Raw genomic sequence first — 72089 nt, 5'->3', positions numbered from 1 at the left:
GCCACTGGCACTCACGTGGATTTCCAGTCAGGTTCCAGATCCATCTGTTACTTTTATTTTACTCTTAAAGAGTTTACACCTTTAATTTAAAAGGGGTGCTGAAGGGAGACGATCTCTTTTCTGTAACTGCTTCCTGCTGGCCATGGGCTGTAGTCATTGCCTAATAAGGTGTAAAAACTCTTTAATTTATTCTAACTGGAGGAAGATGGATCTGGCATTCTGTACGAAGTTGGATGAAGTTTTCATATGGTTAATAAGATGTTCACTCTGAAAGAAACAAACTTAATTAAAAATTTGGAATACCTGTTTTTAAAAGAGGACACATTGGATTACAGAGGTAAACAAGGTTAGGTGCCTATAAAGATGGCATTCCTTAAAAGCTGGTGGGAACAGCATATATATTCTTTTTTAAGTTATCCATCTTTAGAGAGAAATTGCAACAGACACTTAGCTTTGTCTGAAGACACATTCCAAGCTGTTCAATGATTGACACTCATTCGCTCTGTCAGATGCTCCTGGTGAACTGGCACACCTTGGGCAACTGGCTTCACTCAGGATTAGAACACTAATTTGGAAATACTCTTAGTTTTCACCTGTGGGAGTGATCAGAACTACAGAATAAAGATTTTTACACCTTGGTTTTCATTGTACAATTTCTAGCAATTTTGACTTGTTCAATAGGTGACTCACCATCAGCAAGCAAGCCTCACTTTTGCTACACAGCAGAGTACAGCAGAATATAGAAGTTGACTGAGACTGGCTGAGACTGCCACCTTATTCTATAGACATGTTATTAACTGTTCAGAAAATGATTTTACCAGGAATTTAACATGTCTAATATATTTCTGCACTTGATCCAAAATAGAAAAGATAACATTACAATTATTAGGCATATATTTAGTACAGGATAAAAGTACAGCACTTAATATTAACTAATGTATTATTTAATGCATAAGGATTCAGAGTTGCAATTATTAGTTTTGAGTTTCAGTTTTGTAATACTTTACATGTTATCTCTCCATGAGAGCAGACCATAATGCCAATTGTGTTTAAGTTTCACTTACAGTATCCTGGTATCATGGCTCCACTTAGCATGTTCTTCAACGCAGTGAGCAAGTTGCAGCATCCTTCATCTTAGAGAGATTTTCCAGTATTCCACTAGCCTGGTGCATAGTGCTCTCTGGCTCTATGGAACAGTGCCAGTCTGGAGGCGATATCCATTGTACACTTGGCTGTACCGAGACATTATTGGCTGCAGGAGCTTGAAACTGCAATATAGTTTCCATCGACTTCAGGAGCAGAACCAGAGACTGATATAGCACATATTTTTAATTGAGGGGTCAGTGACCAGCCTAGCCAATAACTCACATGGAGAGGCCACCTGTAATGTATACAAGGCCTGGTTCGAATGCACAAGAGTTTGATAATGTTAACGTTTATTCGTTGTTTATATATATATTTTAAACAATTTAATGCAACACATCATATATTAAATGACTGTCTACTTACACAATTTTATTATGAAGATAACAGTAGGTACTTTACTTTAGTAATAGAGGAAAAATATTATTTTTCATTGTTAAAATGAAAACAGAAGACTTCCAATATAATCAAGATAACTTTTTATTACCATTTACTTATATGTGTACTTTGCAGTGGCCTTCAGACAGGTTTATTATCATGAAGTTATTTCTGCTACCAATAACCAATCTAAGTTTTAGTTAACAATGACTTTTCTAGAACTAGAACTATTTAAACATTTTCAGTTGGAGGATGTTTTACAAACTCTTTATAATTGACTATAACCACATTGAGTAGCCACCTCATGTTTAAATAAACTTACTAAATTACAATTACCAATGAAAGAAATTTACTCCTTATTTAAGAGAGCATATCTACAATCTTTTTCCTTTAGCCTAATTTCACTCATTAAAGATTTCATACATAATGTTAATTTAGTTTATAAATTAACTATTGGAGATTACACTCAAGTTAAATAAAATTGAAACCATAATAGTTTATGCAAGGAATGTTCTCTTTTTCCCTTACAGGAAGCTAAAAACTTCTTTTCTTTAAGTTATTAAAATTATTAATTTAAAAGCATACTGACTACCAGGTTTTAAAACACATGCATACTGACTACCAGGTTTTAAAACACATTACACAATTACTTAATTTTTTTAAAATCATAACCCAGGAAAGATCTCTCCATAGTTTTTATGGACTTTCCTTTACTTACTGAAATTTGTTAATAGAGCCACTAATTACCTTTATTTTGTTGGAAAGAAATCTTCTGGAGGAAAATAAGGCTCACCAGATTTTGGAGAAGAAAATAATTTATTCTCAATCTTGCAAGAAGGGGTGCAGAGCCAGATATGGCTGGTGCCACGAACAAAGAAAAATGACACAATTTATACCCCTAAGCCTAGCATGCAAGCTCTTCCTGTTTTTCCATAGATTGGATACTTCAGAAGTTACAGCTTATCTGAGATTTAACTTTCCCATGCAAAAGTTTGATTTAACTACTTCTTCTATCACATTCCAACCATTTAAGTTTTTACCTGCTCCCCCCTTTGTCAAATAAGGAATAGAATTTAGTGCTGAAATGGCACCGACTTAGTTAGCTCCTTCTTGGGCATCCTTCCACTGCCCATAGGACTGGCCTAAACTGGTCTCCTCCACTGCTGTCCAACCCAGGAGTGGGAGACTGAGGCAGCAGGCCGCCAGGTTACATCAACATTTTTCTCATGTGAAAATTAACCTAATCTTTGTTGTGTTTTTTTTTTGCATTTTATGGCTGACAAAGGTTTAAACTGGGAAATTACCAGGCAAACTGATTCTTAATTCCCTAGCCTAGTAGATAGGTTTAATCTGCTACACCTAGTCTTGCCTTTAAAGCTCTTGCAAAGGAGGCCCTTTCCCAATTGTTTCTATAATCAAATTTCTATGACTTTTTCATCCTGCTTATTTTAATTTGGGCTTTAAGAATATTTATAAATATAACTACATATTTAATTTTTAACAATTTGAATAGACCTCTTTTAAGAATTTTTATTAATTTGATATTATCCTGATGTATGAAGAAATACTTGAGCATTTTTTTAAAATGGGCAGACACAAAGAGTTAGACACAAACACAACTCATTGATATTACTTATAATTTGCATTAGTTTATATACTGTTTAGCTTAATTAATTAGGGGTCCAGAAATACATATTACTTATATAACTGCATATTTAACCTCAACAATTTGAGCAATAGGCAGATATGAATAGTTTGACACAACAACATGACTTTAGTTACTTTAAACTTTTCAAAGACTTTTGAAACTCTTCTCAATTTGCACTATGACCATGCAGTTTACCACAAGAATTTTCTTTCTTACTTAATGGATTGTAATAACCAAAATGTTCTCAATGCCTTAGCACCATTTTGTTTTAGAACTTTATATTTTACTTTGAAATTAGCAGAATTTTGGATAAGCAACAAGATTAATTTTATATATATTTACTGAGGCTATTGGAAGCCTCAGGGAGACAGACTGCTTTCTCTCATGAATTGCCACTCTTAGGAACACTGACCGTCAAGGCAGGAGACTTCTCCCCCTCCACCCCCCTTTTTGGTTTTGGAGATAATAAAACTCCAGTGGTCCTTTAACCTTATTCTATCAGGCAGCAATTTATTTAGTTTACACTTGAATTCATGAGAGAAAGGGTTACTAATACCAGGAGAGGAGACAGTGATGTCCCAGTTCTTCTCAATTATGAAATAACCATAGGCAAAGGCAAAGGGTGAGGTTAGGCTTGAAGTAACCATAAACAAAGGAAAGGTTAGTGTAGAATTTACACTTAAATAAGAGTTTCAGGCTAAATTCACCCAGCTATAATCTCAGTTATTGTCTTTCCACTGTTTTATAATATAAGTGCATTTATAAATGATTTTAACTCTTAGTTACAGTTTTTATTAATTTTTTTTAAACCTATTAACTTTATAACACCTTTAAATACCTTTCATTCAACTTATAACATATTAAATGAACTTAACCATTACTTTAATTTTTCCTTTAAAGTAAAAGAATAAATCTCTTGCAGTTAGTTTGAAATAAAACGCTACTTTTCAGGATTTGATTTCTAGAACATAAAATGTTCTTTTAAAAGAGGTAAGACTCTTCTTCAAACACTGAGGAAATGATGAGGTTAAAGCACAAGAAGCTATTGATAAAAGATTTTCTTTGTATATTGATCTTACTCAATTTAATCATAAAAATTTTCCTTCCACAAACCTTCAACACTTTCAGTATTCATTCAGGTTCTGTCCCACACTCTAGACTTTCCAATAATCAATCATTTTATCTTAGGACAAAATCATCTTCTTTTTCCTTAACAATAAAAACACACTCCATATATCCCACATACTAAGTTACCAGGCAAACTTCTTACTACATATAATTGCCATTAATACTAAACAAGCTTGTTAAAATAATGAACTTTTCTTCACTTTAAATACTTAGTAGCATGTAATACCAGAAACAGTTTTTTTGGAAGCAAGTTGGCAGGGGAGACTGGCTGCCGAATTGTTTGTTATAAAATTGCCTTTTATTATTATTATTAATTCAGTTTTTGTTAAATAATGACCTTCTGCAATTAGCCATTTAAATACCTTAATTTAAACAATGCTTTGTAAAACTTTTATAATTATTTATACCCTTAAGACAAATTTTACCTTCACAGAACACATTCTCTTACTTAAGGTTACTACAATACCTTCTAAGAACCTGGGCAGAATGCAAACGTATTTTGGCTTTGACACCCTAAGGAGGGAACTTTACTGCATTTATTCTGATTCTGCTTTTCACCCTCTTCACTTCCCCCCCTTCCAGGCAGTCAGGCGCACGCACAACAAAAAGGAATGCAGCTTATGAATAGAAGGGTGGACTCACTGGAAAGGGGCAAGCCGCTCCCCCCTTTCCAGCTTTCAGCCAAAATGGGCAGACAGAACCTACTCAAATTTGGCAACTCTCCCAGGGACCCAGCCACCCTGACTGGGACATCCCCAACAAACTTGGGTGCGTGGCGCGGACACAGATGGCCTCCAAGCCCCGGCAAAGGGCCAGACCAGAGACAAGACAGCAAAGCATGCACAAACATCTAGACTCCGCAAACATCCAGACTCCTCAGCTTTTGCACCAGAATCATTTCACCCCCTTGCCAATGGCAAGGGAGGGCTCCAGCTCAGCTGTAATTCTACTTTACATAAGGACACAACTCCAACACTAGCATTGAGCTGACACAGACAGAAGCACAAAGGTCACTAATCTGACTCACAAGTTTATATATTTATTTTCACCATGGCTGCCCCCAGAGCCATCACAAACCTCAGAACACTTAACATTTGGTATAAAGTGAATTCATTCACAAATTAGCACCATAACAAAAGATTTCAGCTAGACTTTTCCACTGTTTAAACTTTACACCCAGACCAAGCTCCACCAGAAAAGCTGATCCATTTTCCTGTAACCAAACAGGAAATTGGTGTAATCTAGACCAATTTTCAGGACATTAGGACTTGAACCTATAAATAGCCCTTCCTATTAAAATTGAGACTCCACTCCTTTAGTGGATATAAGACCAGTACCAGATTCTAACATACAGTTAGACAAACCCAAAACACCAGGGCTTTTCCCCAGTTTTCCTCCTTTTCCCAAGCCTAGAGAGAACGGCTTCCCCCCAGCCTTCTGGGGCTACTAGGGTTCTCTCGGGAGGTGATCAGCCTCCCCTTCCTAGCAATTAAAGCTAGGTCCTTCCAGACTGTGCTCACCCGGGGAGTCTTACCTTCTTCCATGTTTGGAGTTCTTTTTCGTTCCCAGAATCCTTCTCTTCAGACCTTCCATTGCCCTCGATTTTTGTCGGGAAGATTCTGGTGGAGCCCACATCTTTTCTGGATTAAATTTAATCCAGGGGTGCCCAGATTTGGGGTTCACCCGAGTCCTCCCGGCTTCCTTGGGGATTTGGAAGGGGCAGCAAAATGCTACCGTCTCTGGCCTTCATTTGTGGTCCCATCTGGGTCACCAAAAATGTTGTGGAATTTAAGAGAAGTTCAATTATTTGAGTATAGAGAGGCCAGGACTCAGGAATGATTCTGAGAAGGAAAAATGGTTTATTGACGGCAAGCCGGACTTGGGAACTTCTGTTTGAATCCCGAGCCCCGAACAAGATTTTCAAACGTCTTTTATACAGAGAGGAAAGGCCAAATGGTCCCTTTGTTTCAGTTCTCAATAGGCTTCAATTAGCATATATCTCTTCCACATCTTAGGTAAGCTTTTAGCATGGACTCCAGACATTCTAGATAAGCTTTTAGCATATTTACTTTTTGCATTTCCCCTAAATACTTAAAGTTTATAGCCCTTGCATTGTTAAACATTTCCTGGGACTGGAGCCGCTTCCACTGTCCCTAAGGGCAGGACTGCAGCCTCTTACCTTTCCACACCCACAAGTCAAACAACTTAGTTATCTCTGAAGAGACAAAGAGCCTTCCACCCATAGCCCACATCAGGATGAGGAATTATCTAGCATCGTATGAGGTTGTGAAACTATAACACATCTTCTACCTTCTGGATTCAATGTGGCAGCCATATCTGGATGACCATTATTTTATAAAAAGAATATTTTTTGTAGCAAGTTTCTTAAGTAATCATAAGATGCCTTGATTCACAAGTTCAAGCTCAATTTCCTTAGGATGATTTTAGATATCAAATAGGTAACATTTAAGAAATATTAAAAATAGTCTGTTCTAGAGAATTTTCAATTATTTACTATCATTTCATCAATGATAAAGTCTCATTGTATGTCTCTAAGGTCTTCAGTAGTGCTTTAAACCTTACTATCCAACTTTTTTAAACAAAAAAAGAAAATAGGTAATGGGCTAATTATGTTTAGCAGTTAAAATAAATACTATAGAATAATTAAAGGATGGTTTGTTGACCTATCCTTTTTCTTTTTAAGACTGATACTGATTCTTCATAAGATGGTATAATGTTAATTGCCATATGCATTTTTTTATATTAAATACGTTGATTTAAGTTTAATTGCTTTATGATAGGTTGGAAAACTACTTCAAAAGATCATCTAATAATCTCAGTCCAGTAAATTTGATTCAAAGCACGAAAACTCAGTAGTTTTTCAGAATCAGTAATGTATCCACTGCAGATATGAGAAGTCAGTTATCCCAATTTTCTAAACCATTTTGAGATAATTGTTCTTCAATTTTACCTAAAGGTACATTTTTTAGGTAATGATTCTAATTTATTCTCTAGATTGCGATAGGTGTTTAATCAATAACAGCCCTAAAAATCCATCTGGTATTTTAAGAGAAGGTGCTATTATGATCACTGCTCTTTATAGAAATATAGAGAAATTTGAGTACATTCAGCTGGGAAGAAATATTATCATTAAAAGAAATAACTTTTTTTACTATAAAGATAGTTAGGAAAACTCTTATGAAAGTTTTGCAGGCATAAATGATGGAGGAAGGAATTATTAGCCAACCACTCTTTATATGGTTTATATAGTGACAACAAAGATGGGTAGAAATAGTGAAGAGTGTAAAATCAACTGACCAGTTCTGAATATTGAGCCTATTCATTAATATCCTTTCCTTAAACTTTATATGATTTCCTCATCAATACAGCTGAGAATTTGTTTCATAATACAGAAATATAATAAAAAATATCAAGGCTTAATATGAAATACCCTCTATATACAGGTTCATGTCACACAGGTTATTTTCCTGTTCCTTTCTTCTTTGAACAAAGAGTTTAGCAACTACTGACTGAAATTTTCATGAACACATGTAAACCCAGTCAAAGAAGAAATAAAACAACAACCAGAAGAACACATAGATTTAAAGAGGGTGATCACATACACTTCAATTTTTTAATTAATGGGAAAAAAGTTATTCTGACAATAAACCACTTATTTAAGGTAATTATTAACAGTAATCCTTAGTCTGATTTTGTCTTTCATTAGAAAATATAGTGAAAGGATTAATTTACACCTTTCAGAAATTGCATGCCCTTTGTGTGTGCTATTTGCACATGTAATAGATGTTCTTATAATTAAAGTTTCTGCCCAATAATCAAATTTTCTTCTACTGTTATCAGAATACACTATATTATAAACTTTATGACACAGATGAATCTTTTTTTTTTTGTTTAGGATGCCAGTTTGTATGGAAGGTAGTAAACTCTTATGTGTTGCTGATAAACATGAAAGGCTATTCCTTCATAGGAATGTGGGAGAAAATACATAAGTACCAGAATGGGACTCAGGGAAATTCACAGCCAACAATTAAAATTCTAATATTTTAACTCTACTCTTTCCAACTAGAATTCCTCTTGTAAATACTACACAATTAAAATTATAGTGTGCTAAATCATTTTACATTAATCAATTTATCTTGTGCTGCAGGAAAATGAAATTAGATGGGATAAGTATAAATAAAATACAACCATGCTAATACATGGTTAGTGGGGCTTTATACAAAGCATGGTGGCATGTGTAATTCACTGACCATGAATTCTGAATGGACTTCATGTTAGTTTTAAGTTGTAACAGGAAGAATTCCCCCTGAGATACTCATTCTGGTAATTCTACTCCAATATCCAAATCTGAAGAAAATGTAGAGAAATATAAATCACTAATTAAGCACACATATGTAATTCTCAAAATATTTGTATATCAAAACATCTTACAAATTTTTACAGTTTTTCAAATGGAGTGCACTCTATATATCTGATAAACCAATCAGGGATGTAAGGAAAATTGGATTTTTATTCCACAGAAAGTAAATTTGGACTTCTTAATTCAGATTTAACATCTGATCACTAGCTCTGAATAAAAATAATAAGAAAGGATTTTGAAATTCCTGCAAAAGCTAACATAAGTAATGAAGTCCTAGGAGTAATCTGTTTTATGCCTATGCCTTAAGAAAATTTGATTGGAAGAACAAAATATGAACTTATGTGACAATGCAAAAATTGATAGTATTGAAAACTCTTAGAAATCATTTTCTATTAGGCAACCTAATTGTTCCTCTCCAAATGTTTCTAAACCATTGTCCATGGTAATGTCCCTTGTGCCTCTGGGTATTTACTTTGCAACTTTGATTTGGCCTGGCTTGGGCAGTTCCTCTGAAGGCCCCAAAATGGTGTCATTAGGTACATGGGCCAGGAAACTGATGGCTCTGTGCTTACCTAACTTTCTGCAGAATAGGAGAAAATATGATATGACTTGGAATGGTATCAAGTTAGCTACCAGGAAAATCTGAGATGAGGAATAAAAAGAGCACCAAAGAGAGGCAATGGAGTCCAAATATTGATCATTATTATCAAGAGTAACATAGATGAGTAGAAGGAGATAGATCAATAAAATCAGGGACCTGCAAGATCATGACTGAGAATAGGTTAGGTTAAGGTTTTTGTTCCCAGGGACTAACATTGCTGGAATAGATGGTTGAGGAATAGGAGGGAAGAGAAAGTAAAAGGAAAAAGAGTAAACATTTTTCCTACATGCATCCTAGATCTGAAAAAGACATCATTAAGTGAGAAGTTAATAAAAATGTCAGAGGCTTTTGCCTATTTACCATGAGATTCTTTCTCCTATGTTCCACATTGGCACAAGTTGCAGAGGCTCAGTCCCTAAATGCTCATGCTGAAGCTCAATTAGCCTTTCCCTCTCTTCCATTCACAAATCCATTTATTAAAATTTTTCTCAAATATTTAAAACTTCAAGAAATCAGTATTTTTCAGTAACTTAATCTGGATCAGGTCAACTTTCTTAGAAAATATAATTAAAATAATAACAATTCATGGAGAGAATATAGGGGAATTTTAGTTCATCATATCACTTAACCTCACAATAATGCATATTTTAAATTAAGTACTATAGACTTTATTATTCCCTTAAGGACAATGATGTTTCTGGAAATTAAAACCAGCTCAAATAATTAGTGTGCAGTAGAACAGGACTCTGTGAATTTATTTAAGTAAAAGAAATGGGTAATTCTAAGTTCAGTTCTTAACTTCCAGGCTTTAACAGACAAGGAAACTTAATTTAATGAAGGATTCTGTAACTTGGGAATCAAGGTTCTAAGAATCCAGTGCTTGATCATTAATTTCACCCTAATGTCTGTGACTGACCACTTTTCCCCCAAGCTCGCCTGTATTAACACACTGAAGGAAATAGCTTGTTGCACTATCCTCCCCCCCCATTAAAACACACATCTGGATGCTCACTGAAGCAGGTTCCTCAGTTGCAATGTAGAACATAACTAATTCAATCCTGAATATATGTCTGGACATTGCAACCTGTTTTGCTGCAAAAGTTTTCATTTTGATAAAGTGGAATTGATATAGCCTGTGCATTAAAACAAAATTATTTCCAAGAGTACCTAGTCTCCAAGATGGCCAAATAAGTAATATAGGCCCTACAGTCTTTGAATGTTCAGAAGGGATGTGAGACTGAGTGTGTATTCAGGGCTGCCTCCAGACGATGTGGAAGATATGCTAATCCAAACTGGCTTGGATGTGGAGAATATGTAACTCACCGGGAGGAAATAACCTATCTGATACTAAGATCTGAAGAACCTAACCAAAGGTCTGTTTACCATCACTGTTAGTCTTCCTAATCCTATATCCTCTGTATAAAAGGGTCTGGAAAAGGCTGTTCGGGGCTCGGTTTTTATTAGGACAAGAGTCCGCCGAGCCCGGCCGGTCAAAATAAACCAACTTCCTTCTCGGTATTCTCGTGTCCTGGCCTTCGAAACCGCGCCTATCCGAATTTCTCCACTACAGAATCTATCTATCTATCTATCTATCTATCTATCTATCTATCTATCTATCTATCTATCTATCTATCTATCTATCTACCTATCTATCTATCTACATCTACCCATAATTTAATTATATATGTAATAGAATAATATTCAAGAAATTATGCTTTTTTGAATCATCTTTAAGGACTTTTTACTTAATCCAAAGTCAGAAAATTTTCATACTTGTTATTCTAAACACTATGTACTTTTACATTATATATTGTTCTAAAATTCACTTTGTAATAATTTTGTATGATGTGTAAGGTATAACTCAAGGTTTATTTTTACAGTACATATGGATGTCCAAATGTCCCATCACTATTTACTAAAAGGACCATCCTTGTTTCATTGAATTACCAAGAAAAGTGGGCTGAGATTTAACTGATCACATATGTACAGATTTACTACAATAGTCTCTGGTCTGTTTCTTTGGCTGCTTGTCTATCTTTATGAAAAAACACTATACTTTGTTTTGATCACTGTAGTTTTATAATATACTATGAGACCATGTAGTAGAAGTTCTCCAAATTTGTTCTTTTTGGAAAGTCTGAGAGTTTATCTAGATCCATTTTATTTACATATAAATGTTAAAATCATTAGTAAATTTATAGTTTTTCCCATTAGAAATTGTTTGGAATTGAATTGACATAGAGATTAATTTTGGGAGAACTAAAATCATAATAATGTTGAGGCAATGAGTAAAATATTTCTTTAATTTTATTAAAGAAATATGAGTAAAATATTTCTTTACTAAAATATGAGTAAAATATTTCTTTAATTTTATTAAGGTTTTTTAATTCTCTCAACATAATTACAGTTGCAATGCCCATGTCTTGCAACATTACATCACAATTATCCACAAATATTTAATATTTTGATGCTATTTTAAATGACTGTTTTCAATGAATTGTGTTCCCCTCAAATTATGCTCAACTCTTTATCACATTTCGAGTTAATGTGACCTTTTTCTGGAAATAGGGCCTTTGAAGATGTAATTAATTAAGATGAGAAGAATATGTGTTAGACCAGGCTGTAATAGAATGTGAGCTTCTTATAAGAAGGAAATTTGAACACAGAATCTGAATTGGGGAAGAATGTTATGTGAAGATGGAGGCAGAGACTGGCATGATGCCTGTACAACCCAAGTTTCCCCAAAGTTTTCCAGGAGAAAATCTAGAAGCTAGAAGATTCATGGAAGTTTATTTTCATATATTGAACTTATTCTCAAAGCATGTTAAAGTTACTATTATTAAAAAGGAATCTATATTTGATATTTATAGATGATATATCATCTATGTAGAAAATATAATGGAATGTAAGAACTTGTTAGGTTACAATTATGAGAGAATTGGTGGTTCAGTAGAATTAGATCTGGAAGTGTTTGCTTATAATTGGTTTTATTTCTTCTTTAATATTTACTACAAAGCACTATTTAAGCACTCTGGATATTAGGTTTCATGGTGAGAAGATGTAAGATAAAAAATTCTATCTTTTTGAAAGAAATAGGCCATTGAGAATATCCACTGCTTATTTTTTAACTTGTTATGTGATATCATTCAAGCTATGTTCACCATTCTGTATAAATTGTTGTATTTACTAGACTTGATAAATTCATAATTTTCCTTTAGTGTCATTTAAAAATCAATAGGCCTATAGATTTATCACTACTAAGATTTAAAAAATAAGAAGTGTGTTAACTAATGATGTAGGTATTGTAGGTGTCAAGAACTAGGAAAATAAAAGCAAAGTAAATCCAAACAATACTGAGAAAAGGATATAATAATAATAAGGGGAAAAAGGGACTTAAAATTAATACTCATTCCAGGTAGGTGCTTCAACATTGGACATTCACACAAAGGCCAGTTTTTCCAGTTTGCTTTCACAATCTTCTTATGATGATATGGTAGTTCCAATTCCTTCAAAGAACTTAGTATTTAAGGATGGCATCTTATCAGAATGAAGTGGAAAGTCACCTTCCTCACTTCTTATTGCTAATCTCCATTTGCAATAATTTGGTTACACCATTTATTGTTCACACATTCTGACTTTTTCTTTCTTTGCATTAGTTTTACAGTGCCAGTCTCTAAAAAGCATCTTGCTACTGCAGTGCAATTCATGCTTAAAAGATGTTAATGTTTTCTAAAATTTTGTTCATTTTTGAATATCCTAATTCAACAAAGAGCTTTTTAATAGCCAGCAGTGTATTTTTTTTTACCTTGAGATAATCTGCATTTCTTTTATAAATCTAAGGATATACTTTATAGGCTTTATGATAACTCTTTTGCTCGTATGCAATCACTATGAATTGCCACAGTAATTTTATAGGTTATTTTATCAAAAATAAATCTTGTTAATTTTATATTGTTATCTATGCTTTCCCAGATCATAAGAAGAGATGGAATTCTTCCTCTAAAAAGTGTTCTTGATACTGAAGGTAGCAAAACTGTAAAACAATAAACATACAGTACTGAGGGATGATATGATGGGACATTAAGTATTCTGTGGATGTCATGTATTATGTATATCAGTTGAACATTATTGAAGAAATGCAAATCAGCATAGCTATATATAATTTAACCTTGATTTATAAGATCTTAATTCAGACTATAAAGATTTGTTGACATCTAATAAGAAGCTTTGTAAAACATTCTATTTAAAAAAAAATAAAAATAAAGTCAGATGAAGATTTTACCACAAAAGAGAAAATTACAGACCCATTTCACTAATGAATATAGATGCAAAAATCATCAACAAAATAGTTGCTAATCAAATCCAATAACACTCTAAAATAATTATTCATCATGACCAGGTGGGTTTCTTCCAAGGCATGTAAGGAAGGTTCAACACAAGGAAATCAATTACTGTAAGAAACCACATTAATAAAGCAAAGAAAAGTTACATGATCAACTCTATTCTTATAGAAAAGATGTTTCAAAAAAAACAAACAAACAAACAAATAGCATCTTTTAATGATAAAAACATACCAAAAGATAGCTATAGAAGAAACCTCAGTATGATAAAGGGCATATGTGAAAACCCCAGAGCTAATATTGTACTTAATGTTGAAAGGCTGACTGTTTTCCTGCTGATATTGAAAACAAGACATGGATGCCCACCGTCAACACTGTTATTCAACATTGTGCTATAATTTCTACCTAGATCAATTAGGCAAGAAAAAGAAATAGAAAGGCATTCAAATTAGAAAGGAAAAAGAAAAACTTTTGCTATTAGCACATGATATGTTGCTGTACCTAGAAAGTACTGAAAAAAACTACAACAAAGCTCCTAAAGCAAGTACACAAGTTCAGCAATATGGTGTAATACAAAATTAATATGCAAAAATCAGTGATGTTTCTATGCAATAGTATTGAGCAATTTGGGGAGGAAATCCAAAAAAATAATCCATTTATAATAGTGACTAAGAGAATCTAATATTTAGGAATAAACTTATCCAAGAATGTAAAGGACCTATATTCAGAAAACTACAAAGAATGCTACATAAGATAAAATATTACTTAAATAAATAGAAGGACAATCCATGGTCATGGATTGGAAGGCAAAATATCATTAAGATTTAATTTCTGCCTGAATTTATTTACAGATTCAATGTAATCCCAATAAACATTCCAACAACCTTTTTTTTTTTTAAATGGAATAGTCATTAAGAAATGTATTTTTAAGTGTAAGGGACCTGAAATAGCCAAAATACTTTTAAAAAGGGAAACAATGTGGAAACTCGCTTCCAGGCTTCAAATAACAATTCTTAGATAGAGTGATAAAAACAGCTTGGTGCTGTCATAAATCTAGATATAGAGAGCAAAGGTCCAAATTGAGAGTTCAGAAATAGACCCTCACATAAATGGTCAAGTGATTTCTGACAAGGCTGTCCAATCCACCCAGCTGGGTCAGAACATTCTATTCAAACAATGGTGCTAGGAGAACAGGATATCCATAACTAATGAATGAAAGAGGGCCCCTATCTCATTCCTTCTGTAAGAATTAACTCAAAATTTATCAAATACCTAAATATAAAAGCTAGATACATTAAAATTCTAGAAGAAAATATAGAGAAATATCTTCAAAATATTGTGGTAGGTGGTAGTTTCTTAAACCTTACACCCAATGCACAAACAATAAAAGAAAAATGGATAAATGGGATCTTTTCAAAATTAAATATTTTTGTGCTACAAATTACTTTGTCAAGAAGGTGAAAGAGCATCTTACTCAATATAAGAAAATATTTGGAAGCCACATATCAGATAAGGGCTTCATTTCCTTGTTATAAAAAGAGATCATACAACTCAATGATAAAAAGAAAAGCAACTCAATTGAAAAATAAGCCAAAGACTTGAATAGGCATTTTTCCAAAAGAGGAATTACAAATGGCCAAAACAAAAACAAAAACAAAAACAAAACAAGAAAAGATGTTTAACATCCATAGCTATTAAGAAAAGCAAATTAGAACTAAAATGAGAAAACATTTCCCACCTTATATAATAGCCATTATTGAAAAAACAAAACAGACAAGAGAAAGTGCTGGGCAGCATGTGGAGTACTACAAACATTCCTTCTTTGTTGATGGGAATGTAGAATAGCACAGCCTCTGTAGAAGACAGTTTAGTATTTCTTCAGTAACATAAATATATAATTGCCATACAATCTGGAAATTCCAGTAATCAATATATTCAGAAGAACTTAAATCAATGATGTGTCCTGGCATTTTCAAACTGATGTTCATTGGAAAACTAAATAGCACTAAGATGTAAATCTACACAAATTGTTTTACAGATTCAAAATAATCCCAGTCAAAATTTCTAAAGCCTACTTTTCAGAAATGGAAATGTCAGTTACCAAATATATTTGGAAGGAAAATGAACACTAAACAGCCAAAATATCTCTAAGAAGAAGAATGAAGTCAGTTGCCTCAAATAACCTGACTTTAAAACACATATAAAAATAGAGTGGTCAAAACAGCATGGTATCAGCATAAAGATATACACACAGATCAAGAGAATCAAATTAATAGTTCAGAAATTGACATTCATTTTTAAGATCAGCTGATTTTTAAAAAAGATTTTGTTTATTTCTTTCTTACCCCTCATTATTTGCACTTGCTGTGTCTGTTTGTTGTGTGCTCAACTTTTTTATTGTTTTTTAGGAGATACTGGGAATCAAATCTGGGACCTCCAAGTGGGAGGGAGGCACCTAATTGCTTGAGCCACCTCCACTCTCTGCTTTGTTATGCCTACCATTATGTTTTCCTGCTTGTATCTCTTGTTGCATTATCCTGGTGTGCTAGCTTTCTGCCTTGCTTGCCTTCTTTAGGAGGCACTAAGAACTGAACCCAGGACCTCCCCTATGGTAGGCCAGAGCTAAATCACTTGAACCACTTCCACTTCCCAGATCAATTGATTTTTGACAAATTACTATATTAGTCAGCCAAAGGGGTGCTGACACAAAATACCAGAAATTGGTTGGTTTTTATAAAGAGTATTTATTTGGGGATGTAGCTTATAGATACCAGGTCATAAAGCATAGATTATTTCCCTCACCAAAGTCTATTTTCATGTGTTGGAGCAAGATGGCTGCCAACATTTGTGAGGGTTCAGGCTTCCTGGGTTCCTCTAGGCTCAGCTCCTCTGTTTTCTCTACAAGGTCAGCTGTAGTCTATGAGGCTCTCTAGGCGTTGCCTCTTTCCACAAGATCAGCTGTAGACTATCAGGTGAATGGCTCTGTCTCTTTCCTCAGGGCTCAAAGTTAAGACTTCAGCATCAAACTCCAACATCAAAATTCCAACATTAAGAACCCCCAACTCTGTCCTATATCATGCCTTTTATCTGTGAGTCCCCACCCACCAAGAGGCAGGGACTCAACTCCCTAATGATGTAGCCCAATCAAAGCCCTAATCATAACTCAATCACACCCAAGTACAGACCAGATTACTAACATAATCCAATATCTATTTTTGGAATTTATAACCATATCAAACTACTACAAATACCAAGCCCACTCAACTGAGACAGAACAGTCTCTTCAACAAATGGTATAGAGATAACTGGATACCCACATCCAAAGAATTTAAAAAGGCCCATATCTCCACACCTGCTATGAAAAATAACTCAAAATGTATCCAAGAGTTAAATATAAAATCCATAACTAAAAAACTTCTACAAGAAAATGTAGTAAAACATCTTCAAGGTATTGGACTAGGAAGAAGTTTTTTGGACCTTATACCAAAAGCATGAACAAAGACAGGAAAAATAGATAAATGGGACCCTCTCTAAATTAAATGTTTCATACTTCAAAGGACTTTGTCAAAAGGTGAAAAAGGAATCTGCTCAATGGGAGAAAATATTTGGAATCTACACATCTGGTAAGGGTTTAATAGTTATGATATATAAAGAGTTCTTACAACTCAGTGATAAAAAGACAAAGAACCCAATTAAAATGGGCTAAAGACATGGTAAGATGTTTTTTCAAAGAGGAAATATAAATGGTAAAAATATCACATGAAAAGATATTCAACTTCACTTGCTATTAGGGAAATAAAAATCAAAACTACATGAGATATCATTCACATACAGAATGACCAGTGTTAAAAAAAAAAAAAAGAAAAGAAAAGAAAACTACAAGTGTTGGAGAGGATGTGGATAAATAGGAATATCTATTCACTGTTAGTGGAACTGTAGAATAGTGCAGCTGCTGTGGAACACTGGTGATTTCTCAGAAAGTTAAATATAAAGCTGCCATATGATCCAATAATCCCTCTACTGCATATATATTCAGAATATCTGTGAGTATGGATATGAACAAACACTTGGATACTGATGTTCACAGTAGCAATATTCATAGTTGCCAAAATATGGAAACAACCCATATGTCCATTAATAATGTACAGCTAAACAAAATGTGATATATGCATATGATGCAATATTATTCGGCTGTAAGAAGAAATGTGATCATGATGCACGTGACAACATGGATGAACCTTGAAGAAAATTTGTTGAGTGAAACAAGCCAGGCACAAAAGAACATATATTGTATGATCTCACTAATATGAATTAAACATATAGAGAAAAGTCATGGAGTTAAATAGGTAGAAATATAATCACCAGAAGATAGAATGAAGATGGAGAATGGAGAACAGTGGCTTTATTTGTGCAGAATTGATAATAAGGCTGATTGTAAGTGCTTGGAATTGATAAAGGTAATGATATAGCACTTTAGAGAGAATGTAATTAACTGCATCGATATTGAAGTATGATTGTGGTTGCAAGGGAAACTTTAGGGTTGTATATGTCACTAGAAGAAAAGCTAAAGGATGAAACATGGGACTATATAGCTTAGTGAACCCTATTCCTGACAATGAGTGTGTTTTATAGTACAAATTTAAGATAGTTCTTCAGTGAAGCAGAAAAAGTATACATAAATAGTACAAGATGTTAATAATAGGGTTATATCTAAGCTAAAGTGCACTTTAAATTATGAACTGCAGTGAAAAGTAGTATATGGATATTTTTTCAATTTTAAAAAAGAGTGAATTATGTGACAGAATCTAGACACAATGTACTGCATATTGTTTTCCCTCATTTGCATAAAATAGAAATATTAATAATTTCTAAAGATGGAATTAACAAGATATGTTTGAATAAGTACTGGATAGAGGGATTGAAATGCAACAGCTAAGGTGTATTTATTTGTTATTTTTTCTTTTGAAATAGCAAAAATTCTCTAATATTGATTGAGGTGATGAATACACAGTTATTATACCAAAACCCACTGACTGTACACCTTGGATGGATTATATGGTGTATGAATATATCACAATAAAAATGCTAAAATATATATAGTAGCTTTTTAATGGTCTAATATTTAATATTGAAGTAGTCCATCTATACATACAGAGACTATGTATCATTTAATTATTGGAGGCATCATTTTGGGTATATCTAACTTTGCCAATATATTCTGTGTTCTTTTAATTTTAGAGTCAAATGTTATAATTTAATAAGTATGTATAAGTGATGTGGGCTATGGGTGGAAGGTTCTTTGTCTCTTCAGAAATAACTAAGCTGTTTGACTTGTGTCTCTTCAGAAATAACTAAGCTGTTTGACTTGTGAGTGTGGAAAGATAAGAGGCTGCAGTCCTGCCCTTAGGGAAAATGGCAAACAGGCTCCAGTCCCAGGAAATGTTTAACAATGCAAGAGCTGTAAACTTTAAGTATTTAGGGGAAATGCAAAAACCAAGGCTTATCTAGAATGTCTGGAGTCCTTGCTAAAAGCTTACCTAAGATGTGGAAGAGATATATGCTAATTGAAGCCTATTGAGAACTGAAACAAAGGGACCATTTGGCCTTTCCTCTCTGTATAAAAGACATTTGAAAATCTTGTTCGGGGCTCGGGATTCAAACTGAAAGCTCCCGAGTCCGGCCGGCCGTCAATAAACCATTTTTTTCCTTCTCAAAATCATTCCTGAGTCCTGGCCTCTCTATACTCAATTAATTGAACTTCTCTTAAATTCCACAACATTTTTGGCGACCACGAAGGGATAAAAATGAAGGCCAGAGACGGTAGCATTTTGCTGCCCCTTCCAAATCCCCGAGGAAGCCGGGAGGACTCGGGTGAACCCCAAATCTGGGCGCCCCTGGATTAAATTTAATCCAGAAAAGATGTGGGCTCCACCAGAATCTTCCCGACAAAATCGAGGGGCAATGGAAGGTCTGAAGAGAAAGATTCTGGGAACAAAAAAGAACTCCGAACATGGAAGAAGGTAAGACTCCCCGGGTGAGCACAGTCTGGAAGGCCCTAGCTTTAATTGCTAGGAAGGGGAGGCTGATCACCTCCCGAGAGAACCCTAGTAGCCCCAGAAGGCTGGGGGGAAGCCGTTCTCTCTAGGCTTGGGAAAAGGAGGAAAACCGGGGAAAAGCCCTGGTGTTTTAGGTTTGTCTAACTGTATGTTAGAATCTGGTACTGGTCTTATATCCACTAAAGGAGTGGAGACTCGATTTTAATAGGAAGGGCTATTTATAGGTTCAAGTCCTAATGTCCTGGAAATTGGTCTAGATTAAGGAAAACAAAACTTGGTTACAGGAAAATGGATCGGCTTTTCTGGTGGAGCTTGGTCTGGGTGTAAAGTTTAAACAGTGGAAAAGTCTAGCTGAAATCTTTTGTTATGGTGCTAATTTGTGAATGAATTTGCTTTATACCAAATGTTAAGTGTTCTGAGGTTTGTGATGGCTGTGGGGGCAGCCGTGGTGAAAATAAATATATAAACTTGTGGGCCAGATTAGTGACCTTTGTGCTTCTGTCTGTGTCAGCTCAAGGCTAGTGTTGGAGTTGTGTCCTTATGTAGAGTGGAATTACAGCTGAGCTGGAGCCCTCCCTTGCCATTGGCAAGGGGGTGAAATGATTCTGGGGCAAAAGCTGAGGAGTCTGGATGTTTGCGGAGTCTAGATGTTTGTGCATGCTCTGCTGTCTTGTCTCTGGTCTGGCCCTTTGCCGGGGCTTGGAGGCCATCTGTGTCCACGCCACGCACCCAAGTTTGTTGGGGATGTCCCAGTCAGGGTGGCTGGGTCCCTGGGAGAGTTGCCAAATTTGAGTAGGTTCTGTCTGCCCATTTTGGCTGAAAGCTGGAAAGGGGGGAGCGGCTTGCCCCTTTCCAGTGAGTCCACCCTTCTATTCATAAGCTGCATTCCTGTTTGTTGTGCACCCGACTGCCTGGAAGGGGGGGAAGTGAAGGGGGTGAAAAACAGAATCAGAATAAATGCAGTAAAGTTCCCTCCTTAGGGTGTCAAAGCCAAAATACGTTTGCATTCTGCTCAGGTTCTTAGAAGGTATTGTAGTAACCTTAAGTAAGAGAATGTGTTCTGTGAAGGTAAAATTTGTCTTAAGGGTATAAATATAAAGGTTTTACAAAGCATTGTTTAAGGTATTTAAGTGGCTAACTGCAGAAAGGCATTATTTAACAAAACTGAATTGATAATAATAATAAAAGGCAATTTTATAACAAACTTATTCGGCAGCCAATCTCCCCTGCCAACTTACTTCCAAAAAAACTGTTTCTGGTACTACATGCTACTAAGTATTTAAAGTGAAGAAAAGTTCATTATTTTAACAAACTTGTTTAGTATTAATGGGAATTATATGTTGTAAGAAGTTTGCCTGGTAACTCAGTATGTGGGATATATGGAGTGTGTTTTTATTGTTAAGGAAACAGAAGATGATTTTGTCCTAAGATAAAATGATTGATTATTGGAAAGAGTAGAGTGTGGGACAGAACCTGAATGAATACTGAAAGTGTAGAAGGTTTGTGGAAGGGAAATTTTTATGATTAAATTGAGTAAGATCAATATATAAAGAAATCTTTTATCAATAGCTTCTTGTGCTTTAACCTCATCATATCCTCAATGTTTGAAGAAGAGTCTTACCTCTTTTAAAAGAACATTTTATGTTCTAGAAATCAAATCCTGAAAAGTAGCCTTTTATTTCAAACTAACTGCAAGAGATTTATTCTTTTACTTTAAAGGAAAATTAAAGTAATGGTTAAGTTCATTTAATATGTTATAAGTTGAATGAAAGGTATTTAAAGGTGTTATAAAATTAATAGGTTTTTAAAAAAATTAATAAAAACTGTAACTAAGAGTTAAAATCATTTATAAATGCATTTATATTATAAAACAGTGGAAAGACAATAACTGAGATTATAGCTGGGTGAATTTAGCCTGAAACTATTATTTAAGTGTAAATTCTACACTAACCTTTCCTTTGTTTATGGTTACTTCAAGCCTAACCTCACCCTTTGCCTTTGCCTATGGTTATTTCATAATTGAGAAGAGCTGGGACATCACTGTCTCCTCTCCTAGTATTAGTAACCCTTTCTCTCATGAATTCAAGTGTAAACTAAATAAATTGCTGCCTGATAGAATAAGGTTAAATGGCCACTGGAGTTTTATTATCTCCAAAATCAAAAAGGGGGGTGGAGGGGGAGAAGTCTCCTGCCTTGATGGTCAGTGTTCCTAAGAGTGGCAATTCATGAGAGAAAGCAGTCTGTCTCCCTGAGGCTTCAAATAGCCTCAGTAAATATATATAAAGTTAATCTTGTTGCTTATCCAAAATTCTGCTAATTTCAAAGTAAAATATAAAGTTCTAAAACAAAATGGTGCTAAGGCATTGAGAACATTTTGGTTATTACAATCCATTAAGTAAGAAAGAAAATTCTTGTGGTAAACTGCATGGTCATAGTGTAAATTGAGAAGAGTTTCAAAAGTCTTTGAAAAGTTTAAAGTAACTAAAGTCATGTTGTTGTGTCAAACTATTCATGTCTGCCTATTTGCTCAAATTGTTGAGGTTAAATATGCAGTTATATAAGTAATATGTATTTCTGGACCCCTAATTAATTAAGTTAAACAGTATATAAAATAATGCAAATTACAAGTAATATCAATGAGTTGTGTTTGTGTCTAACTCTTTGTGTCTGCCCATTTTAAAAAAAAAAGCTCAATGTATGTCTTCATACATCAGGATAATATCAAATTAACAAATAAAAATTCTTAAAAGAGGTCTATTCAAATTGTTAAAAATTAAATATGCAGTTATATTTATAAATATTCTTAAAGCCCAAATTGAACTAAGCAGGATGAAAAAGTCATAGAAATCTGATTATGGAAACAATTGGGAAAGGGCCTCTTCTTTGCAAGAGCTTTTAAGGCAAGACTAGGTGTGGCAGATTAAACCTATCTTACTAGGCTAGGGAATTGAGAATCAGTTTGCCTGGTAATTTCCCAGTTTAAACCTTTGTCAGCCATAAATTGCAGAAAAAAAAAAAAACACACAAAGATTAGGTTAATTTTCACATAAGAAAAATGTTGATGTAACCTGGCGGCCTGCTGCCTCAGTCTCCCACTCCCGGGTTGGACAGCAGTGGAGGAGACCAGTTTAGGCCAGTCCTATGGGCAGTGGAAGGATGCCCAAGAAGGAGCTAACTAAATCGGTGCCATTTGAGCACTAAATTCTATTCCTTATTTGAAAAAGGGGGGAGCAGGTAAAAACTAAAATGGTTGGAATGTGATAGAAGAAGCAGTTAAATCAAACTTTTGCGTGGGAAAGTTAAATCTCAGATAAGCTGTAACTTCTGAAGTATCCAATCTATGGAAAAACAGGAAGAGCTTGCATGCTAGGCTTAGGGGTATAAATTGTGTCATTTTTCTTTGTTCGTGGCACCAGCCATATCTGGCTCTGCACCCCTTCTTGCAAGATTGAGAATAAATTATTTTCTTCTCCACAATCTGGTGAGCCTTAATTCTTCCAGAAGATTTCTTTCCAATGAAATAAAGGTAATTAGTGGCTCTATTAACAAATTTCAGTAAGTAAAGGAAAGTCCATAAAAACTATGGAGAGATCTTTCCTGGGTTATGATTTTAAAAAAATTAAGTAATTGTGTAATGTGTTTTAAAACCTGGTAGTCAGTATGCATGTGTTTTAAAACCTGGTAGTCAGTATGCTTTTAATTTAATAATTTTGATAACTTAAAGAAAAGAAGTTTTTAGCTTCCTGTAAGGGAAAAAGAGAACATTCCTTGCATAAACTATTATGGTTTCAATTTTATTTAACTTGAGTGTAATCTCCCATAGTTAATTTATAAACTAAATTAACATTATATGTACAAAATCTTTAGAGTAATGAAAATTGTAAGTTCACATTGGTGAAATTAGGCTAAAGGAAAAAGATTGTAGATATGCTCTCTTAAATAAAGAGTAAATTTCTTTCATTGGTAATTGTAATTTAGTAAGTTTATTTAAACATGAGGTGTCTAGTCAATGCGGTTACAGTCAATTATAAAGAGTCTGTAAAACATCTTCCAAACTGAAAATGTTTAAATAATTCTAGTTGTAGAAGTCATTGTTAACTAAAGAAACTTAGATTGGTATTGGTAGCAGAAATAACTTCATGATAATAAACCTGTCTGAAGGCCACTGCAAAATACACATTTAAGTAAATGGTAATAAAAAGTTGTCTTGATTCTATTGGAAATATTCTGTTTTCATTCTAACAATGAAAAGTATTTTTCCTCTATTACTAAGGTAAAGTACCTACTGTTATCTTCATAGTAAACTTGTGTAAGTAAATAGTCATTTGATATATGTATTGCGTTAAGTTGTTTAAAATATATATAAAACAAGGAATAAACTTTAACATTGTCAAACTCTTGTGCATTCGAACCAGGCCTTGTATACATTACAGGTGGCCTCTCCATGTGAGTTATTGGCTAGGCTGGTCACTGACCCCTCAATTAAAAATATGTGCTATATCAGTCTCTGGTTCTGCTCCTGAAGTTGATGGAAACTATATTGCAGTTTCAAGCTCCTGCAGCCAATAATGACTCGGTACAGCCAAGTGTACAATGGATATCGCCTCCAGACTGGCACTGTTCCATGGTGGCAGAGAGCACTATGCACCAGGCTAGTAGAATACTGGAAAATCTCTGGAATACTGGAAGGATGCTGCAACTTGCTCACTGCATTGAAGAACATGCTAAGTGGAGCCATGATACCAGGAGACTGTAAGTAAAACTTAAACACAATTGGCATTATGGCCTGCTCTCATGGAGAGATAACATGTAAAGTATTACAAACCTGAAACTCAAAACTAATAATTGCAACTCTGAATCCTTATGCATTAAGTAATACATTAGTTAATATTAAGTGCTGCACTTTTATCCTGTACTAAATATATGCCTAATAATTGTAATGTTATCTTTTCTATTTTGGATCAAGTGCAGAAGTATATTAGACATGTTAAATTCCTGGTAAAATCATTTTCTAAACAGTTAATAACATGTCTATAGAATAAGGTGGCAGTCTCAGCCAGTCTCAGTCAACTTCTATATTCTGCTGTACTCTGCTGTGTAGCAAAAGTGAGGCTTGCTTGCTGATGGTGAGTCACCTATTGAACAAGTCAAAATTGCTAGAAATTGTACAATGAAAACCAAGGTGTAAAAATCTTTATTCTGTAGTTCTGATCACTCCCACAGGTGAAAACTAAGAGTATTTCCAAATTAGTGTTCTAATCCTGAGTGAAGCCAGTTGCCCAAGGAGTGCCAGTTCACCAGGAGCATCTGACAGAGCGAATGAGTGTCAGTCATTGAACAGCTTGGAATGTGTCTTCAGACAAAGCTAAGTGTCTGTTGCAATTTCTCTCTAAAGATGGATAACTTAAAAAAGAATATATATGCTGTTCCCACCAGCTTTTAAGGAATGCCATCTTTATAGGCACCTAACCTTGTCTACCTCTGTAATCCAATGTGTCCTCTTTTAAAAACAGGTATTCCAAATTTTAATTAAGTTTGTTTCTTTCAGAGTGAACATCTTATTAACCATATGAAAACTTCATCCAACTTCGTACAGAATGCCAGATCCATCTTCCTCCAGTTAGAATAAATTAAAGAGTTTTTACACCTTATTAGGCAATGACTACAGCCCATGGCCAGCAGGAAGCAGTTACAGAAAAGAGATCGTCTCCCTTCAGCACCCCTTTTAAATTAAAGGTGTAAACTCTTTAAGAGTAAAATAAAAGTAATAGATGGATCTGGAACCTGACTGGAAATCCACGTGAGTGCCAGTGGCAGCAGAATAACTGCAGGAGGCCCCTGCCCAAGATTCTGCTGTCCAGAATGAAAAGCTCTAAACTTCTAAAAACAGTCCTGGATGCTGTACTAAAGACTGATAAATAATCAGTCAAAACAACAAACAGCCATCCACCTCATAGCTCCAACAATAATTATGCCAAAGCTTAGCAAGTTAATCTTTGGCAGAAAGGGGGGAATGATGTGGGCTATGGGTGGAAGGTTCTTTGTCTCTTCAGAAATAACTAAGCTGTTTGACTTGTGTCTCTTCAGAAATAACTAAGCTGTTTGACTTGTGAGTGTGGAAAGATAAGAGGCTGCAGTCCTGCCCTTAGGGAAAATGGCAAACAGGCTCCAGTCCCAGGAAATGTTTAACAATGCAAGAGCTGTAAACTTTAAGTATTTAGGGGAAATGCAAAAACCAAGGCTTATCTAGAATGTCTGGAGTCCTTGCTAAAAGCTTACCTAAGATGTGGAAGAGATATATGCTAATTGAAGCCTATTGAGAACTGAAACAAAGGGACCATTTGGCCTTTCCTCTCTGTATAAAAGACGTTTGAAAATCTTGTTCCGGGCTCGGGATTCAAACTGAAAGCTCCCGAGTCCAGCCGGCCATCAATAAACCATTTTTTTCCTTCTCAAAATCATTCCTGAGTCCTGGCCTCTCTATACTCAATTAATTGAACTTCTCTTAAATTCCACAACATAAGAACAGATTGTTTTCAATGGAAAGCTCTGTGGTAAGAAGAGTTGAAGTCTGACATCTGTTAAATAGGTTGTAGAAGGTGCTCAGGTGGCATGAGAAGTGCAAACGGATGTGAAAGGAAGAAATGAATATAAAATAAGGTGAAAGAGAACTTGAATTAACCCAAGAGAATTTTCTGCTCTGAACTTAGGGCTAAGATTTACTCAACTCTATTTTACTATGTTCTACTGACATTCCCTCCCCTACCCCCTCACAAAGTAAGCAGACAAACACATAGCAAAATAAAACCAAACCAAATTAAGAAAACAACTTTGAAAATATCTTGAGGGATTTTCCTAATTATATTAGACACCCTAATAATAGATGATGCCTGTGGGGAGCCGCCCAGAGCTATGTGCATTTGCAGTCTCCAGCAACATGGTGGAAAAGACTGCCTACCAAGGGACAATCCCTTACCTCCTTAACTTCTATCTGTCAGGGCCCCAGGAACTATTCTCGACTTCGACTTAGTAGGTAGACTTTGTACCTCCGCTGAGATTATGTTTGGTGATGCAAATACTGATGCTGACTATGTAAAACAACTTGCCTTTGCAAATGCTAATGCAGCCTGCCAAGCGGCTATCCAGCCCTATAGAAAAAGGGAAAATCTCTCTGGCTACATTAAGCTTTGCTCAGACATAGGCCCCACAAAGCAGCAGGGCCTGGCTATAGCTGCCGCCATAAGGGAAGCCACCTCTGAACAGGCCCAAGCCTTTGCCGCGGCCTTGAGAGAAGTGCTTCCATCCCCATCCCTGGTGCCCCGTGCACCTAGGGCCTGTTTCTCTTGCGGCAACCCTGGCCATCTAGCCAGAGATTGTCAGTCTCTGCCCCCCTGCTAGCCAAAAGCCATCCCTCCTTCCCAATTCCTGCCCCCGCTGCCACAGGGGCAGAAACTGGGCTAATGAATGCAAATCAAGAACCGATTCTTCAGGTCGCCCACTCCCTCCTTATCAGGGAAATGGGAGGAGGGGCCAGCCCCAGGCCCCAACAAACAATCAGACTTATGGGGCAATCAGCTTTGTTCCTGCCAGCTGCAATCTATTTCTGACCTCTGTAGAGCCACCTCAGGAAGCGCAGGATTGGACCTCTGTACCTCCTCCCACACAGTACTAACACTGCCTATGGGAGTTCAAGCCCTGCCTACAGGCGTGTTTGGCCCACTACCAAAAGGCACCTTTGGCCTCATCATTGGGCGAGGCAGCTCCCTTATTAGTGGCCTCCACATTTCCCCTGGAGTTGTGGATAGTGATTTCACCCGAGAAATAAAAATTATGGCTTCTGCTCCAAAAAACATTATTTCCTTCCCTGCCGGACAGTGGGTCGCTCAACTACTAATACTCCCCCTAATACCCACCAACAACACTGCCATTGATAGTGACCGCAGGGATAGAGCATTCGGCTCCTCTGATGCATACTGGGTACACCCCATCACCACCCACAAACCTACTATATCTCTTTGGCTTGACAGTAAACAATTTGAAGGCCTAATAGATACAGGGGCAGATGTTACTATCTTAAAAAAGGCTGATTGGCCATCCACCTGGCCCCTTTCTCCCTCCTTAACCAACTTACAGGGCATTGGGCAAACCCGAAAGCCCGAAAGAAGTTCCAAGCTCTTGACTTGGAAAGATAGGGAGGGAAATCAAGGAACTATACAGCCCTATGTCCTCCGAGGGCTCCCTGTCAATCTGTGGGGACGAGACTTACTTGCCCAAATGGGACTCTGTATGGGTAGCCCCAACAATATAGTCACAGCTCAAATGCTTTCCCAGGGATTTAAGCCAGGAAAAGGCTTAGGAAAGCTTGAGACAGGCATTACTCAACCCACACCCGCCACAGGACACACCCACAAAAAAGGCCTGGGAAATTTAGCCTAGGGGTCGTTGATCTTCCTGTACCCAATGCAGACCAAATAACCTGGCTTTCAGATGAACCTGTATGGGTCGATCAATGGCCTTTATCCTCAGACAAGCTACAGGCCACCCAGCGGTTAGTGCAGGAACAGCTAGCGGCAGGATATATTACAGAAAGTGACTCTCCCTGGAATACTCCTATTTTTGTCATTAAAAAGAAATCTGGAAGATGGCGATTATTTCAAGACTTAAGAGCAGTAAACAAAACAATGATACCTATGGGAGCCTTACAGCCTGGTCTTCCAACCCCTGTAGCCATCCCCTTTGGATATTATAAAATTATCATAGATCTAAAAGATTGTTTCTTTACTGTCCCATTACACCCAGCCAATCAAAAACGCTTTGCATTTAGCCTCCCCTCTGTGAATTTCAAAGAACCTATGAGGAGATATCACTGGAAGGTTTTACCCCAAGGCATGACAAACAGCCCTACCTTATGTCAAAAATTTGTGGCTGCCGCCATAAGAGAAGTAAGGGCAATGTGGAAAGACCTTTATGTTATTCACTACATGGATGACATTTTAATGGCTGGTAAAAAGGAACAAGATGTCCTAACATGTTACCATGATATGAAAACAGCCTTAAAGGCACACGGGCTTCAAATTGCCCCTGATAAAGTACTATTACAAGACCCTCCCTTATACCTACCTGGGGTTTCATATGGCAGGAAATAAAATAACCACCCAGAAGGCCAACCTCAGACTAGATAGACTAAAAACCCTAAACGGCTTCCAAAAGCTCTTAGGCAACATAAATTGGTTCTGTCCCTACTTAAAATTAACCACAGGAGACTTAAAACCCCTATTTAACATATTACAAGGAGACTCTAACCCCAACTCCCCTAGAAGTCTTACTCCGGAAGGATGCCAAGCCCTTAAAATAGTCGAGCAAGCTATACAATCACAACTTGTCACTACCATGGACTATAGCCAACCCTTGTTTTTTTGTCATATGTAAAACTTCTCTCACTCCCACGGCAGTATTCTGGCAAACAGAACCCATAATGTGGGTGCACTTACCCGCTTCACCCGCTAAAGTAATTTATCCTTACTACCAAGCGGTCGCAGATATTGTCCGCCTAGAGAGAGAACAAGGCAAACGTTATTTTGGTAAGGAACCCGATACCATTATTCAGCCCTATACTAAGGAACAAATCAGCTGGCTGTTGCAGACAACTGACAGCTGGCCTATTGCTTGTGCATCTTATGCCAGACAAATAGATAACCATTACCCCAATGATAAGCTACTACAATTTTTGAGTATGCATGACTTCATTTTCCTCTTCACCACTTCTCTCCAACCCGTCACTGGAGCCCTATCAGTATTCACCAACGGGTCCTCCTCAGGAATGGCTGTTTATGTCTTTAATAACAAAGCTGTCCGGTTTCAAACCCACTCCAAATCTGTGCAGCTTACAGAGCTACAAGCTGTCATAGCTGTATTCTCTGCATTCCGAGATGCCTCTTTCAATCTCTTCACAGAGAGCGCTTATATAGCTCAGTCAGTCCCTTTGCTTGAAACTGCCGCTCAAATAAAGAATGTCTCGGAAGCGACAACCTTATTTACTCAACTACAATCTCTTATTCAAAAAAGAAATCACCCCTTTTTTTATTGGTCACCTTAGAGCTCATTCCAATCTTCCTGGTCCCCTTACCCTAGGAAACCATTTAGCCGATCAAGCCACTCGGCTACTGTGCTATGTTAACCAGGGCTTGCATAACAACTCGGATAACCTTAACAAGGCTGTTAAGGCTCTGGCACCCTAATACCAGCACAAAACATGCCACAGTCCTTTGGAAAGACCCAATGGATAATACCTGGTATGGACCTGATCCCGTCCTAATATGGGGCAGAGGATCAGTTTGCATCTAGATGCAGCCAGGTGGCTGCCGGAACGATTGGTAAAACAAATAGATAATAGCAACCTATCCAGGGTAGAGAACTCTCCTTGAGATGAACTCTGCTTTCTTGCAGGAGAGCAACCAACGCTAAAACCCATGTGGCTGTACAGCCCCCCTGGAATCCTTCTGTGACGCCGGCACTCTGAGTCTTTAGTACAACCTACGAGTGTATCGGCTGCACACCACATCTGCCAGCACCAACTGCTTGCGACTGAGGAGCCCATCTTTGCTACAGCTCCCTCGTGTTTCTCTCTCCCCCTCTTGCTTTCACCTCCCCAAACCTCCATTATGAAACCACAGTAAGAGGACGCAGTGCGTACCACACCTCCCTCTGGCCTCCACACATTATAACCAAAATGGGAGCATCCTGACTGCTGGCAGTGGTTCTCAAATACATATGAACCCTGTCAGGTTCTGAGGTGATGAACTGGATAGCCAATGACGGGCAACTGGGAGTGATTGGTTCCATGGCAGAGCCACCTAAGACAGAGACACAGCCTTTCACTGCTGTTGCATTCTCCATGACGGGTAAGGCAATCCACCTAACCGTTTGCACACCCTGACCTAAGACAGGCACAGTTCCCCCCGAACTCAGGGTGCTTCATAAAATATAATAAAGAAGGGGGACCTGTGGGGAGCCACTCGGAGCTACGTGCATTTGCGGTCTCCAGCAACATGGCGGGTTTCATAAGTACACCTACTCCACCCCTGTGCTTCCGCCTTCTTCTTCCCCTTTCCCCAGTTTCCCAGCAAAAAGTGTCATGCCTGCGCAACAAGATGTTGAAGCCATGACCAGCATTGAAGACTCACAACCTATAGCAAGTGGTGTAACAGCATTTTATTGCCTTATATGGAAGAGCTGCTTCATCAGCCTATCACCCCCTGCTAATACCCTCCCCTTAGTTATATATTCTGATGCTCTACACTCAATAAATGGAGACTTGATCAGAATCCTGTCTTGTCTCCATTTCTCTCGCCTCTTGTACCCCAATTCCCACTTCCTCTTTCAGGTGCCGGTTCGTTTGACCTGCGGGCCGGGTCAGATGCCTAGTTATAAAAAAATGATACCTAGTTAAAAAATAAACAGTATCATGGCTTCAATGTTTCCAATGTATGTAATTAAATATTAGAAACTAAACCCATACACATTATTAGAGGCAAAAATTCTGCATTGAAGAGGAAAATCTTAATTGTCTTCTGATAGACATTTAAAATATTGATCCAAATGATCATTTATTAAGTATATAGCTATATTATATATACCAAGATAAATATCACTGACTTCTGACTTTGAAGAGATTATTCTAGGAAAGAACAGATATAGAAAAGCAAATATCCATAATATTTCATCAGTACTGGTAAAATCACAGTAATCTTGATTCATTCATAAGATAGTACTGAAGATAAAAATGAAAGAAGTAAAAGCTTAAACACATCTCTATAACTACTAAAATAATACTGGCTTTATTTGTGCAATAATAACTATGCATGCATTGACTGCTGTAAAATGCCCAGGGGAGATTTTTCAACAGGTCATTTTTGTGCTTTTAACTCAAGCTGTTCCCAGCAATCCTTCCCTAAAAGGTTCTATTGGATGAAAGATTCATGAACTATTCAGAAGCTTTCTGTATATATTTGCTGCTTTCATAGCAAAGTCACAGAAAAGCAAAAAGACTTAATGTGGACATTCATCTGTTGGAAATACAAAATTATCTGTTGGAAGAGAGCACTATGGTTAGTATATATAAATAATATTAATAGATAAGAGATAGATGGATAGATGATAGATATATAGATGACTACTCTATATATGGGTGTGGGGGTATATATATATATATATGTATACATATACATATATATATGTGGTAAAATAATTGGAATCCTAAAAAACTTCTTTTATTTAAAATATGATCATAGTAAATTCAAAATTTTAAGTTTAAGTTCTGGATTATTTTAGCTTGTATTTATTTCAAGACAGGTCATTCAAGATAATCAGGATATTAATTTGAGAGAAAATTAAAGATTTTAAGATTTTTTGTCTTTGAGAGAAGAAATTTAAGCACAGTGAAAAAATATATGAACTGTAGAATCATACAGTTATGGTTTGGATATTGATCTTTTCCTTAGTATTTGTGTAATTTTGGGTTTTTGTCTCCTTATTTTCAAAACTGTAATAATGTATGCATTATCAGTTTGTCGTGAATTGGTTTCACGTATTTGAAGCTATAATATTAGTGCTAGTACTGATATAGCCTGTGCATTAAATCAAAATTATTTCCAAGAGTACCTAGTCTCCAAGATGGCCAAATAAGTAATATAGGCCCTACAGTCTTTGAATGTTCAGAAGGGATGTGAGACTGAGTGTGTATTCAGGGCTGCCTCCAGACTATGTGGAAGATATGCTAATCCAAACTGGCTTGGATGTGGAGAATATGTAACTCACCTGGAGGAAATAACCTATCTGATACTAAGATCAAACACTGAAGAACCTAACCAAAGGTCTGTTTACCATCACTGTTAGTCTTCCTAATCCTATATCCTCTGTATAAAAGGGTCTGGAAAAGGCTGTTCAGGGCTCGGTTTTTATTAGGACAAGAGTCCGCCGAGCCTGGCCGGTCAAAATAAACCAACTTCCTTCTCGGTATTCTCGTGTCCTGGCCTTCGATACCGCGCATACCCGATTTCTCCACTACAGTACCACTCAGAGTATAAGAGCATATATGGCTTCTCAATATTTTACTTGCTTCCTAAAAGACACCTAAACATTTTATTATAAATCCACCTAATAATTAAGCCCATGAATTTCACTTTCACACATTTTATTATTATTAACATACAGGTGATAAGTACTTAATGAAACTGAAAACAAAAAGAAAACAATTGTCCTTGTGTATTTACTCTATCATTTACTTTCATGACATATAATCCCACTTCTCAAGAGTCTTTCTTCAACGGTTTTGTCTACCTTTCAAAATTTTCAACACTTCATTTCAAACAATTCCTCATAGGACCTTTCTCCAGGTATTCAAGTTTTAAAGGTAGAGAAAATTTTGGAAAAGGCTCTAACATATTAAGGTATCTGAACAGGTGGACTCAAAATTCTTTCTCCAAAAACCCTGTGTATCTGTGTATGCATGCATACACCTGTGTGTGTGTGAGAGAGAGAGAGAGAGAAGGGGGGCAGGGCAGAATCTCAGAGAGACAGAGACAATGTCAGAGACAGACTGAGAGAAACTGGATTTGTAAGAGGACAAGGTAATTTGAGGACTATAAGACCAGGAGAGAAATCATTTGAGGACAGGTCTGCGTAATATACATCCTTTTTCAAAGGATTCTTAGTAGAGACTCTGTGCCTGATTTGAAGGATCTTTTTCTTCACGGCTCTGTGTATTCCCAACTGATGGTCAATTACCATAAGTAGAGAAGTACTAGATCTGAATGATAAGAGATGCTAAGGCTGCACTTTGTTATGGAATCTAAAACCAGAATTGGGTTCCTACAGTTTTAACCCTGTAGTTTTTCTTGAGTTTTGTTCTACAGTTTTAATGAAAAGTTATCTATAAGACCCTTTTTAGCTCATTACATTCTTCCACATACACAGAGAACAGATTTGGGTATTCTTAATTTAAAAAGTGCCTTATTAATTTGCAATTTGAAACAAGAGCAAACTTTATCAATTCCTATCATTTTTCCTCATAGTTAATAGTTATCTCATGTGAATTCTTCTATGTCACTTGTGGCAGAACAAAAAATCCATAGGAGATAAAACCAATTAAGTGGTAAAAATGCAGATACTGGGAAAAATGTTTCTCTCGAAAACATTTTCAGGAGAATTGTTGGTGGTCTTAATCAAGTTAGAATCGTAAGTCCTTACTACATTATAGTCTTTATATGAACTTCATTACCTTTTCTTTTGACATACATTAAATGGATCCAGTTTCATCACTTCTGCCAGGTGAAGAAAGAGAATCAAAGAAAATGAATAGCCCAGTGCTACTAACATAGATTAATAATGTAGCTGGACATCCAAGACTGCATGCTTTTCCTTGTGATCCTCAGACTGCACTATATTGTATCCTCACTGATGCCATTATAAAACAAAAACAATTTCATCTAAAGTGAAAGTCTTTTGGACAAGCCAATGTTTTTCTGAGGACATGTGTGTGCATGGAGGAAAAGGTAATGTTTTCAGTGTTAATGTATTAGTTCCCTCCTCCCAGATATAATACATATGAATTTTGCACTCTTCTACATATGAGTACAAATATGTAGGTCTTTTCTTAATCTCCATAGGGCCTTCAAAACTTCCTGAGAAAACAATGAACCTTCTAATTTGTTCCTAAAGTGTTAACAGCAGCCTCTAAAATGTGTCTTTAATATAATTAGTAGAAAGATGAAACTTTTATATAGCAAGATGTTTTTTTTTTCCTCTATTCAGTACCCAGTAGTTACTGCCTCTAGTTTCCTATTTGCAGCCTTTCCATTTTCTAAATGGACTTCCATCAAGCATACCAAATATTACTGTCTGATTTAGAGTATTTCTATGTTATGATTAAGAGGCTTGATTTTATTTTTTATTTCCTGAATAAATATTTAGTTTTGGTGGATATGTAGAATATTAGTGTAAGATTAATTTTATGTAATTAATGTAAAATACTTACATTAATTAAGGTTTACATAATCCTTATGTAGCATATATGAGGGGAGTGCATAGCATAAATTTTATAGTTAGTGTCATATAAGGAGAAAGACTTCTTTTCTTTTATAGAGATGGACCAAAAAAATGGGATTCTTCATGACTGAAGATAATGTATCATGGTTTTGAAATGCATGGAATCCTGCATAAGATACAAGTTCATACCTCAAGTCTGGTACTTAATCTTAATGGCTTGGTGTAATTAACAAACCTTCTTCTATCTCTATTAGCCCACATGTAAAATAAGTATAATAATTGTGTGCATTAAGCTTTGGGTTGATATTGGAGATAAATACATATACTTATAAATGCTCCAGGAATAAATTATGCTTTTCTTAAAAACCTCTTTGTATGATAACGATGGCTTATCCTAAAAAGGGTTTAGAAAATTCAATTCTGTAATCAATCTGTTATGATGTATATTATCCTGCAATTTACAGATCTATTTAATGTTAAAAATGCTATTACATATTTAATATTATGTTTTGAGTCATTTATGATGAATTAAATTTTGAATGTACATTAACCTCATGGAAAATCAGATCAATGTCACTGGATTTGTCTTCTTGGGGCTCTCAGAAAATAAACAGATAGAGCTGCTGTTCTCTTTCTTGTTTCTGCTTTGTTACTTGGCAGTCTTAATGGGGAACTTCATCATCTTCCTCACCATCACTTTCAGTCATTTGATTGAACAGCCAATGTATTATTTTCTCTGCCACCTATCCATCACTGACCTTTTCTATACTTCCACTGTGGTTCCTCGGCTGATCAGAGACTTAGCTTCAGAGAGAAAAATTATTTCTTATAACAACTGCATGGCCCAGCTTTTCTCTGCCCACATGCTGGCAGGTGTGGAAATATTAATCTTGGTGTCCATGGCTTTTGACCGCTATGTTGCCATTGTCAAGCCTCTGCACTACATGGTCATCATGAGCCGGCAGAGGTGTAACATGTTAATTTTGATAGCCTGGGTCTTGGCCATTTGGCACTCTATTGGTCTACTGCTTATAGTCCTCAATTTACCTTTCTGTGGCCCTAATCAGATAAATCACTACATATGTGATGTGAAGCCACTTTTAAAACTTGCCTGTAAAGATATATATGTCTTTAATATTTTAGCAATTGTCAATTCAGGAATGGTGGTAGTTGTAGTTTTTCTTGTCCTTTTGACTTCTTACATACTCATACTCTACCATCTTAGGACACACACTTCTGCAGGGCGACGCAAAGCTCTCTCAACCTGTAGCTCTCACTTTATGGTCGTAGGTTTGTTTTTTGTACCCTGCATCTTTACCTCTGTACTACCTGCTGAAAGTGAAATCAAGGAGAAAGAAATCTCTCTGTTTTACACAGTGATTGCACCCATGCTGAACCCTCTCATCTATACGCTGAGAAATATGGAGATGAAAATTGCCTTGCAAAAAGTATGGTCTCAAATTGCACATTCGGAATTAAAGTAAATAAGGTGATATTCATTGTGTGTTCCGTTTTATATCTCTAGGGTAGTTAATAGAGATGGTTTAGAATTAACTAAATGTCTTTTAACATTGTATGAACTGAGACCCAAATTTCTGTTATTCTTACTCCAAATGATTTGAGAGCTGAGCAATTGTATTTCATGAATGCAACAGCTTCAAAGAAATAAACAATCAAGGAAATTCAAAACCATATGCTCCAAACAATTTGCTGGATAGTATCAAATGAAAAATAATGTAGTGAAGAATCCTTTAGGAGTTTAAAAACATTAACATTATTATACTCTTTGCCTTAACTATAGACTTATCTCTTAGCATTTTGCTTTCCCTCTTATAATTCCTTGTTGTTTCTATCTCTAAATTCAGCTTGCTTTATTAAACTTTATTTTCATAAATTATGATGTGTTGTTCACAGTCAAGTCCTCCCCATTTCCAGTTTTTCTCTGAATTCCTTAGTAGAGTTTCTTAAGATATAGGAGGGCACTAAGGTCTTACTTAAGAAATGTGAAAGAGCATTAACGTGCTACTAATGAGAATATCTTTGTGCACTTCAGTGTTCAATTTCAGCTTTTGTGATACAGAAAATAAACTCCTGTCGAATTTTAGGCCATTCCTGATGTTTTTCAATAGTTTGCATCCTGTGGAACGAATCATATGTGCCATACTGTGATTTCAATGGAGAGAAAACAAAAATACAAAGGGACTAAGATTTCTTGAGATTCAACTGTGGTCCAAAATTTAGAGAGATTGCTTTCTACTGATTACATTTATTCTTCAAATATATCACAAAAGCAAAATACAAACACCAACCTTGAAAATATATTTACAATGTATATGATAGATAAGCATATTTCTTTATTAGGTAAATAACTCTCAAAATCAATTAGAAAGTGATAAGAAATTATCTTCAGTTGCCTTGCAAAGTAAGAAGTGCAGAATAATATGTACACTTTTCAGGACACTTTTACAGACTTTTCATTGACTGCTATGTGATAGACCTTGTGTATAAGAGACAAAGTCCAGTGATTTAATAATCACTGGTATTGAATAACTTACAGTCCAGGGAATGGAGGTGACATACTATACATCGTTTCATTTAATATGCTGAATGAAAAGAAAAGCTAGTAACCTTAAAAAAATAGATCCTGGAAGAAATAATATCAGAGTTGAATCTTGAAGCATTAGTTACATTTAAGGTAATGAAGACAGATGGAAAAGATACTGCCAACAGAGAGAATAGCACAAGGGCCCAAACCATCTCAGCATCATTACAACTACTCTCCCTGCCCTCGATTCATCTTCAAGCAACTCTTAACAGCTTGTTAATTCTCACATTTGCTATCTTTCTTGCTGACTTTGGCAGTCGAATCAATTCTTATATTCCATTTCCTTAGTAATTTATGATTTCATTTGTTTTTACCTTTCCAGTTAACTTTACTTGGGATCTAGCAAAAAAAAAACCCTGGTAACACAGTTCATGAGAGCCAAGGGTCAGTCTACCCTTATCAGGAAATTTATCTTCCTATTTGAATTGTTTCATTTCTGCAAAGACCAGCTTTTCAAACTTCCTTAACTATTCCTGGCACCCAAATTTCACTCCGGGACATGGGGTGAGACATACCTTTGCCATCAAGATTAAGGTATCAGCAATAGGGAGGTTCGAAGTGGAAAAGTGCGAAAATAATAATCATTGTTAATATCTAGTGAACTTAAGATTTTATTAAAAATATTTGGTTGAATGGTGTATTGTTATCCAAAATGACTGGTAACACTGCAAAATATACTTTTTTTCAAACATTTTATTATGAAAATTCTCAAAAATACAACAATGCTTACAAATTAATACACCCATGAAATACAAATAGCTATGAATTATAGAAATTTCCACCACTTCAGAAAATTCCCTATGCTTCTTCAATGCAATCCCCATGCATTCCCCACCACCATAGGTAACTACTGTTCTGGATTTTTCCACCATATATTTATTTTACCTGTTCTAAGACTAAATTTAAATTAAAGGATCTATACCATATCATGTAAGGCTTCTTTCGCTCAGCAAAATAATTTTACAAATCATTAAGGTTGGTGTGTCAGTAGTTCATTCCTTTTTAGTGGCTGAGGAATATTTCATTATGAATATACCAGTTTTTCTCTGTAGCTGCATTTGGACATTTCAACTTCTTGATTATTATGTGAAAATATTCCTGACTTTTAATATAAATCTTTTTGTGAACATACTACTTCTCTTGGGCAAATAGCTGGGAATCAGGTTGAGTCATATGGTTAAGTGTGCATTTAGTTTTATAATAAACTGCCAGAAATTTTTCAAAATAGATGGAACATTTTCACAACCTCATCAACAATAAAAACTACGTCCATAATAAGAATACTTTTCACTATTTGTACTGCTACTTACTTGATCCAAAATTCCATAATCTCTTTCCTAGAATATCACAGTTATCTTCCTAACCAAACTCCCAGCTTTGACTCTCGATGCTCAATAAAGCAATCAGAATAATCCTATTTAACCATAAATCAGCTCATGTCCTAAGTCTCTCAAATGTTTTTCCATTGCACTCTGGATAAATTTCCACATCTTTTGATGATGAGGGGTCCCTATATAATTCTGATCTCATCTTTAATTATTCTCTATCTTGTTCCTTTAATTTTGTCATTCTGGATTTCCCAATTTTCTTCCTATGAACAAGCATACCCCATTTGTTCTTGTTATTACATATTTCTAGAACTCCCATCTCCCTGGAGAAATAGTCAAAATTTATTCCTTTAGTTCATTCAAGTCCAACTGATGCTATTGATGTTTTGGGCTAGATAGTTCTTTGTTGTGAGTGATTTTCCTACTTGTTTTGGGCTACTTAATTGTATCACTAGCTTCTAATCCCAATATTCCATTAGCACCCTCTTTCTTCACTTGTGACAAACAAAAACATCTGCAGAAATTGTCAACTGTCACCTGGGGGGAAAATTCTCCCAAGGGAGAACCACTGACTTAGGTCTTAGTTCAAATGTCAAAACTTATCAAATGGGCCTGTGCTGAACATCCTATCTTAAACAGTACACATCCCATCTCCTTAGCTTTGCTACCATCGTTCTCTTTGGTTACTTGGTTTTATTTTTATTTCATGGAACTTTTCAACCCTGGCATGTTAAATATTTGCTTCATTATTTATTATCTACCTTCACTACATTAAATATTATATAGTATAGGATAAGGAAAATTATTTTATTCATTGTCATATTTTAACAGGGAGATTGACACATGAAATAAAAAAGGTGAATATTATCTGTTTCATATTAATTTTAAATAAAACATTTAAATAAAACAGAATATTATCTGTTTCATATTAATTTTAAATAAAACATTTATCTAGTACATTTTAAAGGTAGTTTTAGACACTCCATTTTCTCAGTTATTTCTAGCAAACAAAATCCTGGCAGAGAGTTTGAAAGTATAAGCTAAGTATTTACAACTTTCAGACCCTAAAATTAATCTAGGTAAGATTATTACAAAATTTTCTTGGAGACTGTTTACAAAACCAATAACTTCTGTACTTAGTGATATGAAAATTTCCATGAACGTGGCATGAATAACAAAAAAAGAAAGAAAAGAAGAGAAAAGGAAAGAAAAATGAAAAAATGTTTAGATATGTAGATTTTAAAGAAGTATTGTCCTGTGAAATGTAGCTAAAGCCTTTCTATAAAACCTCTTAATTGTCTGTAACAGCATTCCAATAAATATTTCCAAATTTAAAGTAATATTTCTCAGTTTTAAAAATATTTTTGCACATAGAAAAAATTCTGTGTATTATTTAATAATATTTGCATAACACATTCTGATAAACTGTAGGGGGTTTGAAGGTATCGAGGATGACAATATAAACGTTTACTTTATACCATATAATGAGTTTGTATAACACTTCAAATTAAATGTTTTCAAACATGGTAATGAGAAACTGAGGTTTGTTCTGTGACTGCAACTTTTAAAATCAGTTTTCATAGCTGATATGGTTACTGTGGTAGCTTGGAGCTATGTCCTCCAGAGAAACGGATTCTTCAGTTTAATCTATTCCTATGGTTGTGTACCCTTTTAAATAGGACCTATGGATGATATTACTTCAGTTAATATCTGGACCAGCTAAATCAGGATGGGTCTTAATTCAATTACTGAAGGCCTTATGGAGAAGGTCACAAAGAAAGAATGTGAGAGGGACAAGCAAGAAGCTGGAAATTAAAGGAAACTGGAAGGGAAAGGAGAAACCAGCAGAGGCTCCATGTGCATTGTCACATGACAGAAAAGCCAAGGACCAAGGATCCCTGGCAGGCAGACGCATAACACCACAGTCTTCAAGGAGAAAGCATCATCTTGATGGTGGCTTGATTGTGGATTTCTCCTAGCCTCAAAATGTTGAACCAATAAATTCCTGTCATTGAAGCCAAACAATTACATGTTATTTGATTTAGCAGCCAGGAAACTAACACAGTTATTGCATTTTTAAAAACTCTTTATTTTGACATAATTTCATTCTTACATAAACTTAGCAAGGATAGTACAAGTAATTTCCATAACCACCCTTTACTTAGATTCACCATTTGTCTACAGTTTGTTCCACTTTGTTATTTGCTTCCCTCCCATCTTTCATTCCTTCCTTTTTTCCTTCTATCTTTTCTTCCTTCCTTTCATTCCTTCCTTCTTTCCTTTCTTTCCATTTTTAAAAATAAATGTAATTTGACTCTAAACCATCAGAGGGCAAATTGGTGGTTTCATGCCCTTTTATCACAAAATGCCCAAGTATGTATTTTTTAAAAGAATAAAACACTCTCTTTAAACCACAATAAGCTTACATTCTAAAAACACAAGAGGGAAACCGACTTGGCCCATTGGCTAGGGCATCTGTCTGTCACGTGGAGGTCTGTGGGTCAAATCCCGGGCCTCCTTGACCCACGTGGAGCTGGCCCATACGCAGTGCTGATGCGCGCAAGGAGTGCCCTGCCATGCAGGGGTGTCCCCCCCGTAGGGGAGTCCCACGCACAAGGAGTGCGTCCCGTAAGGAGAGCTGCCCAGTACGAAAGAAAGTACAGCCTATCTAAGAATGGTGCCACCCACACAGAGAGCTGATACAACAAGATGACGCAACAAAAATAAACACAGATTGCTGTTCCACTGACAACAACAGAAGCGGGCAAAGAAACAAAACACAGCAAAATAGACACAGAGAACAGCCAACCGGGGTAGGGGGAGGGAAGAGAAATAAATAAGTAAATCTTTAAAAAAATTAAAAAAAATAAAAACACAAGAGAATTTAATATTGATATATTATCTTATTCAGTCCAAATTCAATTTCATGAACAGCCCCAGTGATGTCATTCTTAGCTATTTAACATTACTCAATTCAGGATCTAATCCATGATTACACATTGTAGTGAGTTTTCATTTCTCTTTGGCCTCCTATAATCTAAAATAGTAAACCCAGTCCCTGGGTTTCACTGCCTTGAAAATTCTGAAGCTTATAGGACAGTTACTCTGCAGATTAATCCTCAATTTGGATCTGTACCATGTCTCCCTATAATCAGAATGAGGTCATACATTTTTGCAAAAAATAATACAGAGCTGATGTTGCATCTTTACTGATAGTATAACAACAAAAAAACACCAAAGGAGAGTGGATATAGCTCAAGTGATTGAGTGCCTACTTCCCACGTATGCAGTCCCTGGTTTAATCACTGGGACAGCCTAAAAACAAACAAATGAAAAAACCAACACTCACCTGGCAGTGAATGTAGCTCAGTGGTTGAGCACCTGTTTCCCATGTATGAGGTCCTGGATTCAATTTCCAGTACCTCCTATGCGGTCACTCCTCGGGCTGAAGTGTGGTTTGCTGGCCTGGCAGGGGAGCGGCCGCGGCAGGCCAAGCTGCTGCCCCCATAATAGGGTGGCTGGTCGGACTCACCGCCACCCCTGAAGGGAGCTCAGCATGGGTGCAGAGTGCCCTCGGGTCTCCCCTTCTCGGCAGCCATGCTTCCGCAGCCGCCCCTCCTCCCGGATGGCACCACATGATGCCTGTGGGGCAGCACCCTTCTTCTTCTTTCTCCCTGCGCAGGCGCAGGGTGGAAAATTCCAGTCTGCCCTTTTCCCCTCCCCCGACAGCAGCAACAGCCAGGCGTGGGCGGAAAAATCCAGTCTGCCCTTTTCCCTCCCCCCGACAGCAGCAACAGCCACCAGGCGTGGGCGGGAAACTCAAGTCTGCCCTCTACCCCAGCAACAGCAACCTCCAATCACTAAACCCTGCCCCTTCCCCCAGCAACAGCGACAGCCAATCCCTAACCACCACCCCTCCCCCATCCAGTACCGCCCACTGACCTTTCTCCGGCAACCAATCAGAACAGGGCGTGGCTTCGGCCAATCAGCCTTCCCCAGCCCCTATAAAACTGTTGCCTCTCCCTCAATAAAGTGGACTTGCGTGTTTACCTTATCTCCGTGGTAGTTCTTCTTCCGTGCGCCCTCCAGTCCTGAGAGCCCCCGGCAAGGGCCTGGCCTCCCTTGTCCCCAGTTCATCGCCGGCTTCACCGGGCGACCCCCTCGTCGCTGGCTTCGCCGGGCGACCCCGTCAGCCGAACCGCGCAACCCCTGTGAGACCGACCCCTCGTCTGCTGCCGGACCAACCCCTCATCCCAAGCGGGACCGACCCCTCGTCTGCAGCCAGACCCCACCTCTACCGACCGAGCAAGCCGCCTCACTCCTAAAAAAAAAAAAAAATAGCTGGAACCACAATGGAAAATGTATTCCTAAAATGAAAGTATAATTATGATTTATAGTTTCTATTTAGGTCAATCGTTTTTAGAGAGGGTAACCATCTCAAAATTGTCCATTAGATAATATGGTGTCCCAGAATTTTTTAAAAATTACTTCAGTTTCCCAGGTTTAATTTGACTATGAATACTTTTGAACCAAACACAAAACTGTCCAAAGCTTTTTCCCTATGTATATTCTTCTCATTCTGTTATCCTATCTTTATTTTTTCATTTATATTTTAGTTTATTTATTTTCTTCTCTACTTCCTACCTTCATTTATTCACCTGAGAGGCTAAATGACCATGAAAAGCTAAATAGTTTGTATGTGTTTTTGTCTGTGTGCATTTGAGTATGTAGTTTTGTGTTGTTGCTATAAAAGTGTAGATTAGAAAAGTTTTATGATGGATTCTGTTAAATATGTGACCTCCTCCTCTGGGACTCCAGTGTAAACCCTGCACTTCTTAGTCTCACAAGAAGGGGAAAAAAAGTGAGAACACAGAAAAGTAGTGGCATTTTATTAACTTTGTTTTAAAATCTTTTTCACAGGAGGTAAATTGGGTTTTGCCCAATTAAAGAATTGTAAGCATATTTGAAATGAAATAAAAATTTGTAATGGCTACTAACGATGAATTATATTTTAATACACTGAAACCAATGAATAGAAAGTTTCCTGATATAACCATTGCAAACACAACCAAGGTGATACATTTAAACTGCTTGCCCTCTCGTGGCACAAAAATTCCCTTGGCAATTTTAACTTGGAAATCTATAAAACTGCTCTATTCAGACAACTCAACTAGAAAGAGAAATCAGATTTTGCTGCAATATGGGTTCTCCTTACTTCCACTATCTGGAGAAAAATACTGTGGACAATCTCTAAATGCCTATCATAATTTCATTCATTTCATTTACACTGTACAACTTTAAATAAAATAATGCCATATCATTAATTGACTTTAAACCTGGTTCTTCATTTCTGCCCATCACTCCCATAAAATATGCTGCATCACTGATATATTTGTATTTTTATTTAGTCTTGATGCCATACATTATTTTACTTTCTAAACACTTAGAGTTTAAAAGTTCTGTTGCTGCAGCTTTTTTTACACCAATCATAGTGAATATGTCAAGACCCATTGTAATACTATAAAGATAAATATCCCACAAATAATCCTTCAGTTATCTGAACACAAGCAAAGAATGATAAAAAAATATAAGTACACTTTTAAAAGCCTCTGATTCAAAAATATGAAACTTTTAAAAGACAAACTAGTGATAAAGTAGAACGGATGGTCCTGGTAGACTGAGTTACTTTGCCCTGGAGACATAAAATAGGAAGCTGCATAACTATGGGGAAATGTGTTAAAGATAATTTAAGCATTTATTTAAAATTTTATGAATGATTAGAAGTTGGAAAGGCTATTGAGTAAAGATCTTTTCTCTTAATAATACAGAGTGCAGATTCAGAGTTGGGAAATAGAGTTAATAGACAGCAATGCCTAAGAGGAGCTCTTAGGAAAAGAACAAGTCAGACTGATGTCCACAAAACTTCCAGGGGCAGTTGAGAACATAGTAAAAAGTAAGTTAATCAGCTGCATTCTATATTAAAGTACATATGGGGAGGCAGGCTTATCTGAATTAATCTAACGTGTATCTTTCTCCTGTACAGAAAAGGTACCTTAACATTCAACTTCTCTACAAATTATTTTTTAAAAATAGCAATCTGCATCCTCATATACATTGCATGTCCTTCCCACATAATTGGATACTATCATATTTGATGTATGTACCGAGTTCATCTAATCATTCCTCAGAAAGCAATAAGAGCCTCAGGACATCCTTTGAATTCTGAGGTAATTTTAATACTCCATAACTTTTTCATGGCATTTTTCACTTCTGCATTCCTTAATGTGCAGATGAGTGGGTTGAGACAGGGTATTCCAATGGTATAAAATACTTCTACCATCTTGTGCACGGAGAAAGTGGTTGGGGGGCATGTGTACATGAATGCACATGGACCAAAAGATAAGATGACTACGGTGATATGTGATGTACACTTTGAGAGGGCTTTTTTCCTCCATTCTGCACTGTGGTTTCTCAGAGAATGTAAGATAACAATGTATGAGGTTATTAGAAGCAAGAAACTGCTTGAACAAAGGGCCCCACTATTGGACACCAACAGTAGGTTGATCACATAAGTGTCCATGCAGGCAAGTTTCAACAAAGGCTGTAAATCACAGCAATAATGATCAATCAAACTGGGTCCACAGAAAGGCAATCTCAAGGCCAGGACAATCTGAGCTGTAGAATGTATGAAAGACCCTATCCAGGCAAGAATAATCAGGATGGTGCAGACCTGCCGTCTCATGATGGTTGGGTAGGGTAAGGGCTTACAGATGGCCACATATCTATCAACAGCCGTGAAGATGAGAACAAAGATCTCCATGATGCCAAATAAATGTGGTGCAAAGACTTGAGTCATGAACTCATTGTAAGATATGATTTCCTTTGCAGAGAGAGCATCCACAATTAGTCGAGGGGCTGTGAAAGTTGAAAAGTAAACATCAGCAAAGAACAAGAAAAATAAGAAGTACATAGGGCATCCAAGGCTCCAGCTGAACTTGATAGTCACAATAATGAGCAAATTCCCCATCATGGTTCCTGCATACAAAATTAAGAAGATTACAAACACTATTATCTGTCTCATTGGATCTTGTGTCAATCCTAACAGTATGAATTCTGTTACACTATTATTTTGATGCTGAATTGTTTAAGTCAACTTGGGGAAAGGACAGTTTAGAGAGAGTTCATCTGCAAAGAGAAAAGAATTAATTTTATAAAATAAACATATTTTAGAGCTTGAATATAGGCTTGATCATAGAATCCTCCCTTACCAATGGGTAAACAGTACTTTTCTCTGCATTGATTTTTTTTCTGAATGAAATAAACATCACATACCTATTCAAACTATTTGCATAATTGTATAGGAAAGTGCAATAAGACAATGATAGAAAATTAAATGATTCTTCAGACTTAAACATTAAGTTTTTGATTTGGCAAAAGTAAATAATTTCATAATCCAAATGTCTTTCTTTAGTTTTCAGCAAGGACCTATCAATATTAGAGAAAATATGCATAATTTACTTTCATGAACTTTTACATTTCTTGAACTTGGCCATCCATTCATTAAAACTCTTCTGTAAAATTCCCAGCATTCCATGAATGATTATCTAAACATTTGAGAGCATATTCCATTATAAAACCTACACACATTCATATACAGAGATTCAGACAATAAACTTATGATTTTAGCTTGTCAAACAATTTTTGGTGATAAGAGAAAAATCATTCCATGAATAACCAGCCAACAATCCAGTCAGCCTGGTCCAGCATATTCATATTTGCAAATATGGCCTGGAATAATTTTAAATATTTTCCCTTTTACTTTACTTCTTCTACCCTTCTGGCTGTTTCCAGTTCTAAATTCAACCTCTCATTCAACTTTGTATATTTTTACCATACTATGTTGATCAGTTAAATTCTTCCCCTTTATTCATTATTGCTCTGACTTTCTCATCAATATTTCCTAAGACACAAGGAGACACTGAGACTATATTTGAAGAAAATGAGATAGAGAACATTTGCTCTAAATCAGGACATTCTTTTAAATTCCAGTTTTACAGCTTAAGCACCAGGAATATATAAAAATGATTTCAGAAAGCTCTAAGTGATAGCTAAAGCATTTCAATAGGACTTCTGTCATTTCTTTTCTTGCTATCCCTTATTCTTACTTCAAGGAAGAAAAGACAGAAACAGAAAGCAAACATTTACTTATAACTAGCTATATATCAGATACTGGTCAAATTGTTTTATGTCCATAGCCACATTTATTCCCCTGTAATAATAGCATAGTCAAAAGCAAAACTGGTGCCAAATAGGTAAAACATATTTGCAAAAGGTAATTTCTTCAATTATAAATAAACTCCACAAATCAGTATTAAAAAAGGACAACACAAATAAATAAAGGACCAAGGAACGATTTTTATAGGAGACAATTCTTTTTGTTGAAATAATTAAACACATGAAAAGATACTTAATTTCATTCATAGGTAAGTATATGGAAATAAAAATTCCAATTAGATACAGTTTTCATCTATTATATAAGTAAAATGATCTTTCGATAAATGTTTATTAATATGTAGTGCTGGCAGACAAGTGGGAAACAGTAAAGCTTATATATTTTTAGTAGGAGTTTAAGTGTATACAGTCTCTTAGGGGATGATTTCCAACATCTATAACATTACAACTACACATAGAAATCAGGCCAATGATTCAACTTCCTAGAGATGCACTTACTCACATGTAGTAAAAACAATCATTGTGGGTCATGGTGGTTTGAAGTCGTATGTACCTGAGAAAAACAGTCTCAAATCTAATCCACTCCTGTGGGTGTAAACCCATTGTAAGTAAGGACTTATGATGATGCTACTTCAATTAAGTTGTGACCCTCCACATTCAAGATGGGTTTTAATCCTCTTACTGGAGTCCTTTGTAAGAGGAATCTATGTATACATAGAAAGTCATAAAAGGAAGAAGTTAAAGTCATCAAAACCCAATAGAGAAGGGAAAGTCCAACAGATGCTGCCATGTGCCTTGCCATGTGATAGAGGAGTCGAGGATCACAGGCGATTGTTCTTTGGGAAGAAAGCATTGCATCAGCAGTGCCTTGATTTGGATATTCTCTTGGCCTCAAACTGTAAGCTACTATATTTGGATTGTTTAGAGTTAGTCCATTTTATGGTAGCAGCTTGGAACAGTCTAAGAAAATAAAACACCATCATTTTCATGGCACTAAAAGAAGAGGAACAACTAAAATGTGCATCAGAAGGGGAATCAATAGGTCAGAGATGATATTTTTATGCAACCATTGATAAAAATGAAGCATATACATAGACAATGGGCTCTAAAATATATTGTAAAGTGAAATAACTGAGAATAGATCTATATGCTTAGAATGATAAAATATTCATTAAAAGCAGGAGATTATGTATTACACCTGTTTTTTTATATAAATGAGTTGTGTTTGGAAGACTGCCAAAGAAAGCCAAATAGCTCTAATGTCTTTGGAGGAAAACTACTATCTAAAAGACATCACAGAATGGAAGAAGACCTACTCTTTGAGATATGTCTTTCATTAATATTTGAAATTATGCCATAAACATGCACTGTATTAAAAACAATGATTTTAAAAATCTTCTCTTAGCTAATGATGTGATTACAAATTTCTGTAGCATATCACTGAAACTTCAACACTGTCTTCTTACATAGGTTGTAGGAATATATGCAGGGAAATATTGGTAAACTGGTGAATCAGAGATACACTTAATTCTGTATGTTAGTGCTCTTAACCTCACACAGCATTATTTTGTCATTAACTATAGGTTCACTGACATTCCTGAAAGTTTTCCAAATATATTTCACAATATATTTCTTTTAACAAAAAGAAATGAAAAATTGTTTGAAGTTACTATCAACTAATTATTTAGATAGAGCCATATATGCAGATAGATATAGATGATAGATAAATAGAGAGCGAGACAGACAGACATGCACACAGATGTGTAATTCATGTAACTGATATGGAGTAGAAGGACATACCATAAGAATCACATACATTTGAATGAAGAAATACAAGGACATGGATTTCTGTCTATTTGTTCATTGCTGACTTTATGCATCTAGAATAAAAGTAACTAATATTTGTTGAATGAAGGAAAGGATTAAAGAGGATTTCCCATAGGTACAATTATATAATGTCCCACGCTATTTTATACTCACTCTCTATTGAGGAGATGGGGAGCCTGTAACCTACTATTTCAATGACATAACCATCACCTCCTTGAAATATTTTTTGGAACACCCAAATAAATATTATTTCTATTGCTTGTCCCTTTCACTAACAACTGCAAGAAAAAAAACAAAACCCTTACCTTGTAGTGCTCATTTCCAGCAAAAAACTTACTTCCTCATCTTTTATTTCCAGTTTCTCATTTTAGATTATAAATCAATCCTAGAAAAGTCTATACTTATTAAATTTTTCCACAGTGCTTTGTATATCTAAAATACTTACCATAGAATTGAACATATTGATTTTCTCCAAGTATTAATAAATTCAAATAAAAAATGCCCCTAAAAAACCATACCAGCTTTTTTTGCAAAGGTTAAAATGTTTACCTGTTCTCTTTTATTCCCAAGGTAAGTTGGATGTTGCTTAACTCAAATAAGAAGAAAAAATGCTTCTAAAATGCTGATTATTCTGGAAACACTTTTTGTTTGATCCCACAGAGGCATAAGTTCTAACCTGCCTGCTAAGTAGTTCCCAGTTTCACCCCAACTTTCTGAAATCTACCATCATCCAAGATTTTAACTACAAAATGCTTAATTTTGCCTTCCCTAGGAGAGTATTTAACATGAATGGGGCAAAATATCTGAATCTGGGGAATATCCCTACAGTGTTCCTTCCCTCCCAATTAATCACAAGTCAGATGTGATAAAGATCTTAATCTTCAATTTGTCCTCTTAGATTATGGGAAAACAAATAGCCTATTTTTGCAATTGAAGGTGTTAATTGGGCCTTACTTGACAATTTTTGACAAGAATAAAAAATGCATGTTCATCTAGTACACAGATCTTGGTTTCCAGTACCATTACAAAATAAAAGGAAACAGGACTCCTGGGAGAGTTGCTTGATTTTAGAGCTGTAACAAGGAATGTAAAAGATCAACTGGAGCATATTTTCATGCCATAAAGTAAGGAAGAATTTTTAAAAAGCCATAAAAAACAAACACAACATACACACACAATGATAAGGATATATCCAATGGATATGGGACTTATTGAACAGAGCTCTCAGTGACCAAAGCTGGAAAAAAATTGTGCAATTAAATAAATTGCACACTATTGGATTTTAACCCCATCTACTAAATTAATATCAATGAACACATACTGAAATAAATCTATGATTTATTAAAATATAAATAAGAATATTCAAATCCCCCTTTAGAACATGTCCAAATCATCTATGTAGATATTAAACTCTCAAGGAGGTAAAGAATAACTCTACTCTTTATTATGGTATACACATAGGAACTTTCTTCCAAAGAGTACACTGTGGAAAATGGGGGTGTGATGGAGTAAGTTTATAGTGGAGAATCCTGGCAAATATTACCTCAGTTAAGTTGATGAAGGTTAACTTCAGAAGTAAATAGTGTGGAGCAGATGTAGCTCAGTGGCTGAGCACCTGCTTCCCATGTATGAGGTCGTGGGTTCAATTCACAGTACCTCCTAAAAAAATAATAAGAGCAGTGACTGAGGGGGGAGACTAGGATTTGAAAAAAATAAAAAATAAATAGTAAGTTCGATAGTGTGTATACTTGATATGATGTGATGAAATGGAATGTTCCTTTTGAGTTTCAAAAAATCTATAACCCGAATCTCATCATGAAAAAACAATCAGAAAACCACAGGTGATTGATAATATCTAAAATATTTTTCCATTCCTCTTTATGATGTGAATGATATAAAAAGCAAGTAAAGTCTGAGAAATTATCACTATCTAGAAGTGCCTAAAGAAACACAATCGCTAAATATAACATGGTTATCTTGGATGGGATTCTGGTATAGACAAAATATGTTAGATTAAAAAAAGGAAATACAGGCGGCGGACTTGGCCCAGTGGTTAAGGGGTCCGCCTACCACATGGGAGGTCCGCGTTTCAAACCCGGGCCTCCTTGACCCATGTGGAGCTGACCCATGTGCAGTGCTGATGAGCGCAAAGGAGTTGCCGTGCCATGCAGGGGTGTCCCCCGCGTAGGGGAGCCCCACGCGCTAGAAGTGCACCCCATAAGGAGAGCTGCCCAGCATGAAAGAAAGTGCAGCCTGCCCAGGAATGGCACCACACATACGGAGAGCTGACACAACAAGATGATGTGACAAAAGAAACACAGATTCCGGTGCCGCTGACAACAACAGAAGTGGACAAAGAAGACGCAGTAAATAGACACTGTCAGTAAGTAGACACAGAGAACAGACAACCAGGGTGGGGGCGGGTGAAGGGGAGAGAAATAAATAAATAAATAAATCTTAAATTAAAAAAAAAAAGGAAATACAAATAAATTGTGGATTTCAGTTGATAAAAATATAAGCATTTATTAATTTGTTGTGACAAATGAGCTATATTGATGTACAATTATAATAGGAAATAACAGGGAAAAATGAGTGTGGAAAATATGAGAACACTAATATATTTTTAACATTTTTGTATATGTAAAATTATTCTAAAATAAAATATTTATTTTAAAATTGTGAATAAATGGTACTATATGTATAATTCAATCACCTTATCAAATACTCAATGTATGCCAATTATATATAAATTTATAGTCCTAAATGACAGGGTAAATATATTATCTGAGATATTAGTTGGTAGAGAAGAAAATATTCCCTCTAATTTTCATCTATAATTTTACTAACATAAACTAAGCAAAGGAGAGGAAAAAGGTATTTGATATCTTTCATGTATATAATATTAAAAGTCACTATAATCAAAAATCCACATACTAACATTTAAATCTGCTCCACAATTCTTTAAATCATGAATATTTCCTGTAAGTAAAATGAGGCTCAGAGATAATACGCAATAGAGAATAATAATGGTGGCATTGAACTAATACTTATGTAAAACAAAAGTCTCAGGTTTTATACTATTATTTATTTAATTAATAGGCTGCTTTAATCTAGTTTTAGGTTTTAAGAAAAATTGTGAAGAAAATACAGAGTTCCTTATAACCGCTCTGCCAGTTTTTCCTATAGTTAACATCATGCATTAGTGTGGTACATTTGTTACAATTCATGAATAACTATTGATACTTTATTATTAAATAAATCTGTAGTTTACATTATGGTTGATTCTTTGTTTGTATCATTTTATTTATTTTCACAAATGCAGCTCATATGTCCACCATTATGGTATCATACAGAAGAGTTTCAGTACCCTAAAAATGTTCCATGCTCCACCTATTTACCCCCTATTTTATTTTAAATTATGTAATTTGTATGTATTATATGCATTGTCCTTAGGTGTAGGATATTGGATTACTAACCTTTTTAAAAATTTTAATAAATACTGGTAGATAATGTTAAGTTCAATACTATGAAATTATTTTGTGCCTTCCAGTAAATTAGGCCAGAGTTAAAACCTAGAAGAAATGTTATTTGAGTTGTCTTAAAGGATTAGTTACAGTCAACAAGATAAATAAAGAGAAAAAAGCATTCCACAGAGAAGGAACAGAAAGAATATCCATACCATCTCACTTCCTTATCAATATTATCCTAGTCCATGTATTCAAAGATATCTCATAACTCCTGTCTCTGCCCTATCTATATTCAAGTAGATATTTGTTTTGGATCTCCTTTTTTTTCTTCCTACCTGGTTCTTTATGATTTGATTTTTCTCCTTGTTCCCACATATTCCTGCCTAGAAATAGATAAAATTCCTCTTGGCCTTTAAAGTCCATTTTCAGGAGCCAGCTATATTCTTATACAATACATATACTTAATTTTCCATTTATTTATTGTCTGTAGAAGCTATATCAAGCTTCTATAGCAAACCCTGAAATCCAGTTACCAGAACCAATAGTTTTCCGATTTATAAAGGAAAAAGGAGTAAATGAACGATTGATAACATCCAGAGAATCTCTCTTGCTGATAAATATCCTTGACTTAAGGGGAAGGGGCGGGTCCTTGCCAACAAACCTGATACCATAATTAATATCTTACACATCTCTTTGTTTACCTTTCACCGGAAATTGGATACTAGTTTTCCATAGGTTCTATAGCTCAGTACCAAACTCAACATTATCCGTAACACAGGGTTTTAGTTTCTCTTCCTTTTTTCCTTATAGTTGTTAGTCCTTCCCACTTTCATTTTCAGTATTGGTTTTGAAGCTAGAAACAACCAAAATTTACTGATTCTCCAACTCATCATGGAGATGAATGACAACAGCAAAGTACCAAGGAATCTGACAGGATCATTTATTTGAGGAAAGGCAATAATTTCAACCTTAACTACTAGCGGTAAACACTAAACAAAGTCTGGTTGGAAAAGTTGCTAAAGAGGTATCTGAAAATCAGATTATAAAAAGTGACATGTGTCATGCCAAGGAATTTCAACTTCATATGTAGAATATAGAATATTATCAAAGGCTTTTAAATGAGTTGTAAAATAGAGAACAGATTTCAAGTGGTGAAATGTTGAACAGGAAGAATAATTAGCATATGGTTAAATCCTAGGAAGAGAAAATAAATCTGAACTAGGCAGTTGAAAGTAAAGAAAAAAAGGAAACAAAAAAAAAATCCTTTCTAGATCACTTAGGAAGTAAAAGTCCTCTGGACATGGAGGGTAATGAGTTATATGTAAAAAAATAAGTGTTTTATTAAAAAATGTCCTCTAATTTTCTGGTTAATGGTATTTTATATACAATTACATTCATTCAGAACACCCTGTTCAAGTAAAAAAATCCAAAACAGACTAAGACATAAGGGAAAACTCAGAAATACATTGATTTTGATACATACTTATACTATTTATTTTTAATAAAGTTTCAAAGGCAATTCAATAGAGAAAGTTATATATGTTTAACAAAAGCTGCTGCAGCAATTAAACATGTATGTATTAAAAATGACCTTATATCCCTTGTATGAAGGAAATATTTGACAAAAGACAAAAGCCCAGTAGTGAAGCACTTTACATTACATACAAAAAATTAAGTCAAAATGAATTATAGATCTAAAAGTAAAACCCAATAAAATATAAAACTTCTAAAAGAATGTGTAGGAGATTATCTTTCTGATCTTGGATTAGATATGTTCACAAAACCATATCTATAAATGAAATAAAATGGAGATATAAAAATTAAGAATTTTTGAAAGAAACTGTTATTAAAAAAAGAAACATCCGTAGAACAGACACTTCACCAAAGATATATGAATGAAAAAAAGAACATGAAAAGATGTTCAGAATCATTAGCAATTAAGGAAACATAAATTAAAACCTCAATGTGATGCCACTACACACATAATAGAATATCTAAATTTAAGAAGCCCAATGATTCAGTGTTTGTGAGACTGTAGAAATACTGAAATTCTCATAGGCTGCTGACAAAAATGTAATATTACACAACCACATTGAGAATAAATTCAGTAATAGAATACTACACAGGTAATTCTAGAAAGGTCCTAGGTACTCAATATTGTCTAATACACTTGTAAAGTGTATCTCTGCATAATAAAGTTTGTTTTTATTGGTGCTAGTACATAGGCATGTAATTGATTTTTGTAACTTAATCATGTTGACAGTCACAATGCTGCTCTGCCTACTATTATTTCTATTAACATCTGTAGATCCTCTGGGTTTTTTGTGTGAATGATCATACCATCTGCAAATAAGATGAGTAATATTACCTCTAATCCATTTCTTAGTATCAAATTTGTATTGTCTCATTGTGCTGGTTATGGCCTGCATAATAATATGACAGCATCATTGTCTTATTTTTTTTTAATTTTAAAAAGAATGTTCTAACTTTTTCCTTCAGATATTGCTTTATGGAAGGTTTTAAATAAATATTGTTTTTAGTGGCATAGAGAATCACACAAAGAGTTTTGCTGTGAAATTATTTAAGTACATTACATGATTTTTCTGCATTATTTAAATAATTGATTTTTCAAATTAAATTTCTAATTTTGCAGATAAAATTGATCAGTTTTCCAGTAATAAACCTAGAACACCTAGGATACACTTAACTTGAAATTGGAACATCAATTATTTTTCATCTACCAAGTCAGGGTAGTTTTGCCATATTTTGTTAAGTTCTTCTAGAGTCCCAATTTTGGAAGGAAATGCACCAATAATTAAATTTTCTTCCTTATAACTATAATGTGGCAAAAAGAATTAACATTATTTTGCTTTCAACTTTTCTAAGGAAGTCTTTTTCTAAGAGTAGAAATTTATTTTTGAAAATATGATAATTTTTTATAAACCCATTTGTGGCTGATATTTCTTATATGGCATTATTTTTAATTGGTACAGTTTCTTATCAGTTATATAGTATCAAACTTTCATAATTCTTTTCAAGTCATTTTTGGTAATAGTATTTTACTAGAAACATCATTTTTGTCTACATTTTGAAAACTTGGTATTTAGTTGATGATAATAATCTAAAGTATTTGTTTTCTTTTTTTAACAGTAAATTTCAGTTTAGACCTTATTTAGATTTCAGAAAAAATGCACAAAAATAAAGCTAGTTCCCAAATCCAACTCCCACACCCACACACACTTCATTTCTCCTATTATTAACATCTTGCATCATTGTGATAATTTGTAACAATTGATTAATGAATATTATTTATACTTTACTAAAAACTAAAGTCTCTAGTTTACATTAGGATTCACTTTCTGTGCTGTAGAGTTCTATGAGTTTTAACCAATATGCAATATCATGAATGCACCATTATGGCAACATACAGAATATTTTCATCACCTTAAAATCACCCTGTGGGACTTCTTAATCCTTTCTTCTGTTGTCATGAACCTTTGGCATCCACTGATTTTTTCACTATATCTATAGTTTTGTGTTTACCAGAATGCTACTTAGTTGGATTCAGCCATTACATAGCCTCTTCAAATTGTACATTAAGGTTCTTCCATCTCTAGTCTAGATTTGAGAGCTCATTTCTTTTTATTGCTGAATAATATGTCTATGTACTAAAGTCTGGCCATTCACCCATAAAAAGGCATTTTAGCTGGTTCCAATTTCAGGCACTATAAAAGAAGATGTTATTAACATTCACATGCAGGTTTTGTGTGGGCATACATTTTCAACTCTGTGTAAATAAATACATAGGAGTGTCATTGTTAGATAATAAAGTAAGTCTACAGAGAGCTTTGTAAGAAACTACTAAAGTGTCTTTCATACTGGCTGTATAATTTTACATTCCCACCAGCAATGACTGAGAGTTCTTATATACCACTTCCTTGCCAGCAGTATGGTTTCTTTTGGGAAGTCTCTGTTTAGAGTAGTTTATTACTATTGATTTTCAACAGTTTTTAAACAGCTAAATAAGTTAAATAGCTTTTAACAGTTCTTCCATTATTTTGTATACAAGTCCTTTGGCAGATATGTATTTTGCAAATATTGTCTCCCAGTCTGTGGTTTGTTTTCCATGGCCATGGCCCCCACTTCTGCCACATTTCCTTCTCTTTCCAAACCCACAGCAATGGCCTGTTTATTGTTATGGTAAGCTTGATGGTTCCCCACAGGTCTCCTAGGTTTTTAACTTTTTAAAATTCTTTTTTCTTTCTATTGTTCATCTTGATTACATTCATTTCTCATCTTCAAGTTCACTGATTCTTTCTTCTTCTAGGGTCAATTGGCTGCTGAAACTCTCTAAGAAATTTTTAATTTGAGTTATTTGGACTTTAACTCCACTATCCATTTTGTTCTTCCTTATACTTTCTCTCTTTATTTTAATTCTTAATTTTCTCCTTATCATTTTCCTGATATTCTTTAATTCTTTCTCTGAGTTTAATTTAGTTCTTTGAATATATTGAAGTTTTTTTATGTCTCTTTATGGCATGTCTAAAGTCTTGTCACTACTTTTAATAGTTTCTGATATTTCATCTTGTTTCTTTCTTTGGCCCTCATTTCCTGCTCTTAATTTGTCTTGTAATATTTTATTGTACATAATGTATTTTATTACTTAATGCCTTAACTCTGTAATTTAGTATTTTACTGTCTATTCTTTAAGTTCTTCACAGTTAGTTGTATGACAGAGGTGTACATCTGTGCCAGTAGCTAACAAACAACTAACTCAAATAACATGCTTGGCAAAATGCCTGGTTCTTTCATTGATAATTTAGCCCTCCTACCAAAAAAGTTAGCCTTAGGTGAAAGTACATGGTGTCTTCTGCTTTTCTGAGCTTAAGTCTTATTGTGATCATACATTGTGGATTTAGGAATTTCCTCTTTTATAGAGAAACACATATTCCCTCTACTAACTGTGGAATAGACTTTCCCCCTTTTTGTTGTTTTGTTGCTTGTCTTGAAATCGATAATTATTTGTCTCAGGTTGCGTCAATTTGACTGTTTCCAAAACTTCTTTAGCTGTCCACAAGCTGCTCCTGCCTGCAGGACAAGATCTTCAGAGGGGAGCCAGAAAGGGGTAACCTAAATTAGCTTCTCAAGCTGTCTTCCAACAGTATGACACTGATATACATGCATGTATTAGTCTGAGTTTTCAAGAGAAGAGAACTAACAGGAGATATCTATAAAGAGTATGAGATTTCATAAAATTATCTCACATGACTGTGGGGTTGCATGAGTTCATATTCCAGAGCGCAGGCTGCAAGACAGGAATTCTGATGAAGGTCCTTAATGAGTTTCATAGGTGATATGGCTTTTTGAAGTAGAGGTGGGAATTCTAGCCCTGAATGCTAAAATCACTTCTCATTTTAAGTTCTTTAACTGATTAGATGAGAATTCATTCGTTGCTGAAGGGAATCTCCTCAGTTGATTATAGATGTAAACAACAATCACTGCAATCAACTCACTGATTACTAAAGCCTATGAAATGTCCCTGCCAGCTTCTCCTAGAGAATCTATCAAAACTTTCATCAGAGTTCCCAACTTACAGTCTGCCCTATAAAATTTGCACTTTCCCATGCTCACAGTCAAGTAATCCAGCTCCTATAAAAATTTCTTAATAGTTATATTTATCCTTTCAGTTCTGTTTCTGTAAAGATCCCTGATTAATATACTTAGAAAGATAGGTGATTGAGTAGCAAATTTCATTCTATCATGGTTTTTTTTTTTTTTTGCCCCCACATTGCAAAATTTACTTTAAGTGTCTGGGAGATATTTGAAAATATGTCTTGATAAAATGACAGATCTTTTATGTAAATAATTGAATATTAATGTTCTTGTATTATACAGGAATATAAGCAGGAGATGGTTGTCAAATGAGAATTATCTTCCCAAGAATGGAAAAAAAGACAATCCCTTGCCATATAATTATGTGGAAGATATACATTAGTATATTCTAATTTGATGTAGGATCTTGCTGGATAGTGAGATACTCTGACTTTTCCATAAGAGGAAATGTGGGGAGAGACACCATGTCAAATTCTTCGAGGTAGTACCCCTTCAATCCTCCTAAAAAGATGTAAAGTGAGTTAGAAAATCAAACTTCCTTCCTTACTGCTGAAATTTTCTATGTTTCTGCAATTTGGACTAGATTCAGCTGTGTTATTCTTCTGGTGATCTCACTCAATAACACTCTGACAGTTCAAACAGGGTGTTCAGTCCCAGATAGCCTCATTCACAAATGAAGCAATTGGCATATGTACCTTGGTTCTCTTTCATATGGCCTTTCATTTTCCAGTAGACCAAACTGGTCTCTATCATACCATAACTGTATCACTGCTGTGGTTGTCTCACAAAAGCTAAAGGTTCAAGGCCCCTCATGGCAATGCTTAGGTGTTATACACAGCATTTTATTATATTCTGTTCACCAAAGCATGTCACAAAGCAGATGAAATGATGGGGAGATGCACTTCACCATTGAATGGGAAGAGTTGGAAAGTTGGCATGGCCATTTTAAATAAATTACACTGTGGTAAATAAATATTGTTTATTTCTTGCTCATCAATCCATTTTGCATGATACTATCAATATAGTTGACCGTTCTGATATTTTGAAGAATATTCAGAAGATTAAATCCCCTGGGATTCTAATATGAACAAAAAAATGACAGGAAAAATGTGACCCAGGGCAAAATGCTATTGTCTTTTGCTATGTAAAGGTTAATTTATTTTGTTTTGCCTTTTCATATAGTTAGAAAAGAATTCATTCACAAAAGATCAGACCTACAAACCAAGTGCTAAAGGTTCTGACAAGCTAATAAATTTTATATTCATGGCAATTTTTATTGGGGCTGCCACCTGCATGATATTATTGTAGAATACAGTCATATGTTACAATTTATCTACTTGTTGCATAAGCTAGACCAAATAATCCAATGCTGATATTATGGAGGCACTGAATCTTATGAATATATGTTTGCTATTATCTATGGGAAATCTTATAAAATATCATTTTCTTCAGATTTTCTGCCTTGTCGGTGATGTAAGGATTTTCAGCAGAATCAACAGATGGATTTCTCCAGTTACTAAGTATATCTGTTTCAAATAAACATACCGATAGTGGGGAAATAATCACAGGACAGTAAAATAGTCAAGCTACTCTTAAGGAGTCTTAAACTATAACTCAATTCATAAAGTGGCCTTCAAGAGAATCCACTCTAACTGGAGGATAATGATAACATTTTAGGTCCTCATGTATCATTGACAGGCCCAAACTTATATTAAACAACCATAGAAATGAACGAGTATTCCTCTTGCCCCAGTGCATGATTCCTCTGAAAAATGACCCCTATCTCATATGTTCCTTTCTCCTAGGAAATTCATATATCCTTGTGTCATTTTCAGTAATCTATTATTGTGTCTGAGTTTATGGCATTTTTCACTTTTGCATTCCTTATGTGTAGAAAAGTCATTTGAGAAAGTGAGTTCTAATGGTATGAAATACTGTCATGTTCTTGTCTATGGGGAAAGTGGTTGGGGAAAGTATATACATGAATGCACATGGTCCAAAAAATAAGATTACTATGATAATGTGGGAGGCACAAGTTGAGAAGGCTTTTTTCCACACTACTGCACTGTGGTTTCTCAGAGAATTCATGATGACAATGTATGAAATCATCAGAAGCATGAAAATGCTTGAACAAATGCCCCCATTATTAAATACCAGCAGTATATTGATCCCATATGTGTCCATAAAAGGAAGTTTCAACAAAGGCTATAAATCACAGCAATGATGATCAATCAAGTTGGATCCACAGAAAGGCAATCTCAAAGCCAGGACAATCTGAGCTATAGAATGTATAAAAGACATTATCCAGGCAAGAATAATCATGATGGTGCAGACCTTCTGTGTCATGATGATTGGGTAACTTAAGGGCTTACATATGGCCACATATTGATCAACAGACATGAGGATGAGGACAAAGATCACCGTGCAGCCAAATAAATGTAGTGCTAAAATTTGTATCATGCACTCATTCTAGAATATGATTTTCTTTGCAGTGAGAACATCCACAATTAGTTAAGGGACTGTGGAAGTTGAAACACAGATATCAGCAAAAGACAAGAAAAATCAGAAGCACAATGTCTTCCAAGTATCCAATTTAACTTAATGGTCAAAGTAATGAGCAAATTCCCCACCATAGTTCATGCATAGAAAATTAAGAAGATTAAAAGCACCATTTTCTGCATCAAAATATCTTGTGTTAATCCTAACAGTATGAATTCAGTTACACTGCTGTTTTGCTGCAACAATTCAGTTGATTTGGAGGAAGGACAGGTTAGAGAGTTCATCTGCAAGGAGAAAAATTAATTTTATAAAAAAAGCACATTTGGAGCTTCACTATATGCTTGATCATGGAACTTCTCCTTATCAGTAGGTAATCAGTTACCTTTCTGAGTATTAATGTATTTCTGAATGAAATAAACATCATAATATTTATTAAAACTATTTCCTTAATTACATAGGAAAGTGCAATAGGATTTAATGAAAAAGTAAATGACCTCTCAGAAATAATAAACCTTAATTTTATAGATTTGGCATGAGTTGATAATTTTCTGACCTAAATTTCTTTCTTCAGTTTTCAGCAAGGACTGTGAATATTAGGGATAGTGTGTTACAAAAAGAGAGAAAACCTAATTATTCTACCTCTCAAGTCTTTCTTGTTTGCCATTCTAATGCAACCTCACATTCAATTTTGTACTTTTTTTAAATCATACTATGTTCTCCATAATTAAAATATTCTCATTCATTATTTTTCTGAATCTCTCATTAATATTCCCTAAGATACATGAAAACACTGAGACTATCTATACTTAAGGAAAAGGAGAGGGGTGCATTTGCCGTAAGTCAAAACGCTATTTCAAAATTCAGGTTTACAGTTTAAGCACAAGTGATATAGAAAATGAGCTAAGGATCTCTGAGCGGTAGTTAAAACTTTTCAATAAAATCTTTATCATCTCTATTCTTGAGTTTCCCATCCTTTAATTTCAAGAAAGAGATGACAGAAACAAAAAGTGAACCTAATTATTTATTTATAACTAACTACATGCCAGACACTATACAAGTTATTTTGTGTACCTAGCCATATTTGTTCCCCCCAATAATAACATAGTCCAAAGCAAAATAGTGTGAAATGGGTAAAAAATACTTGTAACACAAAAGAATAATTTCTTCAGTGATGAATAGATTTCGCAAGTCAGTGTTAAAAATGACAATACAAATGAAAAATGAGCTACAGAATCATTTTTATAAGAGACATTTCTCTTTATCATAGTAATTAAACATGAAAAGATATTCAATTCAATTCATAGTTAACTACAAGGAAATAAAAATTCCAGTTAGACACATATTTCATCTATTACATTGTAAATGATTTTTTTGTTTGTTTCAATTTTTTAAAAATATTTTTTTATTTGAATACGTTGGAGAAGCTTTGGAAAAGTACAACTGATGTGACCTAAAATGATCTTATGATGAAAGTTGTTAATATGTAGTGCTGGCAAAGGTGTGAGAACCTGTCAATCTCATATAGTCTAGGTTGGTGTTTAAGTGGGCACATTCTCTTACGGGGTGATTTCCAACGTCTAGAACATTATAACTGTACATAGAAATCAGACCAGTGATTCAAATTCCTAAAGTTGCACTTATTCCCGTGTACAAAAACAATCACTGCAGACTGATAGTTTTTAGGTATATGCACCAGAGAAAAACATATCTGATGTGTCAAAACTCAACATAAGTACTTTCGTTTGATAATGCTACGAGCCATAGAAGTAACCGCTCTTTAATATGTGCCTTCTCTTAATATTTGAGGATATAGCATATTCATGCATTGTATTAAAAAAAGATTTTTAAAATCTTATCTTAGCTAATGATTTGATTACATATTTCCTGTGTCATGTCACTTTGACCTCAAAACTGTCTTTGTCATAGGCAGTAAGAACAATAATACACTTAGGGAGCTCAGATAGGATCGTGAATCCGATATAGTAGTAGTTCTGGATTTTTTGGTCTTAATGTCATACACCAGCACATTGTCATTAACTGGAGGTTAAAAAACATTATTGAAAGTTTTCAAAATATATTTTTTGTCAAATCTCTTTAGCAAAAAGAAGTGAAAAATTGTTTGAAGTTTCTATCAACTAATTATTTATTTAGAAATAGATACATAAATAGATTGAGAGATGCTAAACAGACAGACATGCACACAGGTATGTAATCCATGCAATTGATATACAATAAAATGACATACCATAAGAACGACTTGCATTAGAATGAACCAATATAAGGACATGGATTTCTGTCTATTTGTTCACTGCTGAATTTACACATCTAGAATAAAAGTAGTTAATTAGTTTTTATTGAATGAATGAAAGGATTAAAGAGGATTTCCGATAGGTACATTTCTATAGTGTCCCATACTATTGTATACTCACTTTCCATTGAGGAGATGTGAAGTTTGCAACCTACCCTATCCATGACAAACTATCACCTCCATTAAGTATTGCCTGGAAACTCCAACAGATATTTCTATCTGCTTGTCCTTCTGACTACCAACTACTAATAAGCTTCAATATGTAGTACCCATTCCTATCAAGAACTACTGCTTATGTTTTACAACTTCTCATTTTAGATTGTAAATCACTTCTTGCTCGAGTAAGAAAAAAAGATGCTTCTAAAATGCTGATTATTCTTCAAAAGTGTCCATTTGACCTAAAGAGGCTTAGGTTCTCACCTAAGCCCTGCTAGCTTTTTCCCAGTTTAATCCCACACTTACTGAAATTCACCATCGTCCAAGATTTTAACTGGGAAATGCTTCTCTTTTGCTTTCACTGGATGAGTATTTAACATGAATGAGACGAAATATCTGAGTCTGGGGAAAATCATTCCCTAAAATGTCCCCTTCCTCTCAATTAAGAAACATCAACAAGATGTAATTAAAGAGGTCAATCTTCAACTGCTCTTCTTAGAATATGGGAAAACATGTGACCTATTTTTACAATGGAAGGTGTTAATTTGTCCCTAAATTAAACTTCTTGACTATAATAAAAATCCATGTTCACCCAGTGCAGAGATCTTGGTTTCCAAGACCATAATAAAATAAAAGGAAACAGGACTCCTGGCAGATTTGCTTGATTTTAGGGCTGTTACAAGAAATGTAAAAGATGAACTGGAGCACATTTTAGCCAGAAAGTAAGGAAGAATTATTTCTATATCCAATCAAAAACAACAAATACAACACATACACATATGCAAAATGATGAAGATATATCAAAAGGACATGGGACCCAGGTGAAATATCTCTCAATGGCCAAGGCTGGAAAAATATATGCAATAAAATAAATAGTACATATCAGACTATAACCTACAGTAGTAAACTAATATCCATGAGTCCATACTATTATAAACAAATGATTCAATAAAAATAAATAAATAAATGGGGAGAATAGACAGATCTCCCATACAGAACTATTCCAAATGGTTTTTGTAGATACTACAATTCCAAGGAAGTAGCATAATTCTCTACTATTTAGTATAGGATATACATAGTGACCACCTTCAAAAAAAGTACAGTATGGAAAGAGATGGGAGAAGGAGTAATTTCATAGTGCAGAAAACTGGCAAACACTACCTCAGCCAAGTGATCAAGGTTAACACCAACAATAAGTAGGCTGATAGTATATGCTTTTGATATGATATGATCAAATGGAATTTTCCCTTTGTGGTATTCCTTCCAAAATTCCATAACACCAATCTATTCATGACAAAATTATCAGAAAATCCCAGTTGATTTATAATGTCCAGAAGATTTGGCCATTCCTCCTTAGTACTGTCTAGGTCATCAAGAACAAAGAAAGTCAGAGAAATTGTCACTGTCTACAAAGTCCTAAAGAAACTTGGTAGCTAAATGTAACATGTTATTCAGGATGGAATTTTGGTGGAGAAAAAGAATGTAAGGACAAAATTAAGGAAATCTGAATAAATTATGGATTGTAGTTTATAATAATGTATTAGCATTTGTTAAATAGTTGTGACAAATGTACCGTATTCTTGTGGGGTGATAATAATAAATACTAATAAGGGACAAAGTGTAGTTTATGAGAACACTCTAATAATAATATTTACAACTTTTTATATATCTGAAATTATTCTAAAATAAAATACTTATTTTCAAATGGTGAACACATGGTAATATACGTGTAATTCAGTCAATTTATCATTTACATAATGAATACTAATTATATATAAAATTGTGATAAATATGGCAGAATAAACATCAATTCTCTAAGATATTAGATTGTTGAGAAGAAAATAGTTCCTCAATTTTTATCTTTAATATTAATAACATAAGCTAAGCAAAGCAGAAAGGTACCTGGCATCTTTAGTGTACAAAATAATTTTGAAGTCATTATAAGAGAAACTTGACATACACTTAAATCTTCTCTACAATTCTTTCAACCATGATTATTTCATTTAATATCAAAGTAGAGTGAGGCTCAGAGATACTAAGCATATTTTCTTAATCATATAGCTAGAGAACAAAAAGGGTGGAATTGGACTCATATCTATTTAAAACAAAAGTTCCGCTTTTATTTTATTTATTTGCTTATTTATTTATTTATTTATTTATTTAATAGACTATTTTAGAAAGGTTTTAGGTGTAAAGAAAAATTGAGTAGTTTCTTCTACAACTAACATTTTTGCATTAGTGTGGTACATTTGTTACAATTGATGAATAACTATTGATATATTATTAATTAAAGTTTCTCATTTTTATTATGGTTCACTCTATTTATGTTGCATAATTCTCTTGGTTTTCTCGAATGTATAAGGTCATATTTCCACCATTATGGTATCATACAGAATAGTTTCAGTGCCCTAAAAATACCCCTTCCTCCATCTATTCACCACTGTTTTATTTTTTTCTCAAAAAATCAATTTTATTGTTACATATTAATAAAACATAAGTCAATCCAAAATGTACAACCAATGTTATTTGGTGTAATCACATTGTTTTTTTAGGTTAAACAATGGTAATTTATTTTGTTATGGTTTGAGAATGGTAAAAAGTCCAAATCAAGGCATCATCAAGGCTATGATTTCTTCCTGAAGACTGTGGCATTCTGGAACTCACTTCTGGCAAGTCTCCATCCTTAGCTCCATCTGTGGTTTTCTCTGCTCTCTCCGAATTTCTTTTCACTTACAAAGAATTCCATCCTGACTGGACTGGGCCAAACCTTAACTGAAGTATAATCACATATTTGTGCATTCATTACTTTAATCATTCTTAGAGCACCTTCATTATTCCAGTAATAATAATAATGATGATAATAATAATAATAAAGCTAAGAAACAACCATAACTCATCACCTTTCAATCTCTATGCTTCCCTTGCCATACATAGCTGCTATTCTTTTGCCTTCTCTCCAGTAAATTTGTATTTATATTTTGTAAAAGTCTTATTTATGCAATATCACACATATTCATGCTTTACATGAGGTTTTATTATCTTATACAGCCACATTACAGTTTTTAGCTTTCCATCTAGTAATATACATGATCTTAGATTTCTGTTTCAACCACTGTCATCCCCACACAATAGCACTGCTATAACAAACACCATATATGCTTTAAGCACTTCTATTCATTCCAAAGGTGTACAAACAATCTTTTTACCAATTCTGCACAGATTAACCTTTAGATTTCCTTTCTCTACCCTCCTATTTTCTGGTGATCTATATTGTAATTATTAACTCAATGGTTTTACACAATATATTTAGTTCATAATAGCACAATCATACAGTTTTTTCCTTCTGTGTCTGGCTTGTTTCACTCAATATAATGTTCTCCATGTTCTTCCAAGTTGTCATATGCTTCATGATTTCATTTCTTCTTATCATTGCATAATATTCCATCACAGGTATACACCACAATTTGTTTATCCATTAATTAGTTGATGAATCCCTGGGCAGTTTCCAGTTTTTGGTGATCATGAATCATGCTGCTATGAACATTGGTGTGCAGATGTCTTTTCATGTCTCTGCTCTCAGTTCTTCTGAGTATGTACCCACTAATGGTATTGGTGGGTCCCATGGCAAGTCTATATTCAAACAGTGCTCCAAATTGGCTGTAACTTTCTATACATACCAACAGTGAACAAGCGTTCCTCTCTCCACATCCTCTCAAACATTTACAGCTTTCTGACTTTTTAGTAGCAGCCAGTCTATTAGGTGTGAAATGATATTTCATTATAGTTTTGACTTGCATTTCCCAAATCGCTAGTGATGTTGCACTTCTTTCCATGTTGTTCTCTGCCATTTGTATTTCTCCTTTGGATGATTGTCTTTTCAAGTCTTTGGCCCATTTTTTAATTGGATAGTGTGACTTTTTATTGTTGAGTTGTATGATCTCATTTTATATCATGGATATTAAATCTGTATCACATATGTGTTTGTCAAATATTTTTCTCCCAATGAATTGGCCGCCTTTTTACCTTTTGGCAAAGTCCTTTGAGGTGTAAAAGTATTTAATTTTGAGGAAGTCAACATTTATCTATTTTTTCTTTTGTTGTTTATTGTCTGGGTGTAAGGTTTAAGAAAGTATTGCATACTACAAGATTTTAAAAATGTTTTCCTACATTTTCTTCTAGGAGTTTTATGGATGTCACTTTATATTTATGTTCTTGATATATTTTGAGTTAATTTTTGAATAAAGTGTGAAATATGGGTCTTCTTTCCTTCACTGGATATGGATATCCAGTTCTTCCAGCACCATTTGTTGAATAGACTCTTCTGGCCCAGCTACAAGGGCTTGACGGCCTGGTCAACACTTTTTGTTATCTATGTATCTTGGACTTACCCTGGCCTGCTAACAGGGAGGTAAAGAAGATCAATTACCACAGCAGGAAGCCAAGAGTGCCTACAACTGCAAGCAGGAGAATTACATCCATCATCCATGTGGAATCTAAACCCCCTCTTGATGTAGAGGGGGACTGGACTTAACCATCCCAGGGTCCACAAGATGGAGGAATAGAGTATGGATTAGAGTGGACTTACTGGTGTTCTGCTGGAGAACTATTGTGTTTAGTAAGGGAAGAAATTGTAATATTGATGTGGAGAAAGTGGCCATGGTAGGTGCTGAAGGTAGGAAGAAGGAAGAAGAGATACGATGTGGGTGCATTTTCAGGATTTGGAGTTGTCCTTGGTGGTGCTGCAGGGACAGATGCTGGACACTGTGTGTCCTGCCATGGCCCTCAGGGTAGAATGGGGAGAGTATAGACAACAATGTAAACAACTGTCCAAGTGATGCAGCAGTGCTCCAAAATATATTCACCAGGTGCAGTGAATGTGTCACGATGATGGAAGAAGTTGTTGATGTGGGAGGAGTGGGATGGAGGGGTGCGGGGTATATGGAGACCTCATATTTTTTAAATGTAGCATTTAAAAGAAAATAAAGAAGAAAAAAGAAAGACAAAAGGCAAAAATAAATTTTAAAAAATAGCAAAAAAAAAAAAGTGACACATAGAATCTTAGCACAAATTCAAATTACAGCTTGAAATATTGAAAATTATCCAGTATATCTATGATTATACAAAAGGGATTTTCCAAGGATAAGTCCCTTTCAGTGTATCTAATATATAACTACAGGGATTTGAACACATCAGCTTAAAACTGAAATATGAATTATGGTATAACTTCAATTAAATAATGAAAAGGGGAATGCAAAAAACAAAAACAAAACAAAATATTGTTTTACAAAAGAAATGCACAAAACTTGGAGAATCCCTTAACCAAAAGAAAATTACATATTAGAAATTAATTATCAGGCAGAAGTCTTGTTAAGTGGAAATTTTTAAAATTTCTTTTTCCATGAAAATACAGTCTACAACTCATGTTTCCAGGCAGATTGCAGACTTCTCTGCTCCTGAATTTGAACAGTGAGTCCTAGAAAATGACAGAATGGTTATCATGGATTTGAAAATAGGAATGCTCTTTCTATTCCAGATAGTCATTGGAATTCCGGGGAACTTCTCACTCTTGTGTGGTTACATATTCCTTTACTTCAGTGGATGCAGGTTAAGTGCCACAGCTATGATTATCAGGCACCTATCAGTAGCCAACATTTTAGTCATTCTCTCTAAAGAAATCTCAGACACAACAGCAGCTTTTGAGATGAAACATCTCCTAATTATATAGGATGCCAACTTGTACAAAGAGTGGACAGAGCCATGTTCATTGGCACCACCTGCCAAGTGAGTGTCTTCCAGGCCATCACTGTCAGCCCCGCCTTTCACTCCAGGTGGGCAGAGCTTAAAAAGAAAGCCCCAAAGTACACTGGCCCCTCTATTGTACTTTGCTGGATGCTGCACATACTTATAAATATGATTTTTCCTATATATGTAAGTATCAAATGGAGTAACAAAAACATCACACTGAAAAATGACAGGGAATACTGTTTTTCACTTGGTGACAAAATTGCAAGATCACTGTATATAGCATCAATATCTTCCCATGATGGTTTGTGTTTGGGACTAATGATCTTGGCCAGTGGCTCCAAAGTTTTCATCCTGTACAAGCACAAGAAACAAGTTCAACACATTCATAGGAACAACCTCTCCCCAAGATCTTCCCATGAGAACAGAGCTACTCAAAGCATCTTGGCCCTAGTAAGTAGCTTTATGTCTCTTTACGCCCTCTTCTCCATCATTTGTTTTTTCGATCTCTGTGAGAATCCCAGTTTGTGGCTAGTGCTCATCTCTATACTAATTAATGCCTGTTCCCCAACAATCAGCCCCTTTATTCTCAAGAGCCAGGACTCCATTGCCTTTAGGCTCTGTGATGTCTGCTGTGGAAGGAATGCAAGATTCCCTCACTTCATCAGAAAAATATAAATTGTCTGTTTTGCAACATGTGCAATCATTGACGGACTCATCTCTCACTGAATCTTAAGCACAATTACGAGTGAGTCTCATTGCAGAGAGGTGAACCAGACAGACTGAGATTTTGTCCCAATGATGGATATTAAATAATTGGAACAGTAATAAATGAAATAGTTATATAATTATTAAGTAACTATTTATTCTGATTATATTTTGTTAAATGTTGCAGTCCAGATAGTAAGCCTCTAGTCAATAATAAAACAGATCATCCTGAAAAATAAATCACTCAACTGTAGATGTGAGGCTCTGTTTCTGCGTTCTTGATTTGTTTTCATTGGTCAATGTGTCTCTTTATCCAGTACCATGCTGTTTTAACCACTGTAGATAAGTAATATGCTTTATGTCCAGAAGTGTGAGTCCTCCAAGTTTTTTCTCTTTTTGAAGATCTTTTTGGCTATTTGGACCCTTTTTTTCCATTTCTGCAAAAAAAGGATATTGGCATTTTTATTGGTATTGCATTGAATCTGTAAATCAGTTTGGGTAGAACTGTTATGTTAAAAATATTTAGTCTTCCAATCCATGAACTTGAAATGTCCTTCCATTTATTTAATTCTTCTTCAGTTTCTTTTAGCAATGTTTTGTAGTTCTCTGAATATAAATACTTAATGTCCTTGGTTTAGTTTACTCTGAAATATTTGATTGTTATAGTTGTTATTATAAGTGGAAGTTTTTTTCTCAATTCTTCCTCAGTATGCACATCAGTATTGTATAGAAATGCTGTTTTTTGCATATTCATCTAATATCCTGCCACTTTGCTAAACTCGTCTAGAAGCTTTGCTATGGATTTTTCAGGAGATTCTAGATATAGGATCATATCATCAGTGAATAATGAAAACTTTACCTCTTCCTCTTCTATTTGGGTATTAGTCAGGGTTCTCTATGGAAACAGAATCAATGGGAGATATCTTTCAATAGTATGCAATTTTATGAGTCTCTCACATGACCATGGGGATGCATAAGTCCAGGTTCCAGAGTCAGGCTGCAAACTAGGGGCTCCAGTGAAGGGTCCTTGATGAGTTTCTGGGAGATGTTGGCTGTCCAAAGACTAGCTGGGAAATTCTCTCTGAATACTGAAATCACTTCCCCTTTTAAGGCATTCAACTGTTTGTATAAAGCGTCACTCATTGCTGACAGCAATCTCTTTGATTGATGTAGATGTAATCAGCTATCTATGTAGTAAAGTCATTGATGACTAAAGTCCATAAATATCCTTCTATTACAGTTAGCCCAGTGCTTTTTTGACTAAACAACTGGGCACAATTACCTGGCTAAGTTGACACATTAGACTAACCGTCAGTGTCTTTTATTTCTTTGTCTAGTGTAATTACTCTACCTAGAATATCTAGCACAACACTGAAAAATAAGGGTGACAGTGAACCTCCTTGTCTTGTTCCTGATCTCAGCAGAAATGCTTTACATCATTCATCCTTAAGTACAAAGCTAGCTGTAGGTTTTTCATACATGCACTTTGCCATACTGAGAAAACTTCCTTCAATTCCTATGTTTTGGGGGTGTTTTTATCAAGAAAGGATACTTTATTTTGTCAAATGCTTTTTCTACATTGATGGAGAGTATCAAGTGATTGTTCTTCAATTTATTCATGTGGTTTATTATACTAATTTATTTTCTCGTGTTGAACAACACAAAATTGGGATAAAATGCACTTGATCGCGGTTTATAATTGTTTTAATGTACTTCTGTATTCTGTTTACAAGTATTTTGCCGAGGATTTTTGCATCTGTATTCATTAGAAATATTGGCCTGTAATTTTCTTTTTCTTTTTTGTAGTATCTTCAGTGGTTTTTGATACTAGGGTGATGTTGGCTTCATAGAATGGGTTTGGTAGTGTTTTTTCCTGCTCAATTTTTTGGGAGAGTATGAGCAAGTTTCATATTAGATAATCTTTGAATGGTGAAAATCACCTGTGAAACCATCTGTTCCTGGGCTTTTCGTCACCGTTGGGATGTCTCAATTGCTGCACCTTTGATTGGTTTGTTGATGTCTTCTATTTCTTCTAGGGTCAGTTTAGGTTGTTATGTGTTTTCTAGGAATTTGTGTATATCTTCTACATTGTCTAGCTTTTTGGCATGCATCTGTTCACATGATTCTTTCATGAAGTTTCTTATTTCTGCACAGTGAGTGGTAAAGACTCTCCTCTTGTTGCTCATTTTATTTATTTGCATCTTCTCTCTTATTTTATTTGTCAGTCTGGTTAAGGGTTTATCCATTTTGTTGATTTTCTCAAAGAACCAACTTACGGTTTTGTTGATTCTCTCTTTTTGTTTGTTTGTTCTTGTTGTTGTTCTCAATTTCATTTATTTCTGATGTGATTTTTACTATTTCTTTCCTTTGGCTTGGTTTTTAATTATTTTGCTTTTCTTTTACTAGTGCCTCCAGGTGTTCAGTTAGATCTTCAGTTTTAATTCTTTCTTCTTTTTTAATGCACTCTTTGAGGAATATAAATTTCTCTCTCAGCACTGCATTTACAGTGTCCCATGGTTTTATTTTTTAATATACTTTTTATTTAAGCTTATACTCATACATGAACATGCATAAACAATAAGTGTATAGTAAGATTATGAACTTACAAAATAAACGTACATAACTTCATGCAGGGGTCTCATACATTATCCTTCCACCAACACTTTGCATTGTTGTGAAACATTTGTTACAAATTATGTAAGAGCCCCATCAAAATATTATCAACTATTTTCCATATCGTACATTTTGTGTATTTTTCCTCCAACCCACCCTATTTTAAAAAAATATATTTTTATTACAGAGGGTGTGAACATGCAAAACAATCATACATATGTGTAGATATCTTATATAACAGTCCTTCGCCAACACACTACACATGGTGGAA

The 72089-nt window shown here is 35.1% G+C and overlaps 2 protein-coding genes across 2 annotated transcripts; one reads left to right on the top strand and one right to left on the bottom strand.

The window, feature by feature from the left end:
* Positions 1 to 35274: 35274 nt before the first annotated feature.
* LOC105746981 (olfactory receptor 4P4-like) lies at positions 35275 to 36204 on the top strand. Its single transcript, XM_012528531.2, has one exon. The coding sequence runs from the start codon at positions 35275 to 35277 to the stop codon at positions 36202 to 36204; it is 930 nt and encodes a 309-aa protein (XP_012383985.2).
* An 8633-nt stretch (positions 36205 to 44837) lies between these two features.
* Positions 44838 to 63074, bottom strand: LOC131280178 (olfactory receptor 4C11-like). The gene is made up of 3 exons (XM_071218349.1): positions 63062 to 63074; positions 62237 to 62328; positions 44838 to 45788 (listed from the first exon to the last, which is right to left on the bottom strand). The coding sequence occupies exons 1-3, from the start codon at positions 63072 to 63074 to the stop codon at positions 44838 to 44840; spliced, it is 1056 nt and encodes a 351-aa protein (XP_071074450.1).
* Between the last annotated feature and the right edge of the window lie 9015 nt (positions 63075 to 72089).

Source organism: Dasypus novemcinctus, chromosome 10, assembly GCF_030445035.2.
Source record: "Dasypus novemcinctus isolate mDasNov1 chromosome 10, mDasNov1.1.hap2, whole genome shotgun sequence".
In the NCBI taxonomy this organism is placed as follows: Eukaryota; Metazoa; Chordata; class Mammalia; order Cingulata; family Dasypodidae; genus Dasypus; species Dasypus novemcinctus.
The sequence above is the reverse complement of the archived record's forward strand: the minus strand, read 5'-3'. Positions and strand labels throughout refer to the sequence as shown.

Bases quoted from the DNA above. Each gene is read 5' to 3' on its own strand.
- LOC131280178 (XM_071218349.1), bottom strand. The intron at 45,789-62,236 runs GTATTATTGTTC...TAAACAATTCAG, and splicing joins CCTATCTGAGCTCCCTAAGT to CATCAAAATAATAGTGTAAC.
- LOC105746981 (XM_012528531.2), top strand. From the start codon at position 35,275: ATGGAAAATCAGATCAATGTCACTGGATTTGTCTTCTTGGGGCTCTCA.